Source organism: Pithys albifrons, chromosome 6, assembly GCF_047495875.1.
Source record: "Pithys albifrons albifrons isolate INPA30051 chromosome 6, PitAlb_v1, whole genome shotgun sequence".
Lineage (NCBI taxonomy): Eukaryota > Metazoa > Chordata > Aves > Passeriformes > Thamnophilidae > Pithys > Pithys albifrons.
Window position 1 is genome coordinate 10,808,385 of NC_092463.1, and position 70,836 is coordinate 10,879,220.

Genomic DNA, 70,836 nt, shown 5'->3' on the forward strand with positions numbered 1-70,836 from the left:
TCTGGTAAATCACATGTCTCCCAAAGGCTTGGGAAACTGTCCAGACTGCCAGACATGACACAAGCTCATATTTCAGCATGCTTTAAGGACTGAGTCAAAGCAAGGCTGTAGCTACTAACAAAGATAGAGTGTGGCCTCACTCTTTTGATTCAAAAATCCAGATCCAAGCTTCTCCCAGAAGAGCTCCTCCATCCATGGAGAAATGACAGAACACTGCCCTGAAGGAACAGCACTCTGGGTTCATTTAGACACCATCTGATTTCCATTTTCATAAAAGCAGAGATGTTTCTGTTAGCCTCAAATGTTTTGCACAATGCTGGTCTCCTATGGTTTCAGCACTGATGAAATTCCCATTTCACCTCAGATAGGATGCAGCTTGATACCTCTCTCCTGGCCGTAAATGAGGGCTGGGGACACATCCCTGGGTCTGCTGGTGTCTGCCAGCACGGGCAGGGTAGCACTGCCTCACCACTGAGGTGCTGACTCTTGGACACTGAGAGCAAAGGCTGTCCTCCAACCTGGGCTGACACCTCCAGCAACTCCCCCAGGGCTATGCTAGGAGCTGATGCCAGGGGTCTTGGAGACAGAGGCAGCAGCCTGCTCTCTGACAGCCACTAGGTTTGGAAAGACAACTGTTGGTCAGAAGGATCTCTGCTGAAATCTTCCTTGTTTGCAGTTAGGAGAGACTTGCCCCAGTAATGGATGTGTGGTCAGTAGAGAGTCCAGTGGATAGGTTTAGACCATGTGGCCAGTGAACAAAGGTTGCAGAAGCTGGGCTTGCTTAATCTGGCAAAGAGGAAGACAAAGGAGAAATTTGTTTAGCAACCTACATGAAGGGTGGTTATGATGGCAACAGAACCAAACTCTTCTCAGTATCAGTAAATTATATACCAAGGGAAAATAGAAACAGGATGTAGTTTGGAAAGTTCCGATTCTGAATCAAGGAAAACCTTCTTCCTTAGGAGATGGTGCAGCCCAGAGAGGCAGTGGACTCTCCTCTTGAAGGACTTTTAAGGCTTCTCTAGGCCAAACCATAGGACAACCTGACCTAGTATTGGCAATGGTCCTGCTTTGGTTGGGAAAGTGAACTGAAGGCCTTTAGAGCCCTTTTCCTGCAGTGGTGTCATCCTGTGAGCCCTGTGGCCAGGCCAAACTCACTTACGGCTTGTCTGAGTGCCTATTTGTAATGAAGCATCACCTACCTGAAAATAAATAGGAGGTGAAAGCTCTGTGGACTTTGTCTGCAAAGTTTATTCCCAAGCATGGTGCAACAGGGAGGTTGATGGAGTGAAGGGTTGGGGTGGAGAACACTCTTATCCATCTGTAATTTTGTAACATTGACCTATTGTACTAAGAGAAAGGATAAACAAAGAGAGGGAAAATATAATTAAGAGTTGATTAGAGGGGTTTGCATCTCCTTAAAGACAGGAGTAATTTTCTTTGCCACATATCATACCAGGATGGGACCAGATGGGAAAGAAAAAGTCCCTCTCAGGGACTAGATGAGAGCAGAGTAGAAGAATGGGGATTTCCCTGGATCACTGGATGGTCCTTCCCAGTCTGAAGCCTGTTGGCATCAAGGACCTACACTTCTGTATTGCTTCTTGGGAATCAAGGCCTCCCAAGAGCCTGTGGCAAGGATGGAATTTCCCATAAGGCCCTGTTTTCTCAAGTCATTGAACGAAGAAGTGATGCTTGCTTGGGATGTTTGTTCTTGTTGACATGACTGAAGCATAAACACATGTCCCAGCTGCACACAAGGATGTGAGGCAGAGCTCCAGGCTCCCATAAAATCAGAATTCCAGAGTTAAAAGATTAGGGAGGTTTTTATGAGGTAAAGTTGTCTGGAATTTATAAATGCTCTCTTATAAATACATTTTCTATATTTAACATAGTATCGGCTTTATTTTGTTTTTCTGCTGGGTGACAAGAAGAAAGAGAACAGAAGATAATTTTGGGGAAGAAATATGAGAAGATTGGTTTACCAATCTGACTTCCCACACTGTTTTTGGAATTACAAATGAGTGCAACTGAGGTTTGGCAGGGTCTGATGGTGACCTTTCATAGCAGCACTGACTACTTCTCCTGAACCTCTGGCACTACACCAAAATTCTTAAAATAAACACAAAATTCAGATAGTATGGAGCCAATTGACCCAATCCACAAACCTCAAACATCTGTGGCATCTGGGAGTGGGTGCAGGATAGCTGCATGGGTCAAGCCAAACACCTCTCCAGCCCAGCAGCCTCTCTGTGACAGTGGCAAGGGTAGACACCCAGGGAAAGCAGGAGTGGTTGGAGAGGCATGATCCACCCCCTTATGCTCTCTCAGTCCCCAACACTTTGCAGCATACACTGATTCAGAGCAGTGTCTGTATTTAGGAGTCCTCAATGCTTTTTGTTTCTCTTGCCCCCTCTCCATCCCTAACTGTCTCTTTTCTGTGTACAACTGAGCTTTTAGTAACTACAGAATCCCATAGCAGGAGCTGCTGCAACCTAATTACTCCTTGTGCTAAAAAAGGAGTTTTCTGTTTTTGGGTTGTGTACCTACTTCCCTCTTGTCTGGGAAGAGCTTCTTTTCCTCTTTCCACCCTCTTTAGTCTGCCACTATTCTGCAGACCCTTATCCTTAGCTGACCCATTTCCAGCCTGAGGAGTCCTGTCATGCTCCCCCAGAAGCTCTACCATGTCTCTGCTCTGGATTCTTCTCCTCCTCTTTAAGGTGAAGGGACCCAAGCTGTGCTCAGTTCTTGAACTGGACCTCCCATGAGTTTTTCTTATGAGTTTTTCTATTCCTGATTTGTTCACTTTTCCCCCATCTTATTAACTTCTTACATTTAATTTGAGATTTCTTATCACTTTCTTGCATTAGGTAACATTTCTACAGAGCTTTCTTCCCAGGATCTCACTTGGCTCACCTGTTTTATATGTAAACCAGGGATTTTGCATTCATTTGCATAAATCTCCTCTGCTCAGACACCTGCTCGCTCAGCCTCATAAGATCACCTTTTCTGCCAAGAGTCATTTGGTGTCACCTACAACAGCTGTCACCTGCCTGTCCACCTTACCCAGGTTTGTGCAGAGATCCCATCACAGCCCTGCATGGGAGGACAGCCCCACAATATGAGAGTTACCCCTTATTTCCCATCTTTTATTACTTCTCCCTGTGAGAGATTCTCACTCATCCTATTTCTTCCCAGTCTCTCTCTGAGCCTACAGCAGGAGCTTGCCAAACTCCATTTGGAAACCTCAATAGTCTACAGCCTCTCCCCTGTGCTCCCTTGCTCACCCTCTCCCCAAACACCTGCGGGGTGGTGAGGTGCAAAGCTGGGCTGGCTCTTCCCTGGTGCATCACCATGAGATAGGTGAGAAAGGAACCTGCCAGGTGCTGGTGACACCTGACAGGAGCGGCCCAGACTCTGTGGGTGTCTTCCAGGTTATTTGAAGACCTCCAAGGGCTGACCTTACTGTAGGGTCCATGCCTGTCCCCCTTCTGACCCTGAGCTGGAGGGAACCTGCCTGTCCCTGTGCTGCTGAAGGGTGTTTTCTGGGCATGAGGCCACCGTGCAAAGGGGATACTGCTGCTTTGTGCTTCTCCAAGGGTCACCCAACAGTTTTAGGTCCTTCCCACTTGAATCAGCTGGAAAAAGAGATAGATCTTCCATGTTTCCTAAGGCTTTGACATGTGTCTCTCCAAGCATATCACATACCTGCTCTTTCTCCAACCACGCTCACATTTGAGCTTTGCATCTCAGGGCACAGGGTTGCATTCTTGTTGTCCCCAGTGTTCTGAATTTTGTTTTGTGAGAACCACAGAAAGGCAGATAGGGGCTTGCTGGTGAGGCTGCTGCCTTACACCAGGGATATATCCCAGATGTGGTCTGGGAGAGTCCACAGCATCCATGACTATGGCATTTCTCTTTCTTTCTGTTAACTCTGGAGGTTGTTCACTCAGTTTTAAGCAAACAAGATTTGAAGCTGAATCTGGAAGCACAGAGAGGGACTCCAGCTGTAGATCTTTTATTTTAAAAATGGATAGTCAGTATGGGAGGGCTATATTGTGGCAGACAGTAAGAGTGTCCATGGAAGAGACACATGGATGGGGACTGAGGAAAACACTCAGATTGTTTTCTGGGGTTAAAACATTCATTTTCATTGTGATGGGGAAATGACCCTTTTGTGAGTGGGAAGGAGTGCATGTGTTTGGGGATGCCATTTATGCAACAGTCATCTTCTCCCAGTGTGTCCCGCGTGGGGCTGGCCTGTGACTGCTGTTGGCTTACAGCAGTGCAAAGCCCATGGGTTCCAGGGAGGCCTTCCAGAACAAGATCCAGACAACCGGAAAGGGATTTAAATTGTCAGATTCCCAGGAGCCCCCAGAAAAGGAATTGCCCCAAAGCTTTAGAGTTTCTTTATGTGGGGCACAGAGTCCTGGGCAGGTGTGGAGGTGGGCAGCTGCCCTGAGGCATGGGGTGGAATTGGGTTATTCCCCCTACATATTGCCCAGCCTGGCTTGGCTGGTATGTTCTCCTTGGCTAAGAACATGATGAACTTTATCTGTCTCTTCCTTTCTGAAGGTTAGAAACTTGCTTGTTTCAGTCTGGAAAATATATTTTACAAAAGAATTAAACCTTGTAGAGATGTGATACCCAGCCCTCAGCAAGACCAACCCCTTTCTGGAATACACTGAAGAACTCTGGGAATAAAATTTTCTCCCAAAATATTGACTTCCTGGAGCTAACCTTCTGAGGAAAAAGCCTTCCTGATCCTTTCCCGGCACAGAAGAACAGATAATGAGTATTTCCTGGCCCATGTGGCCAATTAACCTGTGTTGATTGAGATATAGATTGAGCTTGTGTCCAGAAACATGAGGGGGTACCTCAGCCATCCCAGCTCAGCATGAACAGACATGGCCAGGGGGAATGGAAAATTTCCTGTTAAATCCTGTGATAAGAGTTCACTGACTTTGTTGGAGGTGAGAAACTTTAAGATAAAGAAGTAAAAGAAGTGAAACTGGACAGTTCAACAAAGAGGAAAACTTGGAGTTGTCCACTGAGAAATCAGTGACACAGGGAAAGTACAGGGGAAATGAGTTGTTGGGGACTCTGTGTGGATGAGATATTGCAAGAACTTTTTCCATTTCTGATTCCTATGTCCATTGTTTATATTAGTCCCTGGATATGACCGTTTCTAAGAGTGAAGACTGGCCCCAGGTGTGCAGTGGGGCAGGAGTGTGGAGTAGCAAGTGCAGAAGGAAGATATTATACATATATGTCCTTCTGCAAGGGTGGTGAGGTGTGGTTGATCATGTCAGAGCAGGAACTGCTCCTTCAGGTTGAATCTTTGTTTTGCACACAGATTCCATCATGCATCTGGTCACAGATGATGATAGAGAGGTACAGGGTTTACAGGATATGAACAGGGGTGGTGGCAATATGTAGTAACACCATCATCTGAGAGGAGTCCTGGAATGTCTGTGTACCAGTACAACTGAAACCATCCAGGAGTGTGATTAAACTGGATTGTACTATTCATGAACTGTCCATTCCTCATGCACACTGCTATCCCTGCCACATTGGTTTTGCAAAGGTTAAAGTGAAAACCAAACAAACCCCAGCCATTCATGGTAGCCAGGGAAGGAATACTTTGAGAGACGCTCTCTGCCATGTCCAGCTCCCAGCAGCTTGCAATCCAGGGACTTCCTGAGCCACAGCTTGCATCTCCTTGGTGGCACCTTTTGCATCACAGTGCCATAAGTATTGCACAGTAGATGTCAGAAGGGAAGGTGGGGACAGACTTTTTCTGTTTCCAAACTTGCTGCCTTAGCCTGTTTGGAAATTTAAGCTGGTCTGGTGGCCAAAGAATGCACAGGGCTCAAATCTGTGTCCTGCTGCAAGACCAGGACATATGTCCCAGGGCTGGTCACTTCTGTTTCATCTCCTGGTCTATAAAATGCAGCACAGCTCTTTTCCCTGGTGCACAGAGAGAATAAATACTTGTCACTGAGCTGTCATCCTGGGCACAAGGGACTGTCTAGATGGATGCATGTTCCAAGCAGGAATGAAGGCAAATACCTGTTCTTCCAGTGAAACAGCAGTATGGTTTGAGTCAGTCAGAGCACAGTGTAATTTCTACACGGCTATCACTATGCATTTGGTCTGAAAAAAAAGTGTTCTTCACTTCTTAAAGAATTTTTTGTCTTGGCTTCATTCCCCTTACATTGGCAACTGAAGCGTGTTTCAGTGGTAGCAGGCAAGTGCTTTGCACTGAAGGTATGAAGCAGGCAGCAAGCTGAAGCAAAGGCTGAGGCCAGTCCTGTCCAGCTTATCTATATGCTTAAATCTATGCAGAAAAAAATGACACAAAATCACTTGTGTAGATAAGAGCAAATATAAGTACAGCAATATGGACTGTATTATATTACCTAAACTTGCAGGTTTTTGACTGAAGTGAACAGGCTGTTTGCATTTTATTTGTCCCAGCCATTACTAATGAGACCTGAGATTTCTCCATGTTCTCTTGCCAATGCTTTCCTGTAATGAGGGACAAATTAAAGCAAACAAACTCGAAGTGAAGCAAACACAATTCAACTGTGTGGAGGAAAGCCAATGAAAATAATGCCTGATATCCTCATTTTTTGCTTGATGTGGGCTGATCTAGTGGACACACATTATATCTGTGTGAGCTGGACTGGGATGTTGATATCTGTGTATACTGCTCTGACAGAGACACTTGATAGCTCGGCTTGGAAAGTGTTTGGAAAACAGGTTTGGCTAGGGACCAAGCCAGCCTCACACATGATAGCCTCTTCCCCAAACAGATACAGGCTAAAGAGAGTGTTGAACAGGAAAGGAAAGTGAGAGAGCAGAGGAAATATGAGACCAAGGACTGAGAGGGCATGTGCATTCCTGGGCTGATGAAACTGCCATCTGTGCAGGGTAAACACAGCACCCACGATGCCGTGGAGGCTGGAGGGAGGCTGAGGACAGCAATTGTCCAGCTGCTGGTGTGAGGAATGTTCAGCTGCCATGGGCTCTCTCTGCACCTCTGTGTTCTGTTTGTCACACCATTTCTTGCCATGCTTGGTACTATATAGGGAGAGGGGAATTAACCTGTTCCCCACATTTTTTTTTTCCAAGAGAAACGAAAATGCATTAAAGATCTGTTGAATACACAGAAGCACAGGAGAGTCAGATGGTTTGAACATTGACAATGTCTCATCTGTCACTGATGGTGCTCATGTTAGCTTTGCCAGCCGTTGCCCTGCCTACGGTTCAAGGGAAAATGAGTATTTGCTTCTAGCTCATTGCGTCACTGCTAAATATAGAGCCACATGTCCTAGGCTGGTCATCATCTGACCTTGAAGACTGTGTCTCTCTGGCTTTCACTCACAGTTCTGACATCCCTTCTGTGCCTCTGCCCATGTCCAGACACCCTCAGCTTGTGTTGTGTACTGGAGACTCACCCACCAGACCTCCAGGAGATGGCTTTGCTGACCTCACGTGTCATGCTCTTGGCTAGGAGTATTTGGGGGAGCTGGGCTACTGTGTTACAGTGCTTCAGCCTCTGATTCTTGTGTCTTTGGAGATGGACTGCCACGGTCTGCTGCGGATAGCCCATTGCTACCTGGTCACCTCATGCTGCAGTCACCTCATCCAGGTGAAAGTAGGAGCCCAAGCACAGCCAGGTGTTCACAATCTGTTCTTCCACCTGAGAACACCATGGCATGTACTCATGAGAAATGCAAATGAAGGCACAAAAGACAGGCAAATGTCATCACCCACATGCATGCTCCTCCAGCAAGGCTTCCTGCCTCTTCCTGCTCCTGCACTCCAGCTTGTGCCTGTCAGAAGCCTCTGACAGAGGCAATATTTAAAGAACTTTGCTCAGAGACCAGGTCTGGGTCCCTTTCCTGGTGCTGGTGCTAGGTCACACTTCCCTTCTACAGCACAGCCATCCTCCTCTGACATTGTCCTAGGACATTCCGACATGTATAACTTTCCTCTGGGAACTCTTTCTGTTCCCTCCTTATCAAGAAGATGGACAACCACTTGGTTGCAGCACTGGTTGTTTTCCATCTTTACATATGCAGGCAGAACTTCCCCCATGCAACAGCTGTCTGACAAACAGCTGTGCTGCCAGGAGAGGTGACATTGGCCCTGGCCTTGGTGTGACTCCTCAGCCTGTCCTAGAGAAGAACACCTCTTTCACTAGACCTCACAGGCTACCCTGTTCACCTGTTGTACTAACCCTGTTTCACATCCTCAGTGGTACAGCTAGGGCAGGAAGCTTCTTATGCAGGCCTAGTCTGAAATGAGCTCTTATAACTGTTTAAAATAAAATGAAATAAAACAAAATAAAACAAAACAAAACAAAGCAAAACAAAATGCAAGCATGTCTCCTGGAATGGTTACAGCCAGGACTGCTCCCACTTATCTTGGATGGGCTTATTCAAAATGTAAATTAACTTGCCATGGATGCTGGGATTTCAGAGCTGGCCTCCTACAGATGAGTTACGTTTTGGCTGTGCTGGTGCTTGGCTGGTGCTAAAAACTGCTGATGGGTACTGTTCACTGCATGCAGTCATTACCCCTGCACCCTGCATCTCCTGATGACATGCAGGTGAAACACATAAAACCCAACCATGTAGCTTGTCACTGGCTCATGAGACCAGTTACATCAGCTTCTGAGGGGCTGATGCCTACCTTGTACTTTCAGGCATACCCTGCATAAGTTTGTATACCAAAAGCTTCAGAATGCAGAGAATTCAGTATATACTGAAAGTAGAGATATTAGAGATTGTAAGATCATTGCTAGTGAATTATTTTATACATTAGGTGGGAATTGCACAGCTGAAACACTGAGGTTCTTGATGGCTCGCAGACCTGGAGAAGACAGAAAAGTCCTCTGCACATTGTTTGTATTTCTGTCATAATATGTTAAAGCTCCTACAACACTGCGAACTTGGGTGGTCTGAATTTTCTGATGTTTTCCTTGCGGAGAAAATTAACAGAAGGAATAATGACCAAAACCCCATGCTGGGACTCCTTTAAGCCCACACTGTTACGGAGAATGAGAAGACAAAGGGGGTTTCATACATCAGCACAACCATCTCTTGGGTCCCAGACTTCATGGTTTGAGTTGCCAAACTAAATATCCTGATTTGCCCACTTTCTGTGCAGAAAAAATGTTGAATTTCCAGAAAACTGTTCTTCAAAGGGCTGAAACTGGGCAAAAGACTGATGCAGGATATCTGGAAGAAAGAGTTGTTGTGGTAGTAGCATCTATGGGGGGGGCATTGTGCGCATGTGTGATATGGAAGCCTTTGATTAAGAAATGATCTACGTATTAATCACAACTCCAGTTATCCTCTGTCAAAAACCTATCAATTTTATTGCCTCCATTGCCATCTGGAAGGCACCTCTATGAAGAATTTTTGTGTGTATAGAGAGGTAAACAGGTTGCCAAAATCTGCTGTATTTTGATTCTCTTCATGATAATTTGCACATTAACATGGAAGCATTTCTCATGTACTTCTGAAAGCAAAAATTTGCTTTTCAAGTCAAGCTGTATTGAAAAGTATGAAAATGGGCAATTAGTATAATTTTGAATAATAAGCTGAAGTTTGCAGTGTAGAGTTGTTCATAGGAGACAGTAGAAAATTGAACTGGCAATAATAGCATCATATCTGGATAGGTATAGTGTTATTTTGTACAAAAATAAGTTTTTATACAGAGTAGTGTAACATAGAGAGGTGGGGGTTTGCCACTTATCCACAGGGAACATGGAGGGTGAGGTTTTGAGGTAGGTGGAAGGAAGGTAGAACTTTTCCTTTTCTTGAATGTGGTTTCCGCCCAAGGAAAGTTGGCTGAAGAAGTTGTTCTGAACGATGGATGAATCTCGTCTTTCTTCAAAAGCTGCTATTGATTTCATGCAGTACGTGCTGATCTGACAAAATGTTCCCCAAGTAAATGCAATCTGAGCTCTTTGAGAGACGCTTCGTAGAGAAATCAAATCAAACAAAAGTGGGAGCTTGGGTAGTTCACGCATTCCACAGTAATACTTTAGTCTTGGTGATATTTTTAATGGATCTGAATGGGATGCTGAGCTGGACAGTTAAACAAAGACCAACAGAAGGTTTTTGAGCATGGCCAGGGGCATGGCAGGTACAGGAAGGCTGTTCTCCCACCTCACTCTCTATTTCTGCAGCCTCCTATGTTTATCTTACTGATACAGAGCAAAGGTTATCTGGATTACTACTCCTGCTGTGTTTTGTCAACTCCAGGACTAACCTGGAGATCTTACCTGTGATATCTTTGCAAGCTCCAAGGTTCCTCCAGGAGCAGGTCTAGCTCACCCAACATAAGTAAGAGTTTTCACTACTTCTTCAGTAACTTTTATGGGTCTTTCTGCCCTGTGAGATCACAGGAGTGATCTGTGGGTCCTACTTGCCTCTCTTTAGTTACTCCACCCCTGTGATCCCTCAGAGGTGGAATAGAGTGCCCTTTCCTCATTTGCATCAGGGGATGTTCAGGTCATATGTCAGGAGAAGATTCATCACCCAGAAGGTGTCTGGGCACTGGAACAGGCTCCCCAGGGAAGTGGTAGCGGCACCAAGCCTGCTAAGAGTTCAAGAAGCACCTGGATGATACTCAGTCAAATGGTTGAGTTTCAGGTAGTCATCTGAGGAGCAGGGAATTTGACTCAATGATTCTGATGGCTCTCTTCCAGCTCAAGATATTCTGTGATTCTGTGACTTCTGAGTATCCTGAGGGAGGGACACAAGGCTATTCAGAGCTACTTTCTGCAAACCACCCATGCCTGGGTAGGACAGCAGTCCTTCTGAATGAAGTGTGATGTCTGCAGATGATATTTCCTTCACACCTACATGCTTCCAGGCTGGTGTGGTCCAGGAGTGTCTGCACAAGCTTGTCACAAGCAGGTGGCTGCCAGGAAGCTGCTGGGCTGAATGCCTCTTTTTGGGAATTGGAAATATCTCTGTCACTCCCCACATGCCAAACAGGGGGAGAGGATAGCTTAAACCAACCTTTTTGGATCTGCATAGCCCCACGCAGATTGTGGAGGGGCTGTGTCGTAATGAATGAAGCTGAAGTTTGGACTTTGCCAAAGACAAGGGATCTGCTGTGCAGGAGCATGATAAAAGTCCCTGCCCCAGAGCTCAGAGGATTGTCACTACTTCTTATAGCCTTGATGTAGAGGGGACTGCAATGAAACCAAAGGCCAGAAAGAGCCCTCTGTTAACCAGGACATAGCGCTGTTAACTTTATGCTGCTATTTAGTCTGAACTGTGTGCTTGGTTGAACTCTCAGGCTGCACTGCTCTTGCCAGTGGAACTTGGGGGTTGGCCTCCAGCCTTTGGGATAGGGCTCAAAATCTTTTGAAGACTCCAGGACCAATATTGTCTTACCTAGGAACTTGTTATAACCTCCTCCCTTTCAGAACTAATCTTTCCCCTTCACAGCTGTTCCAATATTAATGAGTATTTTTGAGAGCTCAGCTTTTCTGCTAAATGATAAGTTTTCCTCTTTTATTAGTCCATTAGGAGAGTTATTACAGCTAAAGTGCTCTGTCTTATTTGGATGAAAACTACTTGGATAAATAGCACTGATTTTCTTGACCTCAAATGGTGGTTTTTCTGGGCGCTGACACATAATGTGTCCTGGTTGTCCCATCTGCTGGATGAAGGGTGAGAGGGTTGGGAGAACATTGTCCAAGAGCACTACTGAGTAGTGTTGGAAGACATCAGGAGACTTGTGGAGAGGTGAAAGAAGGAACTGGAAACCTCCAGACAAGACCCAGAGAAGAGAAGTGGCTCTACAGGGAAGTATCCAAGCTGGTTGGTTCAAAAGGGTTTTTTTAAAACCTGATTTCTAGAAGAGAAAATCCTGGTAGCAAGGAGAAGTTGTGTCTAGCAGGCATAAGTATTCGCTTAATAGTAACATTAAAAACTTCTTGTTTCTTTAAAAAACCCACAATTTCCTTTAGTAACATGCACCTGAACAGCCTGATGTGTGTCTCTGCTCCATCACATTTCCTCTGGTCTCCCCATTAGGAGATGGGATTCACCTCTCTTCCCATCATTGTGGATTTGCATTTGTGCTAAGGGGGAAATCTGTGGTTCCTGCACTGATGAGTAATTCTTGAAATCCCCCAACATTAACTTCCATCTCTATTATTGTGGCTACAGAAGAGCTGTTTTGTGTTTCAAGAAAATCAGTGTGGGTGGTGTGGCCACTTCCTCTTTTAAGTCATGCAGGAAGGCAGCAATTACTCTCATGGTTTTCAATCTTCAGCATGGCAAAGCATGATTTTCAATCAGTAAACTCAAGTTCACTGGCTTCTAGCCCATTTCCCAAATACCCTTCCTTCCTGATGCTCAGGGATGCTGGCGTCTGCCCATTTGATCTCCAGGACTGGCTTTTAACCCAAGCTGTGCGATATTGGAGACAGGTGATGGGGCAGCAAGTGAGACCATTCTTGGAGATTCAGGGCCTGCAGCCTGTATGCCCTAATTTTCCTGGGGAAGGAGGCTCTGCAATCCCACTCAATGGGTGTGCACCTTTCCTTTGGGATACCCCATGCATTGTTGGGCTTCAGGTTTTCTCCTATCAATGTTCATAGTAGCTAAGCTAAATATGGGATTTGAAAATGGATGTTGTCAAATTGTTGCCACATCCTTTATAAAGATGTAATTGCACATGGTCTTCCTGCTTTACAGCAATTAGTAGGTGAGGCATTGTGTCGCACAGGCACATCACTGTGCATGTCACTGAAGCCAGAATTGTCCGCTGGGAGGTGTGGGCTGAATTTGGAAAGGCTCAACTATCCATGCACTTTGCTCTAGTTTGTCTCTCTCTTAAAATCTGCAAATCAGTAAATCCTGTGGCTTTTAGTCCAGTGCTGTCATCTCTCAGGGGGATTCTAGAGAGAAGATCCAGGCTCAAAAGGGAGGAATTGCAGGCATTCTGGTTTCTTTATGCTTCATTTCTAGGTTAGCAAATCCCAAAGTTTCTCAGCAGGCTCTAACAGAACATTCCTGCTCACACTTGGGAGGAGTCCGGGAGCTCTTTGGCTGTTTTGGCTTCCCTTGCAGCAGGTGCAGAGGTTCCCCAGGTGTCACTGGGGACATGGCATGCCACAGGTGGCTCCTGTGGGAGTAGAGGAGGTGAATAATACCTCTCTCTACCCCTGCTGTTATTTGTGTCCTTGTGTCTTTTGCACTGCAAATTACGATTCTGGTAGGAAATGATGGAAGTGCCTGGTTGGTCAGGAGCCAAGAGTGTGCATGAGTGTATGTGTGAGCTCAGCCCATGCCCATTTTGATGGTTGTTGTAGGCTGGTGTCCTGGGGGCATTGATGACAGAGCTGGCTGTGTCCAGGAATCAGCTTTCTTAACTGTTCTATAAAACAGATTTTATTTTTTCTAACCTCGGCTATCTGCTTCCAAGGAGGGGTAGACATCAGCATCAACAGAGGTTGCATGACAAAGAAAATCCAGCCACAATGACCCCAGAATATTTTATTTAGTTTACAGGAGGTCTATTTATCATATTAAACTAACACTGTTATCAGAAGGCATTAATGCAACCTCCTGAAACTACTAGGCTATGTGCAATATGCCAGATATAAACAAATGCCATTGTAAATGTCGAGTCATACAGGAAGATAATTAAATTAGTTTCCTGGACTCATTTAGGGCTTTATAGCAGGAGGAGGAGAATTGTACAATGCAGTTCCATATGGCTCATGAAAGGTGTATGAAAACCATTTTCTCCTAGCCATCCTATTTATGATATATAAATAGATATGCTATTTTCCTTTGAGCACTTACTTAGCTGGAATATTTTTTAAATCAGTGCAATACTTGTATTATGCGTTTCTGTAGGCCCTTAACAGATCTCTAAATCAAAATCCACTTTTATAGCAATAAAATGACCTTTCACTAATTGGGAAAGAAAATGTTACCCAATAGGTGACAGTTGTGTTGACAGTGCTCAGCACTGTCAGAAGTCATTTTGGCATTTGGCTTTAAACTGTAGCTAGGTGTTTAAATAATAATTTGTCAAACTATGTGTCTATATGAGTTTTGTGTGTGTGCTCATGGAGGGAGAGGGTGGTTTATGCTGCTCGTGGCCAGGCAGCAAACTAAAACCAAAGCACTTTTCCTCACTCAGGGTATGATTTTGCCACAAAACCTGTTGGCAGAGGACTCTTTCTCCCAATGTGTGCCACTGGCCACTGCTACTGAGCAGCCCACAGTGCTCAGTGTCTATCTCATAGGGGCAGCAGCAATGCCACAGGACTGATAGGGAGGAGGGTAAAAGTAGGCGAGCAGGGCCAGCTGAGAACAAATCCTGATGGGCTGCATCTTCTAAGGGCTCGTAAGAACAGAAGGAGACAAGAGGGGGAGGAAGGCAGCGCCAGAGCAGCAAGGATGAAATGTACATCAAATGAATAGTTTTTTATTGTTCAACATTAAGACTGTGGTAGTGCTTAAAGACTGATGCTTTGGATCTTGTTATACTGGATAGCATAAACATGGTGCACATGGCAGTCCCTGCTCCAGAGAGAAAGGAAAGCCGGGCTGTGAGACCCATAGACAGTACAAATCGAGGATGCTTCTGGTTTTCCAGCCTGTCTGTAGTCCAGCAAGACTCTCTCTACTTGGAACCAGTGGGTGATATTCACCAGAGCAGCCTGGGAGAAGTGGAAGGACTGGCCCTTTGAAGAAGGTCATAGAACTACATGTGGCAACACAGTAAACAACAGCCAGAGACGGAATAAATGAGTCATTTTTCTAGCATATTTGAATACTGTTTAAATATAAATATTGCAAATTAGTATCTCTAACTGAGAAAAAATAAAATTGGATGCAAAAATACACCAGTGGTATACTGCATATGCATATAAATACATTATATAGTTTGCACAGTCATCATGCATCTTCCTTCCAGACTGACTTTCTACAGACTGATACAAAAGTTAAAATAGAGAAAAACAGAAGGGAAAGGTCTCCAATGAAACACAGTGTTGTTTTGGTATGGGATTAGCTTTCCAAAAAACCCTGGGCTGTTATAAAGAAAACACAGTTTCACAAGAGACCCATTTGTGTTTTCACATCATATCTACCTCACAGTAAGAGGGGAAAGAGCGAGCAAGAGAATAGTGACGCAAACAGGGTGTTCAGTACATTTTTTTGGCATTTGAGACCAGTTCCACACCCCATTCAAACCTGTGTTCTTAATGGGGTCTGGAAAAGTTCTCTCCTTGTTGAGGAAGGGCTTCAGTAATACACAAAGTGCTTTACTAGATGCTAAGGCTTAGCCCACACCATCCATTGCAACAGGCAGCTTGCTCTCAATCTCTGTTATCAGAGTGTCACTCTGTGCAGATGCACTGGATGGGGTCACTGTAGAGGGGTTATCTGCCGGGTGTCAGGTGCTCCCACCTCACAGAGGTGAAGGAAACACATGCTCCCCAGGGCCAGTTCAGAAACCCTGATGCCCCTGGGCAGTGCTTCTGGATCAGAGCATCCAGAAGGGGCCACTCCAAGGCCTGAGTCTGAGGTCCCACATTGTGAGGGGATGGCAAGAGCCCTGCCATGGCTGAACTACAGCTCCTCCTCACCAGAAACCTGATGCCTCTCCCATCAGTCTAACACAACTGCCCTGACCGGCTCTGAGGAAGGCAGATGAGGTGCAAGGATGCTCACATGGGACTTTTCCATCTCTGAATGTTGGCTTCAGTTTTTGTTTCCCTCCCTTTCTTCAGAAGACAAAAACATCTACACAGGAAGTGTCTGCTTGGTCTGGGCTAGTTGGGGAGTCAGCGACACGACCTTCATGGCACCCTGAGAGGTAGATGGAGGTCAGAGCACCGGAGCAGTGTCTAGGCAGAGAACGTGGTGGCACCAAGGAGACCCTAGGGGCAATCCAGGACTGGTCTGAGGAGCAGCCCTGGTCCTTGAGGGCACTGCACCTCCTGTGGGTGCACCCTCTGCCCATCCCCACATGGAGGGTGATGATTCCCATAGGAGATGCTGAGCATCAGATTAAGACAAAACACTTTCCATAGGAAAAGTTGGCAGTGCGCACTGTGCATCGCTCCAGGGAACAGTCTCCATCCCTGGCTCACCTAACAGTCCAGCACAAGGGTTCCAAGGGGTGCCTTGGCCTAGGACACGTTTATGTTGGAGAAGAGTGGGCCTTTGGGTGGAGTGGATGCCGTACAGTCTGTCAAGTAGCCCAGGATGCTTTTTTGTTGGCTGCGTGACAAATTGGCTTTGATGTGCAGGAACGCTTCCAGGTGCCTTTTGCTGTGAAAGAGAAATGGCCAGGTGTTATCTACTTGCACTCATCTTCACATGCCAGGACCACTGCATCAGTATGTGGCCACCCAACCTGCAGCAGGCCCTGAGGTCCTTGGTGGGGGCTGGCTCAGCATCTGGCAGCCCTACACAGGACCCAGCCCTGCTCTAGGAGGTTTGGGGTCAGGAAGGGAATCTTCAAGGCACAGGAGAAAATCAGGCCAGAATTTGGAATATATAAATAGGCTTTTGTTCATATTTTCTTTATTGTCCACTTGGCACTGGGATTGCCCCTGCCTGGAAAGCAGTCCCCACCCATCTCTGTGGGCTCAGGCTATATAAATATCACCTATACCCATATTCGACTGTTTCTTGGCTCAGATAAAATTCCATATGAATATTAACAAATCTGTTTCATCATCTCTTACCGGATATCTGGGTATGTTATGGCGAGTGTTGCAACTTCCATTTTAATAGCACCTAAATCCTGCAGTCGGATTATTTCAGCCAGTTTGGGGAGCACTGAATTCAGCCATGTGGCTTGAGATCCCTGCCAGAAGAGAAAGTGGTTAGCAGGGCATCAGGGTAGAGGGATGTGAAAACCTCTGTCCAGCCTAAGAACTGGCTCCTGAGGCTATTTCCTGGCAAGGAGGAAGGATGTGTCAGTCATTTTATGTGTCTCAGTTGTTTTCAGTGATGTTTCTGCCTGGGCCATCCTTGAAAAAATTGGATTAGCATTTTGATGATTTTTAATCCTCTTATACGAGAGGTGTAGGTTTGCTAAAGGACTGAGATTTCCATATCCACCTTGCCAGATTCTCTCTGCTCTTCCCTCCCATCATATTTTCCTTTCTTTGGGTTTCCACACTGCCTAGTGTGTGTAAGAGCTCTGATGTGCCAGGTAACACGCCGCCACATGCTGCTCCCTTCCAGCTCAGCACACAACCCTGACTTTAGCATCTCGAGGCATTGCCAAAATCCACTTCCTGCCCACCTGGGTAAATGCTCCAAATGGACTTTTTCCTGGCTATTGGAATTCTTAAGATCCAGCTGTCTGACCTCTCACCCACACTGTATATAACTCAGGCTTGTTACTTTTCCAGTCATATGCTCAGGTGGTGGTGGCAGACAGGGTTTGGCTTAGCTTTTTTTCCAGGCAAATTTAGAGACGTGGAAGGAGGAATGTGATCTCAGAGGACAGAGGGCGTTGTTTCCACAATAGTTCTTTGGGAGGAATCCCTTGTGTACCAGAGCCCCCATGTTGCCTGCTTTAGCCTCTGCCTGACCTGAAAGTAACAGTGTGAGGGACATCAGGGGTGAGGGGAAGACTCTCTGAGTACTTAAAGAGCACAATTGCCTGTCTCAAAATATTGTCAAGGCCATTGAAGAAACTTGCCATAAGATAAGCCACCACAACAGGAACTTGAGATAAGCACAGAAGAGAGACATTACAACAGGAAGGTGCTAATTCAAGGCCTGGTGTGGCAAGGTCTGGTTGTCACATCCTGGTTAATGTATCCAGAAAAAAATTCCCTCCATGGCAAACTGTAGGAAAAGAAGCAACTGCTTATACACACATATCACCCCAAGTCATGGGAACAGCATCTGTGACCACCCTATGGATGCCCAGAACTTGGACTGTATAAATGTGGTACATCCAGAAGAATGACTGGAATCCTCACTATTGAGAAGCCATGGGGGAAAGACTAATGGGACACTGCTGCATCCATGGGTGGTGACTATCTTCTGCTTGATCTGTCTGTCTGTCTGTCTCCCTCTACTCTTTTCTATTCTTTTCTCTTTCTCTACTTGACATTTACTGTTAAATAAAATGTATATTCACTTTGGCATGTGGTCTCATTTGCACCTTCATTCAAGCAGAATCCTTTCTCACTATTTGGGTCATAACAGAGTCAAAACTCAGACTTCATGCAAGTTGCACTGAAGCTGGGAAAGATTAAGTCTTCTGGCCCTATTAATATAAATGTTCAAAAGTAAACTGCCAATGGGACAAGGGAGGATGAAATCATGTTTCTGCAAACAGGGAGGGGCAGACTGGTGGCAGAGGAGCCTTCCTGCTTGCAGGCACTTGGAAACCTCTTTCTGCCTAAGGTCCTGCCTTCCAGGAAATTGAGTTGGAATGGTTAATGAAAGGCCCCAGAAAATTTATTTTCTTGTTTTTTAGTGTGTCTGTGACCCGTGCTGTTGTGTTTTTGGCAAGCACTCACGTACATTGCTTGTGCAGAAGACTTCCAGGTCAGCAGCATTCTTGGAGATCTGTTGGGCCAGATTTTGCTGCTGTGCTTCAGTTTTCAGGCTGACTTTCCTCTTCAGCAGCCTCACAATGTACTCTTTAACCAAACGGGTGTGGATCTTCTCAACGATAGCCTGTTGGGAAGGAGAGGAGGGAATCATCCATCTCTCTTTCGCTTGGGGACAAGAAAAACCATGAGGGTGGATGGGGGAGAAAATTATCTTGGGTGCTGTAAGACATGCCCCAACAATGCCTACTGCTGATTACATGCCAGAAATGGCACTGCTTGCCAACCTCCCAAGACTGGTTACGCCACATCCTAGATGCCGAGAACTTCTTTGTACTCTAATGAACTGTGGGAATTTCCAAATGTTATTTACTTCTGGGAAGAGTTTAAAATATAGAAAAGATCTCCATGGGCTGGAGAAGTACAGTATTAGAGAGAAACAGGAATTCATGCTGCTCTTCCTGTTCTTCTCTCTAATACACAAAACATCATCAATTTGTTTCAGCTAGTAAAAAGACAAAGGCAGGAAATCAAATATTGTTTTATACAGTGATGTTTCATATATACTCCATCACCACTGAAGATGTGGTTGTGGTTTAGTTATTTGAGATTTGATCCAATTACATACATATCATCCAGTCCTTAGGGCAATCAAAGGAGCAATGAGACTGAACCAAGCAATTGCATCTGTGTTTCAAGACTGCGAAACCAAGTCCACAAATAAAACTATGTGCTGGATGGTCTCTAATGCACTTTCTTTACAACAAGGGTGGTTTCCTCTGAAAACACTGCAGCAGAGCTACAATTGTCTGCTTCTGTCAGAGAAGAGTAAGATTTATATTACTAATCTAGGTAAACTGCATGCTGCCATCAAGGTAAATTAAGTTGCAAAGTATCAGAGCTGAAAATGCAGCCTCAGCATCCCAGAATTGCTCCAGTATTTCTCTTGGACTTACGTGGTAAAAAGGGTCCTTTAATGTCCGGAAGTCTGAAATATGTTCACTGGTGGTTTTAATTATCTCATTCATAATTTCATTGCTGGAGTCCCACTTATTTTCTGTGAACTTCTTATACATTGGCTGAAAAACAGGAAAATCTGCTAAGTTGCCTCAAAACCAATTCTATGCATGTCTGTATTTAGCATTTCTGTATGTACAGTATCCTACATAGTGAGAGGGCAGCGTGCAGTCCTGTGCAGGAATGTGTGACAATGGCTTACAGGGATGGGGGAAGAGGGAACTATGTTCCCTTCTTAGTTTCTCATGATGGAGAGGACCAAGGGCTCAAAGGTTCACATTGAAGCTGTTCTTTTTTATTTCCACGTTTTTAATGTTTTGTCCACACCATCTTGCCTGATTAGAGAATTATGGAACCACCAAGGAAAAAAAAAAGAATCATAATGAGATGTTTTTAATTTTTCTCAGCCACAGTAAATAAAAATGAAAATTAAAAAAGTAAAGCATCCTTGCTATGTCACGTATTCCAAATGGCTCCACAGAGAAAGCAGGAGAGATTGTGGCTGAGCATTCCCGACTCGTATGCCTCCTTCCCCTACACCAAAACTTGAACTTAAAAACTTGTGTTATATATATTCTAAAAAAAAAGGTAGAAGTCAAAATTGCCCTTCAAATCACCTTTATGAAGAAACCAAAAGCTATGTAATTGCCATTTATGCCATTTGTGATGGTTTCATACAGTTTGGAGAGTAAACAGCTGCAGGTTAAGACTCTCCCTCCTGCAGGTGTTGTCTCAGATGCAATCGGCGCATTCACCTGCACAGTCATGCCTGTGTCACTGCACCCATTTTGCCTTCAGGCTTGAGGACCAACGGAGGGAGAGGTTAGTGGGAGTTTTCCAGCAGCAGTGTGGGTTAGCACTGATCCTGCACCCTGACCCAGAGCTCTTCTGGACTTTGCTGATTTGAATCAGAGATTTGAGGAACACATAGCACAGCAGGAGAATATGTCCTGCCCTGGCACCAGTTGAGCCATGGGGCAGGAGGGTGTGGGGCACAGAAACAGTACCTTCAGCTGGGCAAACAGCTGCTGAAGCAGCACATCAAAGGCACTGTTTTCAATATCACCAAGAGTGCTGAGGATATCGGCTTTATTGTCGTCCTTTTCTGCCATGTTTTCCTCTGTGTATTCTCTGCAAGGAAAGATCAGCAAGGTCAAAATAGCCGATCCTCAAATGAGAGAGAGAGAAATTCAGAGTTCTCCAAGCCTGCCTCTTCAGGCAGATGAAGCTACCTCTGCTCTAACTATTGAGTACCTCCCCTCTGTCACACTGTTATATGTTGTCTGCAGAGGAAGGAGCAAAACTTTTTATGTTGGACACTTACCTAAAATTCCAGCAGTTGTTAATATTTGCAATCAGTATAGCCTTGTAGTGTCTGTGCTTCTTACTTTTTTCCTTAAAGTCTTCAAAAGCATCCCTGTAGCTGGAGGGGAGATGGGAAGAGGAGAGGTGAGTGAGTGCATGGCCAGGTGGCTGTGCCAGCCCCACTGCCCAGCGCAGCCTTACCCACCTCCTCAGGAAGGCAGGCAGCTCCTTCAGCAGGCGCTGTGACAGCTCCTTGCCCACGGCCTGGCTGATGTCCTGGGCTCTCTTCTGGCCACTGTAGATACTCTAACAAACAAAAAAGATCAATATTAAATGCTGTCTGCTCTGAAAGAGCCTGGTTGGCTGGTCAAAGAAGCTGCAGATCCTTAACTGAGGCAACTGCACCTGACATTCCTGCATCCTCCCCTGCGACTGAGCCAGGGACCACACTTATTTGGTGGGTTCAAACCGATTTTGAACTTCGTTTTCATAAGAGGCAAAAAAGAAAGAAGCATGAAAGAAAGTCTATAGAACAGTTGAGAAAGTAAGGAATGTGACAATTGGTTTTGTTTCTTTTTTGTTTGTTTTTTTTTTAATGTCATATGATTGCATTAAAATACAATTTAATCACAACAACCTCAACATATGAGAGGTTTATTTTTTAAAAAATAAGCTTGACTAATCCTCTGCAGGCAGAGGAGGGGGAAAATTGAGCTTAGAAAACAGCAGCTCTGCCTGTGACAGTCTCCCTGAGAGCAAGCAACAGATTCCTTGCTTGGCAGGGAATCTCTTGCCTCTCTGCTGCTGGGGGCGCAGAAGAGACTGCACAGGGAGAATGAAGGCAGTTTTCCTTCTTTTTTTGTTTATAGAGGAGTTTGTTCCCAGCTTGTGGTATTCCAGGACCGTGCCAGACTATGGGGGTTTGCAGTCCCCTGTACCACTCACCTCTGCTACTGCCCTACACAAGTGACTTAGCCTTTTGCTTTCCCTTATAGTTGGTCTCAAATCCTAAGTAGGTAAAGGATGAAATTGTTTATTTTTAATATAGCTCTGTATTACCTGGATAACAAATATTCCTAGTAGTTCACTTTGAAAATGCCCATTTAGCTTCTCCGGTTCTTTGTCTTCTTTCCATCTTTGGATTTCCTTATCTAAACATTTGCTCAGTGAATTTTTGACAGTAACCTTTAGGGGAGGAAGAACAAGAACATTTACCACAATGGATGCAGCAGCTTCTGCCTTATGCAGGTTGTACTTGCTCCCTAACCTTTTGCCTGGCTCAGCAGACTTTTTCCTCAGCCCTGGATGGGAAGTAAAGGCTCCTTGTTAGGAGAAGCTTGATGCACCACTTCACAACAGCAACAACGACAACCCACTTTCAATATCCACTGATGCAACAGTGAGCTGAGTATTTCAAGGTAGGAATGAAGATCAAGACCTATGTCCCTGTCCATCACCTCACCACATCAGTGGGGTCAGGAGGGCAGGGAGGGGAGTGGTGAGCAGGAAGGTTGCAGGCAGCTATGTGTGCCAGAGCCCACATTCCTCTAACCACAAATTGCCTGAGTGTTACACTCAGTGCTACCTGGTTTTGCAATCCTTTTTCATGAGACCTTCTGATGCCTTACAAGTACTGGAGTGTGAAACAAAATGATCTCAGGTTTTCTCTGCTCTGACCCCTCTGAGTACACACGGGAGTGAGGCTTTGGAAATCATCTATGCAGTGTCTGGCACATACTGCTGATCTCCCAGTGCCCTGTTCATGCGCTTTGCAGACCTCACACCTCCTCTCCCATATGCAAACCATCATGGCATATGTCTAAACCTGGAACTCGTCTTCTTGTTTTCCAGGAATTCCAGCCCCAAATCCCAAAAGCACTAAGTTATTGGGAGTACTGTAAAAGTTGCTTCTTGTTTCCAATAAGAGAAGAGTGATATAAAAACCAGAGCAACTTTTATTTTCTGCAGATCAAGAGATTCTCCATCAGAAGAACAGATTTTTCAGGACCAAATCTCCATGCTTTGTGCTCAAAGACGCTCTGGCACCTCTGCAGAGGTCAGGAGTAATTTGGGATCCTTTCAAGATTACTGTGAGAGGGTCCATAAATCCCTCTGGAGATTTTACACACAACTGGAGAGTTGCCCATAAAAATTAGTTGTTGGATTCCCCCCCTGCCCCCTTTCTATCACGTGATTTACAAGAACAGAGCAATTATTTTCTAATGGCTCCCAGGGCTAAGCAGAAGTTTGCTCTGCAAGTCCCATCTAGTAGAAAGCTGATCTGTCCTCCCAAAACAAAAAAAAGCTTTTACTTCTCTCTGGAGGGGTGTGCAGGGTGTATGGCTCACAGGTGAGAAGTGTGTGTTCAGGACAAGTCACAGCTTCTCCAAGAAGTCATTCAGGAGCAGTAAAGGGAAGAGGAGTGACTGAACAGATTCTCACCTCTTCACTGTCAAGGTATTTCTTTTCCAGCTCTTTGCTCAGACTTGATGGCAAAAGGCTTCCAAGCTTAACTGTATCCAACTCTTTGGCTAAAGCATGATCTTTTCTCATATCCCTGGAATGAAAAAAGCCAAACAATCACATTTTCCAAGGGCAGTGTAATTCAAGACATCTGTTGATGCAAATCACTAACACTTTTTGAGGATGTCAGTGAGAAAACAGATGAAAATGTACATTGTCCTTAGTCCAGGCAGGACCTGAAGGAGCTGAAGGCGTGGGACCTGTGGGGATGGGACTACAAGCAACCCTGGGAAGGGAGTCATGGTCTGCCAAGATCTTGAGCACCAGCCACTGTGCTCTGGCGGGGATGGGGGCCTTAAGGAAGCAGGAGGGTCCAGGCCCTGGCCATGACTTCTCTCCATCAATACAGAGAGGTGAGCAGATGAAAAGCTGGTGTTTCATGGCTGGTTGGGAACAGAGTGGGTGGTTTCATACCCTGCTGTCACATTCCCACCACATGCTGGCTGAGTCAGGTGCTCCTGGGCAGCTGTGAGGAAACAGACCTGCCAGCTCAGGCCAGCACTTGTGGGGGGCTGATGTGGAAGCAACCGCTCCTTCTGGAGCTGAAGAGAATAACCCTGATCATCTCCCGAGTCCCCTCTTTGCACATCACCCAGCCCTACAGGGTACACTGACACTGGAAGCTGGGGCCAGGCTGTTGTGCAGCCCTCCTCCTTCTCCTCATCTCTCCCTTTGCTGCCAACCATGGAGAGAGGTGGTCCCTCAGCAGACACCTGGATATGGCCTCTGGAAACACCCTGCAAAGTGGCTGCTACCCTGGCCAACACCATCCCCAGTACCAGGCTGCACTGCTCTGGTTGAGTCCTGCTCCCCACAACTACTGATTTCCAAACACATGCTGGTTCAGGCCTGAATATCCTGATCTAGATCATAACACTGACTCTGGAAAACTTACAGGATAAACACTGACTCGTTATACTCTCTCAGTGAAACACAAGCAATAAAGAGTGGAGATGAAGGTTGAATGACTTTAGTATAGAAGAAATGACACTAGTTTTCACCTAATAAATGAGAGTCCTCAATTCTCCATACAGTACTATAAGCCACAGTAAGGAATACTTTCAGTTCTATAACATACAGGGTTTGTGAGGATGAAGGGTGACCCTTGGCTGATGAATGTCCTCTCACAGAGATGCACCCCTGGGTCTTGTAACCAGGAGTAGACAACAGACTGGGGGTAACACCTAAAAAAACATCCTCTGTGCCTAGGACAATTGCATTGCAGGTTGTTTTATTTATTGTCTTCCCTGTGGTCCAGAGAGCTGAAATTTCCAAATTTTCTAAGAACGAGTTCAGATGTGCAACTGGAATAGATATCAAGTCCATCAACCTGACCACTTTACCCTAAAAGTGAAGCCCTAAACAATTGTGTCTGTTTCCCAGAAGCCTCAATGGTGGGATCAGCCCTTCATTTACAGACTAGCAGCCTTGAGTGTGTCCCTTCTAGCTGTCCTGGCCATCTAGTGTAAATCAGCACATCACCAGTGACACCAGAACCTAGCCAGGTGTTGGACTGCACCACAAAGATGCTATTCCATACATCAATCCAATACATGGTTTTGCAGCCAGTGAACCTGTGCTGGGATAAACACAGGTAGAAATCTCACTTACTGTGGATAAATATTGTGCACCCATGAGAGAAGAAGGTAAATATCCTTGTCTTCCAGATGAGACTCAGCATTTTTCTTTGCCTGGGAGGCAAAATAACTGTGATAGAGTTCTGCATATATGCTGAAGACATTAAACTCAGGTGGATAAAGCTGTTTAATGTACTTTACGATCACTGTCAAATCTTCTTTCATTGTCTTTCCCATGTGCAGGAGATTCTGGCCAACTGCAGAGAGGTTCTCATTTATAGGAGTACGGCTTGTGTCTTTCATTCGAGCCTCTACGGACTCTTTTACTGTAGCCATCCAAAGTTCTTTCCATTTTCTAGGTCTAAATTGCATATTTTGGTCAAGTGGATTCTCTGACATGTAGTTCTGATCTTCTTTCTCCTGCTCTTTCAGAGCCTCCACTGCTTGCTGCAGCAGTTCTGGGTTTGTTTTTGCTAGCAGTATGGAGTCACTCAAAATGCTAAAGACTTTGTGCTTGAGAACTTCATAGACAGACTCAATGTCTTTCTGGCTGGTGTTCAGTCTCTCCTCACTTTTGCTAGACAGGCTCTTCTCCAGGACAATCAGATGCTGAGTGGCATCACAAAGCCTTTGCTCTCCAAGGAGATCCATGATTTGTTTGACTGGTGAAAAAAATAATAGCCTTTCTTTATTAAGAGTGAAGATTCAAATTTCTGTTTTATAAAAAATGATGGCTCTGGAATATTTTTTTAAATGCTTATATTTCTAAAATGCTAGATCTTGGGCTTCTTCACCATACAGAATTTTTTTTAATTTAAAGGTCAGACTATTACTAGCTTGCCTTTAACTGGGGCAATGGAAATTTGAATACCCATCACCAGTAGGTTGCATATGGCCAACTATTTATGAGCTACTTATAATTTTTTCCAAAATTTAGCTTTTTGAAGATACTTTTTTATTATTTTATATTGATTGATTGATAATCCCCCTTCCCATTAATATGATATCAAGTCAGAAGCATGGCTTTAGGAAAAGTGTAGATGGAAAGATGCAGCTAAATAAGATGTGCTAGAGGAAATACCTTATGGGTTTTCCAGAAATAGATTGGCACAACCTGACCCGTGACATTGTTGTGAAGGACACATTTAGCAGGCAAGATAAATACAATTAAACTGTCTTATCTGAACGTCAGTTGCTTGAGACAGTGCTATCTGGGAAATTATTAGTTAAATTGGAGAAGTGATATCCCAAAATAAGTTTTGTTAGGTGTGTAATGTTTGCACAGAGGACCCTGGGTGGAGAAAGCTTGCAAAATCCATGAAACTCGTATTACTTCATATTCTCCTTAGAGACTGTGGCACGAAAGCTGGGAGTGCCCTATTGGCATCTCCTGATTACACAAAGTTCAGAGACATTATTGAAACTGAGGGTTTGGTGCATTACACAGGAACAATGGGATAACTTGAATAGTAAATGGGCTGAAATTTAATAGCACGAAATACAAGATACAAATTGAATAGAACAAAAGTTACTTAGCAACAAATAGGATTTTCTGCTGCAAGCTGGATGTGAATCAGCTTGAGATGGAGGAGGAAGAGAGATGCCTGAAGAATTTGTAAATCATTACTGGTGGTGATGGTGAAAATGTCAGTTATGACCTCAGGATGCATCCATTGAGGAATGCCCAGCTGAGATAGGAAAATGGTAACATATTTTACCAGGCATTGGTTATATCTTATCTGGAATAATTCCTGCAACTCTGGTTGCAGACATTGGGAATGGGGCAATGCAGTGGTAAGAACAAAAGCACAAAAGGCCTGTTTTCAGTAGCATATTCAAGGCCAAGAACTAAAAATACCAGTTAGGGAAAATATTTGACACATGGAGAAGGAGATGCCAATTAGACAGGTAAAGGCTTATCTGGAAATCAGATAATTTGTACTAAACTAGTAAGATTTTGTTAAGAGGCCCACAGTAAAGGAGGCAGGGCTACAAAATGAACTTATTTTAAGGCACATCTTACAAAGTTTATGAATGTGATAACAACGGGCACTTGTCTCCAGTTCTGGGCTTCCCCAAGCAGGTATTTCTCTGCCTCTCCAAGCACCCTGCAGGACCAGTGCCTGTGACTGGAGGAGCCGTATGTTTATATATCAATCCCAGGACAGACCTATGTGTGTTACTTACTCCTGTCCCTGGAAGAAGAGGAGTTTGGGGGAGCAGAGAGGTTGGAGCTACATGATCTTTAAGTCCCTTCCAATCCAAACCCTTCCATGATTCTATGATTTCACAGGGTGGTGGTTTCATGGAGAAACAGAGCCGGGAGATTTCTGACCCACCCGCAGAACTCTTGTGCCTACATGAGATGTGGAATTAAGTTTTGGACAGAAAACCTGCAAACTGACAGTTCCCAAAGCACTGTGACCTTGGTACCAAAGATCTAGGACTTGAGGTAAAGTCCCCTTCAGCCCATGTTTCCCCAGGTTTCTTGGAAAAGTCACTTCAACCTGTTGGTGCCCTTGTTTCTCCAGGGGCCAATTCTCCACCTTGTGCAGCCCCTCTAGAAGTAACTCTGGCCCATGAAGTGGTGTAAAGAGGATGGAGGATCACTTACCACTGGGTGGCTTGGTCTTTTTAATTTTCTTAAATGCGCTTCTAAGGATTCCCGTTATTCCTCTCCCCTTTTCAGGGCTGTCCCCGGCAGAGATGAAGCTCTCATTGCTCGTGATTGAAGAGGCACGTGAAGCTCTGCAAGCTGCCTCTGGCCTCTCACTCATCTTCTCCTGGTGCCTGGACCAGATCTCATCTACAGAAGGTTCAGAACAGGCAGGGGCTTGCTCAGCTACTGATGCTGAAGGGTTTTCAAACTGCCTGTTTGCACCAATGCAACCCTCTGATCCATTGCGTATTCCAATAGGACCACTTTGGAAAAAAGGTAACATTTTCATCATTTTCCTTCTAGCCTGTAAATGTCAGGAAAAGAATGGATCAGATTATAACAGAATGCAAAATACCATGGAACAATGTGGCAAAGCATGAGTGGGTGATGTGGAGAATGATACACATCTGGTATGAGTACAGCTCTGCAGGGAAGCTCCTGAGCAAAGTTACCTCAGGTAACAGAGAATGGGAGCAGCATTCTGGTCTAATAAAGAAGCTACAGAAAATCAGAGATCATTTTAATGGTGATTCAGATGGCCCAATTTGAGACCTTGAAGTTATCCAGATACAGGAAAGCAGAGCTTTCCACAGCTATGGATGTGAGCATGGATGCTGGACATGAACAATGTGGGTGGGTGGGACAAGTGTCGTGTGCCTTTTCAGAGCAACCACAAAACTCTCATACTGTTATATGGTATCGGGATCAATTTCCACCTTCCTCAGGGCCTTTTTTTGCTGATCTCTGCTAAGGGGAAGTGGGAACAAGGCATGAGAAGCAGGGTGGTTTAGCCTTGTTTAAACAGACATTATCCTGCCAGAGTCATACACTACCACCAACATTCCTGCACTACAATAATTAACAATGGGAATTTGTTACTGTTACAACATATTTTCAGAATTCATAGTTAGTTATATATGTTCCTACATAATTAAATATATTGATAAATATTTATTTGCACAACTAGAACCATTTGTATGATGATTATAATGACATAATTAATGCAAATAAATAAAGTGATTCATAGTTTCCAATCCTTATTCTAACAACACTTTAAATAAAGTGCCTTTCTCGGAGGTCAGAACACTTCTGTATGAAATCTCTCAGGCAAGAGAGTTTTGCCTGATTTGTACTGAGTCAGGGCAGAGGAGTTATGTTTTAAATAAAGGAAGAATTTGACTTCAGTTATAAGGCCTCAATGTGGTGATCTTCAAATACCCTTGTTAAGTTTATACTGTTGATATGTATCAAGCTGATACAAGCCACGATACTTATTTCTGGACAAACGGGTTGGAAAACTGTGGCTTTTCATTTTAATTGTGTTTCCTCCTGCTGGCTCGCAGCAGCCTGGAGAGCTTTGAAGCAGTAAGTCAGTGGTAGCAGCCTTCTGGTACAGAGAGCAGTTAGAGCCTGGCATCGCTGAGAGCTTTCCTTCTCCCTGCTTTGGATGCCAGGTCGTGTTCAGGATTAGTAATGCTATTGCTTTTAAAACACAACGAAGGCGAAAACTCATTCTGGAAGAGAGAAAGGGGGAGGAGTGTGCACAATTTGTGTGGCTCAGATAAACTGGTGGTCTGTGACCAGTGATAGAGTGAAAAACTAAACCCAAAGTGCTGCTATAGACAGGTGGGATGGCAGCGGCTGCCACATGCATCAGGTTTCAGTGACACGTGGCTGCTCAGCAGAGCCCTCGTGCCCCAGGTCTGCAGGGTCAGTTGCATGAGCAAGGAAAGGAGAACTGAGCACCAGAGCTCAGCAGGCAGGAGTTACAGAATATTTTGAATTGGAAAGGAACCATAAAGATCAATTCCAGCTCTTGTGTGACTGACCCATACAGGGATTGAACCCACAACCAAGGCATGATTAGCACCAAACTCTAACCAACTGAACTAACAGTAGCATTACCCAGCAGAACCGTGACGTGGTTGAAGCTGTGCACCTACACCTTTCCTCAGCACATGTACTGAGGAGGGGAGGAGGGAGGAAACCCCTTGCAGTTCACTCCAGGATGGCCCTCTCTAATCCTAAAAACAGTGGAAAAGAGCTCCTTTTTGTTACATTTCTGCTCAAAAACCTACAAAAAACAAAACCAAAAAACCCACCAAACAAATATCCCAAAACCCAAAACCACTCTGTAAGTGATTTGGGCTTTCTTAGGTTTTGTAGGGCTCTTTTCCCAGACTGCATTTCCCAATACAACACTGTGTTTAGATTAATTCTGCCAAATCCCTTCCTTCTCTCTCTCCTATTATTTCAAACAAAGCATTTATTGACCTTTTCTGTTTGTTTGTTTTTAAACAAAGAAAATACATCTCCCTTCCAAAAGTCTAAGGTCTTTAATTTTGATGAATGTTGTTTAGAAAGTTGGGTTTCAAAACAGCTTTGGCTCTTCTTCAATGCCAAGGTGAATGCACCATTTAAAGCGACACTGCGTGTAAGAGACTCCATAAGGGAAAAATTAAGCTGGTTAAAATTTTTAACATCTGTCACAACTTTGTCCTGGTAATGATCTGAAAGGAATGACCTTAAGCATCTAAGTAAGACTGTCAATTCAGTAGCTACCCTGCTCACTCACATGTGGCCAGCTTGAATACCTGCCCAGTGATTATCAGTGTGCCATTGCTGTTTGGCCCATGTTTGTAACTGCAGCAGGAAATACCAGCAGGAAACCCCAGCTCCCACTTCTGCCTTCAAATGCAGCCTCAGCCTTAATGTTCAAGTGGTACCAAAACCTGCCAGCTCTTCTCTTTACTGTTAGATAGTGTAAGGCCCTTTTTAATAGAAAACCTCACACACTTTCTACAAGAAATACTCAGCTAAAAGGAGATGGTATTTGTTACATCTGGATGGCCTTGGGCTGCTCCTGCATCCCTGCATTCTGCTCGCAGATCAAAAATTGTTAAAACTTCAGCAGACTCCTAATTCTTTTAGCAGTTAACACTAGGAAAATGCTGAATCACTTCCCAGGCACAAAGCTCAAATTCAGGTCTTGGAAAATGTAATGATTTAAGGTCAAGAGCTGACATTATTCCTAACTCACTATTATTATTAATTTACTGTTATCATCATCATCCCCATTACTGTTATGTGGCACTAGTTTCTGCCAGGGAAGTCTTTAGCTTCAGTTATTTTTGACATAGCATATTCAGCTTACAGTTTCTAACCAGAAGAGCAGCACAGCTCACACAGCATCCTCTGCCACCCTGTACAGAGGCCCTGCAGCACTGGGGCAGTGGTGCTGCGACTGCTGGTATAGCTGCAGTGCGATGGAGAGAGCTCTCTTCATGATGCTGATAACAGCATGTACCTGAGATGAAGCTTTTCTTGGGTGGGCAGCCAGGGCAATGGAAAGACTTGGAGCATAGCCATGACACAGCAGGATCCGGACCAGACACTTGGCAGAGTCCTTTCCCATTTTCTCCTTTTCCTCCTCAAAGGAAACAGCTTTCATGCAGCACACTCAGGAACACGCTCATTTGTGAGAGACGGCTCATGACATGCCAGAGAACACTCAGGGGAAGAGATTGACTAATTACCCCTACTCTAAATTTTTTTGCTGACTTTTTTTTGACTTCTTTTTCCTAAGCTGCTGCCAGTATTAACAAACATTTGTTTGGATTTTTGGTCCTCTCCAGTGGGCTGACATCCTAGGTCACAAGGATTTATCTCTCATTTTAGTGGAAATTCCCCATTCTCCCATAGTCTCTCAGAAATCCAGAGTTATTTAACAAAGTTTATTCTCTGCTTTTGCATCAGCCATTTCTCCCCCACTTATTCCCTGTGTAGGTGGGGTCACCCCTGCCCGCACAAGAAAATTGCACTGGGTCAAACCATCTTTTGAAGCAGCAGAGCGGTGCAGACAGTCAGAGTTTAGTGAATTTCAGACTATGTGGTGACTCCTAAATAAGTTGATAACTAATCAAAGCAAAAAATCTATGTGGATGCCAGTCCCAACCTCAGCAAGCTGGGAAGCCCTCCAAGGAGGTGGGGTTTTTTCTGTAATTTTTGTTAGCTGGACAGAGACACCCCTCACTTCCACTTGGCTCTCCCTGGGAAATCTCAGTCCAGACACCCACCACCAAGTGTAGTCGAGCACCATCCTGATGGTGGCCAAACTCTGCTCCTAACGAAGTCAAAAGCTGGAACAAACCTTATGTCTCCTGTACAGAAGGCAAGGCAGGAGCAGAGCCTCTCCAGGGTACTTGGTCCATGTGCCTCAGCAGTGCTGGGCACCTCCATAGGGCTGGGGGTGGCAGGGGACCCAAAGGACTCAGGGGAATGGCAGTGGCAGAGCAGGCAGCAAATCCCAAGGCCTGAGATGCTTTAAATCAGCATCAAGCCATATTATCACTTGTCTGGGGAATAGTATAGATATAGCTACGCAGTACCTCAGTCATTTTTAAATGAGAATTTGGTTTCCCTTAATAACTGAAGCACAACTGAAACCAGTCCTGTAAACCAGCACCTCCTGTTCTTAGTGAGAATTTTGCAAAGAGAGAAAATTATACATATACATTGTTATATGTAATGCACTGTAATACATTCCTTTTCCTTCTTGCTTCACATCTGGGCAGCATCATTTTAAACTGTTGCTTCTGAAAGAGAAGACATCTGGTGCTGTCCAGAATTTTATTTTCATATTAGTGTTGCCAAAGCCAAATCCTAGAGTTTGCAAAGTTCACTGCTATAGCTAACAGCAACTGAGAAGATACACAAACTCCCCGGAAGTGTCTCTTGGCACTTTCAAATTTTTAGGCTTTTCAGGTGGCTTTTTAAAGAGAGGATGACTGAAGCAAACCCAAAACTCGAGTTTTCCAAAGCTCTCTGCTCCTGTTTCATTGGTTCTGTTGGAACTGGCGAGCCTCAAAGTCCTTTGGTAGGGACAGGCAGCTGAATGCTTTGGAGAATGAGTGTTTCTTCAGGTTTTCTGCTCTGAACTTGGTGTGATGGTGAGGGACGACACCTTCTAGATCAGCCATATGCTCCAACCATAGAAAGTCTCTTCCTTACTTTGCAGCAGCCTCAAAAAAAAATTCCTACTTTAAACACACCAAGGGTCCTAACCCTGGAGTTGAACCTTTCAGTTTGTGCCTGAGGAGCTGACAGAGTGGATATGGGGCTCCTACCCAAGGATAGAAAGGAATTCTGACAGGCTTTTCAGTGCTCAGGGAAAAGGCAGGTCCTAGGGGCAGTGACACTTCCCTGACTAGGAAAAAACATAGTCCACAAAATGGCAAGCGTGCCAATACAGAAATGTGCCAGCTTGGCACAGTAACCCTGGCAAGTCACAGGGGCTGCTCTGGACCATCCAGGATCCAGGCACTGAAAAGGGGGTTTTTCCAGTGCAGCCAGGCCAAGGGAATCATAATCCAATTACTTCTCTGTGATTTGAGGGAAAACCACTTCCTCTGACCATAAAGAGGACAGGGTGGGAAATGCTGCCCTGGATCTGGATCCCAGTGCCTGATGTGGGTTTAGGATGCTTTGGTGCCCAAGACCTAAATCTGAATTTTGGTTAAAGGGTTGGAGGGTGGGGAGTTGCAATAGTCACTGCTCGCAGTCTGTGCCCCAAAATTTTAGGGTAAAGAACAGAGATCAGACCCAGCTGTCAAATGGAATTGCCAGACAAGTTCTCGCAGTGCTTAACCCTGGGATGTGCCTGGAGATGCTGTCCTCGCAGCAGTCACACTTGTTCTCCATTCTGGTAATTACCAGATAAGACTGAAACCTGTCGCTATGCCTGGGAACCCATCTTTAGCACCTGCCACTGGTCCCCTCCTCTCAGAAACAGCAGAGAGACCCCGAGCTCCCCAGAACAGCAGCAGGCGAGACAGGAGACGGGCAGCGGCTCTGGAGAGGCGGGAGAGACGGGGAAGGGGAAAGACGAGAGCTCCGGGCAATTGGCACGAAGGACTTACTCTGCGACAGCTCCCGGGCGGCGGCGGGTCGAGCGGCAATGCGGGTGGTGGGGCTGGATGCGGGAATGAGTGCGGGGCTACGGTACAGTCAGCGGGATTGTAGCGGAGCTGGCGGCGGAGCCGGGGCAGCCCGACTATAAGGGCTCGGGGCGGGACCGAGCGACCGGGAAACCCCGGCTACGCCTCCCCCGGTCCGTGGTGCGAGCCAAAGAGAACCGAGAAATCCCCTCCGACGGGAAAGGTGTCACGGACGGAGGGTGGCTGACCCGGGGACGGTCACTGCAGAGAAACAGCCCGGACGCTTTGTCCTGACAGACCGGTGAACGGGGCACGGGTACCTTGGGCTCCCTGCCCCCAGGGCTTGTCTGAGTGATGTGCCGCATTGTAGACTTGGAAACTCTCTGTTGGGGACACAGCAAGTGCAGCCGAAAATGCCATATTCTGTATCTGGCATGGTCAACCCCAGATGTACAGGCTGGGGAACAGGGAAAGGGACCTGGGTGTCCTGGTCGACGGCAAGTTGAATATGAATCAGCAGTGCCCTGGCAGCCAGGAGGGCCGACTGTGTCCTGGGGGGCATCAGGCAATCACCAGCTCATCGAGGGTGGGAATTGTCCTGCTCTGCTCTGAACTAGGGTGGCCTCACCTTGAATATTGTGTGCAGTTCTGGGTGACACAATATAAGAAAAACAAAGATATTAGAGAACATCCAAAGAAGGGCTACAAAGATGCTGAAGGGTCTAGAAGGGAAGGCATATGAGGGGCGGCTGAGGTCACTTGGCTTGTTCAGCCTGGAGAAGAGGAGACTGAGGTGAGACCTCATCATGGTCTGCAGCCTCCTCATGAGAAGTGGAGGGGCAGGCAGGCAGGCACAGATCTCTTCTTTCTGGTGATCAATGACACAGCCTGAGGGAATGACATGAAGCTGTGTCAGGGGAAGTTTAGGCTGGGTGTTAGAAAAAGGTTCTTTACCCAGGTTGGGCACTGGAACATGCTCCCTAGGGAAGTGGTCATGGCATCAAGCCTCCCAAAGTTCATGAAGTGTTTGGACAATGCTCTCAGATGCAAGGTGTGACTTTTGAGGTTGTCCAGTGCAGAACCAGATGTCGGACTTGTATCCAAGTGCTGCATCATGCCCGAGGTGAAGCACCTTCCCTAGAGCAGGGCTCACAGCACTCCCACGAGGCATTAATATCATCCAGCACCTTCAGTGCAGTGTGTTGACTTCCTGCCTAGGTACTGGGAGACACAGGCTTCTTTCCTCATCCCAAAGACTCTAAAACTCTGTCTTCCACTTCTGGGTGGGTGAGTGATCTTATTGAGCCTTTCAGCACTTGAAGGGGACAAACTTTTTAGCAGGGCCTGTTGTGATAGGATAAGGGGTATTGGTTTTTGAACTGAAGAAGGGTCACTTTGGATTATAGATAAGGAAGTCACTTTAGATTATAGATAAGGAAGACATGTTTTATTGTGAGAGTGGTAAAACACTGGTTGCCCAGAGGTGACGGTTGTTCCATCCTTAGATACATTCAAGGCCAGGTTGAACAGGACTGAGCAAAATGATCTAATTGAAGATCTCCCTGTTCATTGCAGGGAATTCGGACTAGATGACCTTTAAAGGTCATCTATTCTATGATTCTATGGCTTGTTTTCCCGAGTTCTGTTCTTGATGTGTGGGGACCTCCTTTCCTGGCCATGGAGCTGTGGTGAGCCTGTTACACTGTGGAAGTGTGTGTGCTGCCACAGCAGGGGATGGGTGGAGGGCAGATGGGACATCTGGGTGACAGCAGTGGCTGTGGGGGTCCATTGCAGAGGGTCTGTGGAGGCTGCAGGGGCTGTGTTGTCTCTTGCTTAGCGTCAATATGAAGAATCTCCCTCACACATCTGGATGAGATCTGGGCTGAAGCAGTTGCCCTGTGGGCACAATATCAAAATACTGTGGTCCTGTGGAGCCCACCTCCTCCCCCCTTTACTGGGAAGATGCTGTAGGGCAGGGAGTGGGACAGGCAGCAGGTCCTAGAGCCTGGTTACTCTGCCTGGGATGATTTCTGTTTTGAGTCTGATAGCTGTTATCTAATGCAAAATGTAAAGAAATGGTCCAGAGATTTAAAGCTGAGTGTGAACCCTGAGCTTTTCTGGTGCTGCTGATGCCCATACTCACTGCCTGTGTATCTGCACAACTTTTGCAGGGACTATGCATCTATGTAGGTCCAGTGTGGGGACATCCCCCAGCAGCACACATGGTCTGAGGCCAATGTTTGTACTGGGAGGAGGTGCCCAGTTGAGCTGGCACAGTGCTGGAGAGCAGATGCTTCCTGCTCACAGTGCTGCTGCTTTCCTCTCAGGGACTCTTTCCTCCTTCCAAAAAGAAACTCGCCCCCAACAATGTCTGCCAAAACAGGAAGCAGAAGCAGAGGGGCCGCCCTGATGGGCAAACCCATGGTCTCCGGACTCTGGAAAACACTGATTCATCTCAGGCCAGCCTTTGACTGAGCTGGGCAGAGAGTTTCCCTCTGGGATTGCCAAGGGCTGGGTCCATCCCCTTACTACTTGACAACCAGTGACCTGAAACAACCATTGCCATGGGACAGAAATGCTGGGCTGTCACATCAGTCTTAAAATCATTAGAAACATGAAACAGTGCAAGATTTGGCCCTGGAGTGCAGTAATTTTGGGCTTCATTACCTCCTCCAATGTCAGAGTGAAAGAGAGAGGAGGCAAGGTTTGATATCTGCAGTTAGAGCCAGTTTGGGGGCAGCACAGGGCAACTGGAGGTGAGCTTGATGTTGCATCCAATGACCCTTTCATGCAAGAGGCTAAGGCATGTGATTCCTGGGAAGCACCAGGGAGGCTGGTGTGGTCCAAGGGTGAGACACACACCTAATTCTGGGCATGGCTGGGAAGGCAATGTTTGTGACTGTCTGAAAGCAGAGGATGCTATTGTGGATGCTGGGAGGACCTGGGCTGGTTCTCTGCTCACATCCTCACTTATGTGATCCCTGCAGGATACAGGGGTGTCTGTCCCAGATGTGCTGTGAATCTGCATTGGGAAGTGGCTTAGTAACATGTGTCTCAGACCCACTAAACCCTCTCTTTATATGTTCAGGTGGTCTTTACATTTGACTCAGACTAATGTCTCATCCCCAGTTTAGGAGCAGCAAGCAATGTGAAAAAGACCAATGGAGTCTGATGCTCAGCTGGTGTTAGCAAATGTAGCTGCAAATCTGTGGGCATCCTGGGTTACTTTCTTAGATAAAAGTTTGTATAGAATGATTTATTTAAGATCTAAATTAGATTCATGTAGTGGGATCTGTTGCTGGGCCTCATCTGTATCTGCTGTAAATTAACTTCTGTAGGGTCAGGGCAATTTGCCCAGCAGACAGGAGAACAACAAGCATCTTGTAACTGGGTCTTAAAAACCTAGAGCTTAGGTGTCATCCTCTGGATGCCCTTATTTACCCAAATCAAACCTATCACTGCACTTTGACTTCTTACAAGAAGAGCATGACACTGCTTGTCAATGTAGACTGATTTCTGAGACAGGCTCTTGTATTTACTTAAATAATATTGGGTAGTGGGTAACCAAGTTATAGTGGGCTGCACATCTTCTAGGGCTGCACAGCAATTTTTCTGTGTTCTGTAACTACTCAGTGTATTGCACAGGGCTACACTGATACTCTGTGTTTATAGTTTATGTCACCTAAGAAGATATCTTAAGTCTGTGAATTTGAGGAATCAAGGGGTTTACTTTTGACTTCCCTAATGTACATGATATATTTCTCAGCTGCAACTTACACTTAAAAGCAAGATGTACTTCAGAGATTTGTAAGTTTTGCAGATGCTTCCTTAAATTTGAACATCAAATTTGCATTGATCCTCTCCTTCTTCTATACTCAGCATTGAAGTCAATCACATTAGCAGTCAACATCTACATTTAGCTGAGAAGGAGCCTGCAAATGGGATATGTCTCTACTAAAAACCAGTTTTGAATCCTTTGCACTAGACAAGATTTACTTACCTGTAAAAATGAAGATATGATGAACAAACAGTTTTGATAAGGAGATTATTTATGAAGTGCAGTTCTCATTTCCTCTTTCATGATGCCGAAAAGCTGTTATCCTCACTGCCAGTTCAAGGTGTGTCAAGAAGCAGATTGTTACAAGGGTAAGGGTTTTCTTCCTGGAGTCTGTTAATTCAATATGCTTATTCATTGAGTGGTATTTGAGATTTTTGTTCGAACTTGTTTTCATTACCTTTACTATCAGAAAGGGAAACTTCCAGTTTTTCTGTGGGATTTTCCCTGACTTCTTCTCATTTGTATTAGGTAATTCCAGGTGTGCATGTTTCAGAGTAGAAAAGCAGCAATTTTGGGTACAGGTGGCTGGCAGCAGCCCTTTGGGTAAGCAGACTATATCCTGTTGCCTTCTGCACAAGCCCAAGTGGAGGTTGCTTGAGTTAGTGCTTGAGAGTCAGAAAATACTCTCATTGTGGGGCTGGATTGGAAAACCAGGGTCAGGTAATATCCAGCAGGCATAGTTCTGGCTCTGTTTTTCTTCCTCTCCAAGTAGTGAACACACATGTTTTTGCCACATCTGTTTGGGGGAGCTTGGTGTCAAAGGTCTGACCTGCTGCAAAGCTGTGATTTGGCAGCTTCAAAAGTGTGAACTCCTTCTGAGAACTTTGCTACTAGTAGTACTAACCTCACATGATGATACTTTTGTCCTCTCTAGTCATATCTGAACCAAACTAACCATAGAGAGCTTTCCTGATTTGGGTTTCTTCTGTAATATGTCTGAGTAATAATCTGGGAGTTCAAATCTGACAGGAATGTCCTAAAACTTCATCAAAGGAAGGGTTTGTATGCAAGCACGGTCTGCATCCCCATCCTGGTATTTCTGCTTGAGGAGTGGTCCATAGCTGAGGCTGATGACACCTTTGCTGTGATATCCTGGTGGAGGTTGTGTCCATGCCTGAGGCTGCCCTGGCACTCCGCCCTGGTATTTGAGCAAGGGAGGTGTACATTTCTGCGGTTGTCAGGCCACCCTCCATCTGATATGAAGGAGGAGGGAACCATATCAGAGATTTCTGGCTGGGCTCAGCTGTCCCTGACATGGTCACAGTGGGCAGGAGACACCATGTGATGGAAGAGTCCACTTGACCTGACATTCCTGGCAGCCAGCCATTCTGGGTTTGCTGTCTCCGGACCTTCAGCCCGGTGTCTTTGTAGTGTGGGACAAGTCACCTCACCCATAGAATGAAGCGAGGGATATTGTCCCTATATTTTGAGCTACTTGCAGTCTGATGGGCAACCTCAACATCTGCCAAGGGGTGACTTGGGGAGGAACAACGGGGGCTAAGGGAAGGGTGTAGTTTTTCCTTTTCATGTGAAAGGAACTCATGCTTCTTGCTATCCTGTTCCTGTTGGGAAATGGAGGGCATGTTGTAGGATGACAGCACAAGGCTCAGGTCTGGGATGGGGCCAAACAAGGCATTCAGATCAGATCTGGAAAAGCACTGGACTGGGAAAATTGTGGGGTATTCACATCTGCCTGTAGCTTAGATGTCCTGGAAAACACTGCTGCTTTGGAGAAGCATTGGTGATCCTCTGACAGAAAAGCACCAGTTTTTTTAGCATCCTGTTTTTAAGGCACTCTGGCACTTGCAACCCAGTAGTTCTCTCTTTTTCCCAGCTTACTGTTGCTTCTTTATATAACACTTCTTCTCTGTTTACAGCTTCCTAATGCCTTTGGGGTCAGTCTGAACACACAAGAACAAGGTCTCTGTGAAGTTGGACAAGTGTATGTGTGTGTTCTTCCAAGATACATGTTGTTTTTCTTTCAGTGTTCCTGCATTAAATAGATGCCACAAAGATGGGGCCACTTTTGACTTGAGTGCCCTCAGGGGTCAGCATAGCCAGGAGCTGATGGAAGGCAAATGGGAACTGCCTCACCAGTTAAGCTACAAGAAATGGTTCAAGGAGCCACATCCTGGACAGCATCAGACATCCGTGCTCTCCACAATGTGGCTCAGTGCTCCCAGATGTGACAGCACAGCTGTGCTGGCAGCACAGGGCTGGGTGTCCTGACAGACCTGCTCTGAACCCTGGAACCTGACCTGCTCATCTGGACCCTGGACATGCCAAAACCACCCTGTGGCAGCCAGAGCTGGGTAAGCCGTGTCAGCAGAGCTGCTCACACAGTTGCTGCCCGTGGTGTGGGAGGAATGTGCCCATCCATATTTAAAAGCTGGGGCTGGGACATGCCTCTCTTCACTAGTTCTCTCCAGACACCAACAGTTATGCCCTGCTGGTACACAACTTGTGTGCAGGGGATGAGAGGCTTAATTTTAGATCAGGGAATGAAACACTGGAAAGGTCACTGGATGGGACCAAATCCAAACCGGCCCTCATGATGGTAACAGCATCATGTTTAGACCTGGTGGATCAAATCAGAATGCCTTTTCACTGCAGTTGTTTTACTCCAGCCCAGACACCTTCCTTGCCCCAGGACTCCCTGCCTTGTAGCATCTCTTTTTGCCAGTAGAAAAATCTGCTCATGAATTCCCCATCACCAAATGGTGGAAAGTACTGGGGGAAAACACCTGGGAAACTGCAAGAACTGTACTTCTGTTTGAGGTCTTGAAAGCAAGATACCAAGAAGTTCTTCTGTTTTGAACTTCCCTGTGGGTCGTCAAGATTTGCTCCCTGCTGTTCCTGGCCTGTGTCCCGCTGCATTATCCTTGTGTGTCCAAGCAAATTTGGGCTTAGTGTGTGGCACACAGGGAATTTTCCAGGGAAAATCCAAGTAGCCATGAGGACTCAATAGCCTGTGTTTCAAACCCTCTGACTCAGTAAGGAGCTCACTGCGCTGTTGAAATCAACAGAGTTGTTCCTACCAAATTTACTGGCAGTAGAGAAGGGCCCTTAATTTCTTCATAAACACTGGCACGTTTCTGAATGAGATTTACAGATCTCCCGAGGACTGACACTCCCACTGACGTGATAAAATATTCCCCTTTCCTCAGCAAATATCAGAGCAATCCTGCTGGCACCTCAGGACAATAACATTTTTCTTTGGCCCTGGCAAAGCCTGTACTGTGGGGCTGGGTAAGGTGCTTTGTACATTTGTGCTCTCCTGGGAGTTGTTCCAATAACACAGCAGCCAAACCTGGATCCTTCCTAAACCACTTCCTAAATGGACGGAGTTGCCATAATTATTTCTAACACCCTCCTTATGGAATAGAGGAAAAGCTCTAAATGAATGGTGGATACAAAATCCAATATTGCAATGCCAGTGTAAAGGCAGTAATTTAAGTGCAGTATGTAATGGTAAACTTCATGCTTGCACTTTTAACTCCTTCAGGCTTCTATCCACCTGCATTAGGAAGAGGCTGCTTCACTCAAAAGAGTTCAAAAGGGCAGTTACATATAGTATTAAAGTTTGGAGGTTTTTTAACTGTGGAAAAAAAATTCCTTTGAGGATTCTGTTTGGTACACCCCATGAAAGCATTTTCCCAGAAATGCAGCTGTAACAGCAACAATGCAATCCATTTTTCTTGTGACTAAAACAATGGCATCTAAATCCACACACCAAGGCCAAAGGTTAAATGATTGTGGAGACATAGCAGTTGTTGTTTGCAATGGATTGTGAATAACTCTGGGAAGCAGAACAATATTGCTAAGAGTTTTGCTGCTTGTCTGCAGGCAGTTTTGTCAACTCAAAATTTTCTCTTGTTTTGAATATTTAATAGAACAAAACTAGGCATCCATTCAAGTATTCCTGCCTTGCTGCAAACCAAACAAATCCTTTTTTTTTTTTAATTAATTCACTTAGAAGACATAACCTTGAACTGTTTCAGTATTTAATCACTAGCAAAAGGTATTTGGATGAAAGTGAGAAATTCCAGACCCCACTGTGAAGGCCAAAAACAGAGGAACTGGTGTGTTCAGGTTCAGCTCCTTCCTCTCAGGTAGCACTGAAATGTCACATGTGGGACTCCCCCATGGGGAGTCCTGGCAGGGTCTCTCTTGCCATGTTGTGCCACAGCCTTCACTGCAACACCAAGTGTCGCTGTGCCAAGGGCATGCCCAGCCTGGGAGGGCATCACAGCCCCTCTGAGATTCTGGCTGGTGCTGCAAGTTTAGGATCCTCTCAAGCGTGGCTTTCTTCCTTGCCCAGAATAATCAGATTGAAATTTAGACCACAGCTTTATACAATCCCATGGATCTATTTTTTTTTATTATGCTGGGGCTGAATTTGACTTTGTGCTGTTTGGTAGTGAAGAAATAAGACGAAGTCATATGGTTAACAAAAATGGAGGGAAAAGAGCTGTTTTTTCAGATAAAATAGAGTTGAAGAGAGACATTTCACATGGGATGTCACAAGGCTGCACACCAGTTCCTGAGATATTTGGGATGTAGGACCAGGGCTGTGTACGTGTCCCTTTTCCTGGAGCGGTAATCCTCTGGTGGCAGAGGCACGTGGAGGGCTGGTCTGCAGGCTAAGACGGGGGCAGGAGATGCACTGCTTCTCAGTGCTTCCCCTCCCTGAACCCCGCTGTTTTCCCTTTATCCCTCTCTCTTTGCCACCAGGACCCAGTTCAGTACATTCAGAAGTTCTCCTGAGCCAGCACGGTGCATCGTCCATCCTTTGGTAGCCACAAGCAGTGGTGCTTCCCAATAACAGCTCCTCCATGAGCTGGCTGGGAGAGCTTCTTTACATGTGTAAATCCAGCCTGGCCCTTTGGGCTGTTATTTCTCTCCACATGTCTTCTTGAAGACAGTGCATGTGTTATCCTGGGGAATGGTCTTTGTTTTGAAGGGTGACTAACAGCTGCTTAGTAAGAAGAGGCACAGGGTGGATTCAGCCTTGAGATCACTGAGGAAAAGAGGCACCATGTGCTTTTGCTGGTGCCTTGGAGGCTCAAGACCCATTTGTTTAAAGGGCTCTCAAGACAAAAGCATGAGTAATGCATTCTTGAGCTGTAGTTAGGGCTGTGAGGGGACAATGACAGTCCACGAGTGCATGACTGTGCTTTTGTAGACAAAAGCCACCAGATTTTCGGCCTTGGTCCTCCTAATGAATCCCTGATGACTAATCCATGATTGCCTCTTACCTACTCAATGAGCTTCTGTTCATAACACAGTTCTTTCGGGAAATATTTTTTCCCTGAATTTTGGAATAAGTATTGTAAAGTTTTGAGCTCCTTCACTCAGGAAATGATCCCTGGCATTTGGTGACTTGCTCAGGATAATGGACTTTTATGATTACTTTTCTTTTTTTTTATTTCAGTTGTGGGATTATCCATGATGAGCTTCGCCAGGAAGAATTGTTCAATATGAGTAACCTGGTCTGGTGGAAGGTGTCCCTGTTCATGGCAGGCATGCTGGAACTAGTTGATCTTTGACGTCTCTTCTGATCCAAAACATTCTGTGATTCTGTAAAAGCCACCCATGGTACCCCTTAGCCTCAGTGGTGGTTTTGTTGCATCTAATTTGCCTCTACTTGCTGCAGTAGAAGCTTGTTTCTCTATGCCTGACCACCACAGAAAATGGAGAGGAACGTATTCCTTCCCTTTTGTAGCAATTTTTAACTGACGGAAAGGAAATTATCGTATCTGTGCTCTGTGCCTCCCTGGAAGTACTTCCTTAGTCCATAGGCAGCAAAAGATTGAAGGCCACTGCTCTGCACTGACCAACATTAACCAACACTCCCTTTCTCTGTGGAGGTAGTTTGTGAAAAAATAAAAATAATGTTTTCTGGGCTTTCTTTTGATTCTCAGCATCTTTCTCCCAGCTGTCATTCACCATTCCCTTCTCAGGGACTGAGAGCAGCCAGGGCATGACTTGGCAAGCCTTCTGGCTTGGTGTGCTTTTTCTGCACTTGTGTAACACTGTTTACACAAAAGCAGTTCTGTTTTGCCTGATGCCAGTCTCCCCATACTCCTGGGAACCAAGGCATAGTCCTGCATCCCCTAATGAAGCCATGACATCTCCCCAGTCCCACGGTCATTATGGAGCTCAGGCTACAGATCTACTTGGGCTGCCAGGTACAATTTCATGCCTGGCCAAACATAAGCTATGTCCAGTCAGACATCTTGGGACTTAGGTGCTCAGCTTTAATCTGCCATTCACTTTTTCTGCCTCATTTAGCAAGAGGTACAATCTCTGTGCAGCTGGCAGAGAAACCCTTACACTGACATTTTGAGACTCTCATTTAGCTGGTATCAAGATGGCAAAAATACTACAACAGCCTTTTTTTTCCAGAGGTTTCTCTGCCTTACACCTTTTCTTGGATAATGTATTTGAATGACTTGATATGAATTTACAAATATAAATGCAGAGTGCTACATTGGAAGAGTATTAGAGGTTACTTGCCGTGCTATGTGACAGGGATGAAGGCACAGAGGCAAAGTTTACATGCTCATTATCTCAGGCAATAGATAGTTATGTGGCTGTGGGACTAGAGAAAGTTCTTGTAGTTCTTTAAAGGTTAATTCACTTTTGCCATGCATTAATGTACATCAGTCTTTAGCTTTCCCCAATACTACTTTTCAGTGATACTAAATACTTTAAATCAATGCTCTGGCAACTTGACTAATCTCTTGCACAGGTTTTATGGGGGAGGTGGTCCAATCCCAGTGCTAGTGTCACGTCATCATTAGCACTATTACATAAAATTGTCCTTATGAGATGGAAATGCATGGTGATGCTAAACAGAGCATTTCTGTATCTGCCCAGTACCCAGAGAACCAAAAGGACTGGCTTTGGGGCAGTAAATCCAACCAAAACGTGATTTCCTGGAGAAAGATGCAAAATACAGAAGATGAAGGTTTGCTTAACAGCAGTACTTTGGAGAAGTGTGACAAATAATTATCAAAGTAGATAAAACCTAAACTAATATAAGTTTGCTTTTCAGCCATCCCTGAGATAGTAACACCCTGCCGTCTCTTTTTGTGCTAGCTTTGTGTGTGGATGGTGTCAGACACATTGCCCAACTCATAAAGTGGATGTAATTCTGCAATCTAGTTCTCACTGATCTTACTGAATATTTTAACACAATTGAGAGCTCTTCTATGAAAGGTATCATGACAGGGAGCTAAACATTATAGTGGTGCTGCACTAAAATACTTATTTCAGGAATATTTTGACTGATTGACTAGGAGCCTCAGCTCAGGGACAGCCTACTGTGCATTCACTTCAATGCCCTGGTACTCTTCTGCTTCCAGTGAGCCTGTTTTCCATATCTTCCTTCCAGTAAAGGGCAACTTCACAAAGCAAAATTGCTGAAATGGTGGCACCTGAAGGCTGGTGTTGGACAGCAAACGCTAGCTCATGTGCCCTGGATGCAGACACTTCCCTTACTTTTCACTCCAAACCAGAAACAAATGTATTGTGAAACAGCAGAGACCTCTGAAACAAAAAAACCCATATCTTTCACAACCCACACAATACTGTCAGCTGTGCCAGATCTGCGCCCCCTGCCCCTCTGGCCCCAAATGCAGTGTTCACTCCTGAGAAGCTAAATCTGGAGAGAGTTTGGTTCTTCCATTTAGTTGGATACATTTGAGACAGCTTTATTCACCAGAGAATGCATCTGCACGTGGTAACTTGGGCCCTTGGGGATAAAATGAGCTGTGTATCCTGGAGCAGAATGTAACTGTGTGCTGGGGTAGGAATAGAGATGAAGCTAAAGGAGCAAACAGGGTAATAATTGAGCTCCTTGGCACTTCCCTACAAGAGCAACATATTCCACATTTAAAAGCCCTGGGAGGCCTTTCTTCTCTTTTTGGTTTTTTTTTTTTTTTTTTTTTTTGTTGTTTTTTTGGAATGTGGGCAATAGCCATAATGAACACTGGATGTTTCACAGAAGACAGCTGGACAATAGCAACAGCTCATTTTGGAAAGCATGCACCCCTTCCTCTCTCCTTGCTCATCTGGCTCCAGGGTCTGCTCTGCACCCCAGATCAAGCATCCCACTGCCCAGGGAGACCCCTGATCCTCACCCATCCTGGATCTTCCTCTCCACTTGCACAGTTGTGGGGGCAAGACAGGGACTGAACCATAGTCTTGCCATAATGGGGTTAAACAAATTGGTTTGCTCAAGAGCAAGCAGCTGGAGACCAGCAGCACAGAGGAAGGCAGCTCTGTGCCTGTCACTGGCTTACAGGGTAACGTACTGCAGGATCTGAGTGTGCCTGGAGAGGCTGTGACAAAAGGCAGATCATTGTGCCCAGCTTTCCTCCATGACTCCAGGGTAGCAACTTGCTTTTAATAGGAAACGGAAGCCAAACTCCCTATCTAATCCCAGGGCCAGGTGGCTAAAGCCTGAGGAAAGGCAGCTGCTTTGTGAAGGGTTTGCCAGTTAAATAGTAAGACTGAAATCCCAGTACACATTTAAATAATGCACTTGGGAAAATGTCTGTGCCACAGGTGCCTTGCATGAGGTGCTTGGATGGGGGATGCATAGCGGGCAGCGGGAAATTTCTCATGCACAAAAATTCCCACTGAGACTTTAGTGCCTCATATCCTGTACTCCACTGAAGCTGTAGTCTTAGAAGTCTCAGACTGCATATACAAAAATAGAAATCTTCTTCTTATCTCTCCCACTCAGTCAATGCTTATAACAATAAATGTTAATCTCAGCACTGATGCCCTTCCCCTCTCCTGGGGTGGGGCATGTAGCTCACAGACCCATGACAGGTGTAATCCAGTGTCCCTAGATTTTGCACCATGTCCCCAGGACAGGAGAGAAGAGCTCCAAAGTGCTTCTGGGCTCTGCACATCTAATAGGAGATGCAGATGATGTTTTACGTCTCCTTCTTCATAGCAAATACAAGGAGTCACCACAATGAGGATTTGTAGGAATTGTCATGAGCTGTATTGAAGAAAGATGCAAGGCACAAAATTAATTCTGGTATTTCCTGCCTCAAACTGTCAATTTGTACCTTATATTTCAGACCCATCTTTAGAAAAACACCTCATCTTGACTGTGAAGGTAGCAGGTCTACCTGAGAAAAATTCTCAGAATGGCTGTAAGTAAAAGGTGCACTCAATGTTTCTCATCCATCAGAACAGCTCCCTTGGCCTGTCACCAGTGTCTGTTGCCCACTCAGGCTTAAATTCATACTGGTGCAATGTGAAGCAAAGGAAAAGAAAGGCTCACTGCTGATCCTGTAAACTTTGCTGCAGACAAATTAGTGTTCGAGACTATGCCATGTCCACATTTCTCTTATTAATTGATAGATCATGAACACGTCTCTGTAAATTCTCAAATTAATTCCTGCAGAGGGCAACCTAAGGATAAATTAAATTAAATAAAAACAGATTTATATGGCTCTAGGCTGCTGGATGTCTCTTTCAGTCTCCCCTGAACAGATGCTGGATGTAATGCTTTGGATCCCTCGTGGCATTAAACTGATGGTGTTCCAACTTCCAAGCCCATTAATGGGGTGATTCTGGCTTACACCAGATGAGGATCTATCTGTAGCACTGTGTCTGTCCACCTTACATTTAGTTTCATACTGCAGTTAGATTGCACCAGATTTGTTAAAATATGTTTAAACATGTAAGAAAATGGACTAGAGGCACAGTCACCATTTTCCTCAGATCAAGGAGAACTTGAAGGCTCCTTCCTTATGGCACATCTGATCCAGACATGAGTCCACACAGAGAAGGTATGATGGCATGAACAGATCTTTGGTCCAGCAGAAATTTTTCAAGACAGCCCATGAGTGAGGAAAATCTGATGAAATGCCAGAAGGGCCACTGGGGCTACAGAGTGGTCCATGTACTACATATCCCAGCCCTGCGGTTTGTTACCCAAGGTTTTATTTCTCAGGCGTGCAGTGGTTTGTGGTATTAGGTTACAACGTCACCATCTTGTTTCATGCCAGCTTGGCCAGCTGGTTTGTGGAGGAAATAAGACTTGGGTGCTACCACATCCCTGCTCAAGTTCTGCCCCTTAGTTGCTCATGGGCACTAATTATGAAGGAGGTTCTTACTCTGCTGCTGTATAATTATGCAAAGCACAGTCCAAGCCTTAATATAGCTCAGAGTGAACTGCTTTGCTTTTCTCCTGTTCTCTGAAAAGAGATTTAATCTTGGACCAAGCAACAGAGCAGCCTTCCAGCAATAGAATCTGTATGGACCCAGCGCCTGGGCTGAAATTGCTACCCAGGCCCTCTCGCAGGATGTTGGTGTCTTGGTGCCTTTGGGTTCTGAACTCAGCACAGCAAGTTCAGAAAACTACTCCTTTCTTCACAGCAGTCAAAAATTTGGGTTTGTAAGGAGCAAGGTGGTCTAGCAACTTTTGGTGCACGTGTGGAGACAGCATAGAAGGAGGGAGGATGCTGACTGCTGTTCTGGTTCTGTTTCAGAAGCAGCTTATGACCACCGGAACATCAATTTCAGCGAAGAGCGTGTTGCCCTCTCCTCTGTCAGAGCTTTCCAGCACATGGCAGACCTGCCGAAAAATTGCTGCTCTTCTGGTGCGCCCCAGCCCCCGGCGTGCAAGGATGGCCAGGATGTGGTCCTTCCTGCAGAAACCAAACAAGACCATGCTCAGACCTGGCAAGAAAAACCAGCCCAGAGGTAGCAACCAACAACCACGCAGGAGTCAGAGTGAGGCCATAGCAAAGTGCCAGGGACTGTCCCCTCACCACTCTGGAGGAGCCACCAGGATGGGGGTCTGCAGCCTTTGAGATACCAAGCCAGTAAGCATCAGCTCCTGCCACACCGCACTGGCAGAACACCCTCCTGCTGCTGGTGCTTCAGGGAATTTCCTCCTCCATCTCCACACACACGTGATGCCTATTGCAAGTTTTCCTGAGAGGCTGCAGACCTTTTGTTTAATGATTAATTTGAATTGAGTAATGGAAGTGCTAATATTTAGGAAGCTGACAAGCAGTAATTAGATTAGAGCTAGGAAGCCGATTTGGAAACATACACTGTTCCAGTAATCTCAGTATATACAATTCATAGATGTCTCTGAGAGCTCAGGGGAAGAATTAAGAGATCTGAACAGGAAGCAATGCAGGTTCAGCAGGTTCTGCCCAGTTTTCCAAACATCATTGTTAAAAATGATATTACTCAATAATGGAAAGTCAAAAATTAGATAAAAGAAGAGGACAAACCTTAAAACCTGGCTTGGGTCTGAGCCTAATGATGAAAAAGTACCACAAATCACAGCCTTGTAAATGGTTTTTCTGACTGGAAAATTGTTTTCAAATAGCCATCATTGATGATTAGATATAATTTACCTCCCCCATTCTTCCCAGAACAGGCACTGCCTCCTTTGTCAGCTTTGTCTGGCCACTGGGATTAAACTTTTTTTTTTTTAAGATAGGTGTGTTCACCTAGGAAATTACTCAGTGTTTATAATTCTTTTTCATGTCCATGTCTTGAATTTTCCCACACAGAGAAGCCTGGAGCAAATCTGACCCACTCAAGTTAAATCTAGATTGTAAAAAATTTGAGCATCAGTTTTGGGGAGAGGAAAATAGATTTAATGTAGTATTTTTTTCTCAATATTTGAGAGTCCACTTCAGTGTTTTGAGCAATTAGTTAAATTTATGGTTTATTTTGGTTGTCTAAATGTGATCCATCAGAAACTCTGTAACCCAGTGCAAAAATATTTGGGGTTTTTTTCTGAAGTTACTCTGATGAAATGGAATTTTTTGCAATCTGTACCACTGATATTCATGCTCAATCGTTGCTAGAAGAGCTGTAGAAGAGGAGGCAACTTCTGATTTGCAGCTGTTTAGTCATGCTAGTCACTTAGTTTATTTTCCAGTAATTTTAAATTTTCCAGATGCAGCTTTGGAACAGCAAACGGAAAGTACAAAAGAAAGAATATGTCATTTATTCCAAAATTTAATGGTTGCATTGAGAACATTTCAGAAACCTCAGTGAACTGTGTCAATGGCTGCATCACTTTGATGTCTGGGCTTGGGAACAGGAGAGAAACTATTTGGTCTAAATCTGGAGCCTGAAAATTGGTAAACTGGGCTGATACTGGTGATGCACTAAAAGCAAACGGGAGCTTTACTGTGAGACAGGTTCATTTGGAGCAATAAAATGGAATTCAGTGATTGAATGCATGGGGATGGTTCAAAAATAGGCCAGGGGAGCTCTGGCCCTGACTGTAAGAAGTATTTCTTTACTGAGAGGAGGGTCCAACACTGGAACAAGCTTCCTAGAGAGATGTTTGATGTCCCAAGTCTGTCAATGTTTAAGAGGCATTTGGCAATGCCCTTATTAGCTTGCATTAACTTTTGGTCAGCCCTGAAGTGGTCAGGCAGTTGGTCTGGATGATCTTTGTGGATCCCTTCCTAACAGACTGAAATTAGTCTAGTCTAGCCTAGTCCATTCCACTCTAAAATGAAAAGACTTTGAAGTTAATTTGTGTGCATTGTAAGATCCCGCAGATGGGGGGAAAAAAGAGAAAGGATGCAAACAGAAAGAGAGAAAATTAAGGTGGGATTCCTACTATTGCTGGCACCGTGACCTCTAAGGTGTGGCTGCCAACAAAGAGAAGCTAAAGATCTTGCCAAGGTACAGGGCAAGCCGGTACTGTTTGGGATGGAGCCCAACAGTTCTGGCATCTGCCGTTTCACGTACCGGATATCTGGATAATTCTGACACAGCTTCTTGACATACACCTTGATCTTGTCCTTTTTCTTCTCTCCAATGATCCTGGAAATGTGGCGTATGGCAGGCTTGAGCCAGTGGGAGTCAGAACCCTGTGGATGAAGAGGCGTATGGGGATGTCAGGGAGGAGAGCAGCACCTGCTGAATGCCTTTTTCCCTGCAGTGCAGAGCGCAGCAGTGGGTGCGAGACAGGACTGCTGCAGGCAGGACAGGCTGCCTTGGACAGGCAGCAAGGTGGTGACAGAGGCAGCGCTGGGTGACAATGGCAAGGCACCCCTGGGGTCTCCCCAGGGCTGGTGCTCACGAGCACCCCAAGGGGTCAGACCACGAGCAGGGCTTTGTAGCTGTGGTCCAGCACATCAGCAGATGAGAGACTTCTCCTCCTGCTGCCTAATAGTTTCACGTGCCTCATGTCTGAGAGGGGATATAGTACCCTGGGTGTCTGACTTTCAGCAAAATGCAGTGAACTCAACTTTGTCTTCCTTGAAAATCCCAGACTGCTGTTGGTGTGAGAGACTGAGCTGCTAAAATTAATGACTCAGACAATTAGCCATTTGCAAAAGCAGCACGGTGCTGCTTTGCTGAGGCCAGGTTTGCACCCTCAGCTGAAGGAGGAGAATTTTTGGACGTATGGTGGCAAAACCTCTGATCTGCATAAGAACAGTGCAGGTGCAGGGGGCATGAGCATCCACCACTATAGAGTAACCATGACAAACTGACCTTTGTTTAGCAACAAGCTGTTTTTTCAGCCAGAAGAGAGAAAACCCGTACAAGAAGCAGATCCTGTGAGGTGGAATAATGCTTTTTATCATGCCGATTTCCTCCTTTACACAACTGGAACAGGTGTAAAACACCCCATTGGAGGAGATATCAGGACATTCACACTATCCCTTCTGATAAGACATAACTGCCACAACTACACAGGCTTGAGAAACAGTGGTCGTGTTTTAGAAGGGGTCACAAAGCATCAAAGACCCCGAAGTGCACCCAGACTCATTTCTGGGGCTTTCCAACAGACTGCATATTATCCACAGCATTCTACGAGACAGTGTAAACTTCCCCCCTCGCCCTCCCTGCTACAGGAGGTACCTGGGCATTCCCACCTGAACCCACTGAACCCATTGCAGGCTTCCTCCACCCAGGATGGAACCAGACTACGACCATCACTTTGACCAACAGGCATCTAAACTGTGACAATCCAGTCTCTCAGCTGGATCTATAGGTGGTGATATCTTTCCTCTCCACTATCTACTCTTATACTTTCTTTCTTTTTCTTATTTATTTTCTTAAGGGACATTTTTATACCTTTATATTGTTATATTACTACAGATGATAACCAAAATGGCTACGTCTCTCTTTTTCATTGCAACCAAATTGTTCAAAAATAGACCTTCCATATATATATATATATATATACATGTATGTATATGTATATATACACACTTATATCTATATATACATTTAGAAACACTGGTGATTCAGTGTTGTTTCACTCTAATCCACCCCAATGGATTTATTAACCAGAACCTCAGTTACCCCACCCTCAGGGGTGTGTCATAACAGTGGCCTAGTCCCAAAACACCCAAAGAGCCATCATTTTCTCCCAACACCCTCCTCTATGCAGCCTGTGTACCTGGATGGACATTCTCATTCTCATTGGACTCATCTCCATGAGTATCCAGGGCAAGGAACCCTTTGGTGACAAAATGCATCCCGTGGCCCAAAGGAACAGTCCCAGGAAGAAGCTGCCACAGGATGACTGTGATCCCACAGTGCACAAACCACTCCATGCACCTGGGAGCATGTTAAAACACATGATGCTGTCATTGGAGAGCTGTCAGCTGGGCATGCACAAGCTGCCACTGCAGAGAGGCTGCCAGGCTGGAATCTCACACCATGAACCTGCAGTAACGACCTCTCTTGCTCTCTTTTAAGAACCTCTGTGTTTCTTGCAGCTTGGCATCCCCAAGACCCTACGGCCTTGGTCTCTGGGAAGCCAAGTGGGAATATTATACCTCTGGGAATGGGGCAGCCAGGGGTGCCAGGAGAGAGCTCACATACCTGATCAATGAGCATATTATGAAGGATTGTGAATTCCAGGTCCATCTTTTTGCTCACTTCTTGTCGTGTTTCCCTGTTCATTCTCCATCTGTGTTTGATCACCTGTGTGATGTATTCCTTCACCACATATCTATGTATTTCCCGTAGAAGCTCCTGGATTAAAAAAAAAGCAAACCTCATGGTTTCCCTGTGGTTCCCATAAAAGGCCAAGGCAGTACAAGAGGGCAGGGGAAGCTCTTAGGTCTTTAGCAGCACCTGAGGGCATAGAGGAGGTACATGAAGGCAGCACAGCTGTCAAGGCCAGCCCTGCTGAAAGAAGTCAGTCGCTCACAACCCCTTGCCCTGGCACAGAGCGATGGCTGCATCCAAGGGAATGCCATGGAAATACTCCTCACCCTGAAATATCCCATGATTTTTTGTTGGTGGTTTGGCTTCTCAGTAGCAAAGAGGGATATTTAGGGTTGTTTTAAAAGCCAGTTTTGATGGTGCTTGCAGATTTTAAATATAGAACTGTTGCCACCTACTCATTTATTTCACACCTGCATAGATGTGAAAGGAGCATATAAGCCTGCAACTCATGGAATTATAATGTTCAGTGGCAATTGTCACCAAAGATTTTGTTCCTCTTTAAACAAAAACTGTTCTGAACTACAGGAAGGAAAGTTGTTCTTTATTCACATGTGGAAGTGTGGTCATAGCTGAAGTCCTTTGCATCTACAGTCCCCACAGTTATAAACAGCAACCACAGCTGGAGGGTCTCTGTAGGTGTGACCACAGCCATGCCCAGACATGGGATTGGCAGCCTACCTGCCCCATGGGCTCCCTCATGTACCGCAGGTGCTCGGAGAACTGTGAGACTGCTGACGCCAGCGAGTCCGGCCTTTCCGTGTCCAAAATCCAGTCCTTGGTCAAGATTTTCTTAAGGAGTGGCTGAAAAAAGACCAACTCACTGATGGCACTGGTAATACTCAGACTAGCTGTTGCCCTAGCCAAAGGCACTCAGCTGTACAACTTATGGCTTGAAACAAAAATCACAGAGCACTGATGTCGCACCCACTCTGCATGAAGACACACTTGGAGCACTGACCAGGCTGGATTTGTCTCCCCACCCCAGGGAATTCACATCCACGTCTCCCCTTCCTGAGTAGGCACCCCAGCGCAGAGAGGAGAAGCATCACTCCCCAATGTTTGACATTAAAGGCTTACTAGGGATACCTCATCTTCTTGCTCTGTGCCACCTTCTGATCCACCAGTACACTGAGGCCCCAACTGGCCTCAGTGGTTATTGTGGGTTATTGTCCTTGCTGAGTCCCTAGAACTAATGTGCCTTCACATAGAAATACAGCAATATCTGCTAAAGACTTCTGGAAAAAACTTCCCTAAGGGGCAAATGCAAAATATCCCTTCTCTGGCACATCCCCTTTTGTACTTTTCTCCTCTTAGCTTTCAGGATCTCTGGCTTTAGACTCCTGGCAATCTCCTTCCCAATTATTTCCCTCCCTTGTGCCCTCCTTCTATGCTCCCAGCATGCTGGAGAGCTGTTTAGAAATGCTTTCCCTTGCCTCTCTCAGTTCTCACATTTTGGCTCTCTTGCTCAATGCCTTGGCTTGACTCCTTCCCTTGCGTGCCGCTTAGGCTCCATGACAAGATCCACAGTCACTGGAAAGTCCCCTTGGCCAGGCAGGCTTGGGTTAGGTTGAAGCAGTTCCATAACTGCCTTCATTTCTGAAAGTTGTTTGGGGTTTTAGAAAGTGAATTAGAATGAATGAAAAGGGAGGGACCAAGGGCTTAATTTCCCCCATCTCCTGTATTATACCAGCTGGAGTTAGTGGACCCCAGCTGGTTGAGATCAAAAGCCCCATCTACAGCACCTGGGAAACACAAACTTCATTGCAGCACATTGCATTTTAGCTGATATCAGAGCTTTATTAGCTGATACCAGAGCTCTAACATCCTTATGCTGGGAAAACTAGTCTTTCCTCTCCGTGGAACAGCCTGGAAAAATCACATCTACCAGAATTAATTCTGTCCTATCTGAAGAGGTGGCTCACAGACCATGAGGGCATATCTACAAATCGGTACAAGTAAATCAAAGTCCTGAAAAATACAAATGTTTTGATAGAAGGAAAAATTCCCATTGCTGGTGTTCAGCTGACTTCCTCAGTGCTTCACTAGGAGTAAGGTTTTCTCCCACTACTTTGCCTAACACAGTGGAAGCCACTAAATACCCTTTTCTTTTGATTCTTCTAAACAACTTGAGAAATGTATCTTTGCTCATAGCAAAAAACTCCCAGGATGCTAGAAGTGTTGTTTTGGGTTAAGGAGGATTTTTAAGAGTGTTAGGCATGATGCATTTTGGAGGGACTATAGTGTAATGTGCTGCAAAATGAGGTCTAGTTGATGAGAATAAGGAAGGGCAATACCTCTCAGTTGCTGCAGTGTTCATGCACATACCCTTAAATGGAGGAAATAATGTGGACAAGATCCTCTTACCTGTGCTTTTTTTCTTAATTTGGTTAGAAAAATATTTGTGAAGTTCCTTGTCAGAGCCACCAAAATCTTCTGCAGTTCCTCAGTGTTGACTTTAAACTCTGTTTCTAACCCTGACCTAGAGAGAGAGAGAGCACCAGTGAGTTAATGTTAAAATGTAAACTATTACAGTGCCTTAAGCATTTTATCTGGATTGGCATGTTGGATATTACTTTTAAATAAACTCATGTTTCTAGTACTTCCTCTTGGACACTTTATGGGTCAAAGTAATGGGTCCTTTTGCAAAATCCTGTGCACTGAAAATGAGTCAGAGCTGAGTAACTGCTTAAAAACTGCACAGATTTCCTCATCAGGTGGGATGGTGCAGCCATGCGGAGCAGTTGCGTAGGCTGGTTGCTCTTTCACTTGAGCAACAGCTCTGATAAGTGGTCTCCAACTACCTGGGAGAGCACTGAGGGGCTATGGGAAAAAGAAAGAAGTAAATAATAAAGTCAGAGAAGGGAAAGCTGCTGACCCTGTGTCCTCCAGAGCCCGTTTGAGTCACTCCATGCAATGGCTATCAGCAGCTGGTGACTATGGGCAAGGAAACTTGTGGAAATTCCTAAAGGCAGCTTGTAGTTCTGTAAGGGTTCACTCAACGAGGAAGAAAATGAAACTTCTGGAAATTCCTAAAGGCAGCTTGTAGTTCTGTAAGGGTTCACCCAATGAGGAAGAAAATACAACTTCTGGAGGTTAATGAAATCCCCGGGGAGGGGGGGGGGGGGGAGGGGATTTGAGGGCATTGTGAACTTCTGGCTTTCTTCTCACTTTCCATCCCTGTCCCACTGTAACGTGCTCCAGGGATGGGAGGGGTGGGGGAAGAGAGGAAGCAGCACCACAAAAAATGGGCAGCACCAGTGGTGCCCGCGCTTCCCTGATGTGCCTCATCCCCTACTGTGACCACAGAGAGCAGCAGGTTCTAGCCACTGCACAGTAGCTACTTTATATGTCTGAGTTTGCCCAGGTAGAAATATAAAGCACCCAAGAGCATCCCCATCATGACAAGCTGGAGCTCAGGGCTGTAACTCCAACACCTGAAGTTTGGGTCCAGCATCCAAAAAAATCCTACTGTTAGGTCCCGTACCTCTGCCCAGCAACTCATCACCCCAGGCTGATGAATATTTTGCTTGACTCAGGAATAAACCCAGCAGAGGCAATCCACCACCCAAACACTGCCAGAACCCTGACTGCGACTGGAGTCTCCCTTCACCCCCCTCTTATCTGCAGGAGGGAAAGGGAGAGCAATTTTCCGCAGGGTCAGGAGGAGGCAGGAAAAGCCAGCTCCTCGGCAAGGTTAGCATTGCTGGAGAGACCGTGCCACCTAGAGACTTCCCGACGGTAGTGCTCACTGTGGCTGGAGCCGTCGGCTCCTGTGAGACACCGAACTGTGAAATCCTCTCCATCCCCTAATAATATTAGGCATACAGTATCCCTGCCGGAGGCAGTGCCAGGCAGCAGTGAGGCAACATGGGCTGGAGATCACAACCCAAGGTTTTTGGTGGCCAGAGCCTACACGCTATTCCTGTGTTGTTTTGCTGAGTTGGCCTCTGAAGCACCACATCTTCATGGCAGAGATGACCACAGATGCTAAAGAGCCCCTGGGCTTTGGTGGGCCATGCTCCTGTGTGGCTGCAGACTGTTCCCCTGGGGCGGGTGTCTGAACAGCCCCAGTTCACTGTGGCACTGGCACTGGGGGGGCTGCAGCACCTGTGCAGGTGGCTGCACGGAGGGGTGTGCAAGGTCATGCGCCACAGCACTGGGCTGATGGACCAGACCCTGGGACATGCAATCCCTGGCACCAGCCTACTTACAGGGACAGTAATAGTCAGATCTCTCATAGTCAGCACTGATGATACCTGTTCATCACAGGCACTTTTCAACACATGGCTTGAAATAATTAATTCATGCAAGGCCCTGGAAGTTCCACCTGCCAGCAGCAATGGCAGGTGCTTATTTTCAGGTTGAGTACTTTCATAGAGTTTCCTCTAGCCCAGTGCCAAAGACAGCCTTGAGACCATGTTTCTGGGTTTATACTACTAATCTCCAGAACAAAACATGGAAAAACCCCTCTGCTGAGGCTGAAAATGAGTTTAAAACTTTCATGTAAGCACTGCATCTATTCATGTTCTGTCTCTTCACACTCGTGACTTTTATCTGCATCTCTTGGAAAAATTCTTCCTCGAGGTTAAAAGTGCTTGAGGCTGAGCACCCATCAGGGGAACCTTGGTCTTTCCTTTCCAGATGCTGCTACCCTCCCAGACTCCAGAAATGTGGCAGCTTTGCTCAGGGGGAATGGACTTACATCAGGTCATGGAAGCTGTTGATGTAGGCAACAAAATAAGGTGCAAAGATGGGGCTGTCCTGGGCAGTGCTCCATGCTGTGAACTCCTTCTCAAACCTGGAGAAAAAGACATTGATGTAATACTAACGATGGAGGAACTGAGGATGGCTCATCCTCTGTGTATATGGTGATGTCAGGAGACACCCGTGGCTGGCCCAACCTATCTCCTCTGTATGTAGACATGTTTTTTTCCAGCTGTCATAACATGTGTGTGCACTGGAGGGGAATAGATGGCAGATAATTATGGGTTTAGGATGCTCGCCTGAGCAGGTACGCAGCACTTTTGGAGAGATGCCAGGGATGCTGGCAGGCAAAATCTGACTTTTTCTCACCCTGAGGGTTTAATTACAGCTGGGGTACTTAGGTTTGTAAGTCTGGACCTTCATTTCTCTGACTTTTGGGGCAATATATTATGTGCCCTCTTAAGCACACTGGCAAAGGATTTACCTGAGGGCTGATTTTACAACAGAGGGTGAACAGGAACAGTGCAGCACATCTGTCTTTCCCTGTGATAACCTCAGTATAGTGTGTTAGGTAGCTGGTTTTTGTATAGCACAGATTTTGGGGGTTTAACAGCTGTTTTACAGCAGGTCCATGCTGATGGCAGGAGGTTCTGTGTACAGGAAGACTTTGTCTGATGGTCCCACTCTTTGCCAGGGTAAAGGGCTCTGTTCAGGCTGACCTCAACCACTTGCATCCTCAGGTTTGTTTCAGTAAAAACTTAAGTTTCAGTGGTCCTTTCATCTGAGAGCCCTTGCTGCCCTGGTTTTCATTGTACACCATTTTTTTTAAACAATAAAAAAGGGAAAAATAAAAGGAAAATTATTTTAAAAAAGAACAAGAAAAGGGAAAATAATAAAAAAAATTAAAAATATAAATAAGGGAATGAAAAGAATGGAACATCACTGCTGTGTTTCTCCTCAAAAACCCAGGCAGACTTCAAAGCCAAATAGCTGTTTTGAACTACCCTATTTGCTCAGGGTATGGAAGACAAGTGTAGATCACTGGGGTACTAGAGATGAGGGTTTAGAAGGGAGAGGATTTCCTTTAGCACAGTGTGAACACCTGCCATGCCCCAAGTTCATGATGTGAGAAAGCAGCGCTCAGGTTCCCCACCCATGCTCCTGCAAAAAGTCTATTAGCAAACTTCCCACTTGGTGCCTGCTGGAGGTGGGAAACTTCAAAGGTTAATGCAAAATTATTTTTAGTCTTGCTCATAGTTGATTCATGCCAAACAGCCTTTCTCCTCCACAGATCACTGTTCTGGCAAACATCCATGAATGCCCCAAATACAGCCCTAACAGAAGGGTCAGACAACATGTTGCTGTGCAGGTACCCTCTGCAAGCCTAAAACCTTCCTTGCAGCATTCCCAAAGCCTGTTGCAGGGGGTAAGGACTGAGGCCATAACTTGGAGATGAAGTGAAAAACAGCTTCTCTTCAACAATCTCCTCAGGACACTGGGTACCTTTAAAGAGACTCAGAAGGCAGCCCAGCTGTGTGTTTTGCCCAGGTGTAGCAGAGAGAGTCTCATCAGCCATTTTTATGCCCAGAGACATGAGAGGTCAGAGAAAACCCTCTCAGCAGGACTCACCCCAGGACACCTAGGTGATTGTTCAGGCAAGCAGGCTTTGGGTCTGAGAGGTCCATAACTGCTGCTTGCTCATGGCTGAAGCTGCAAGTGACCAGCATCCAATGCACAAAGGTCCAGGATGGATGTGATCACAGTGGTACCATGCCGCTCCAGACAGCAGCTCCTTCATGGAGCTCTGACGTTAGATTCTGGGACTTTCAAGAGTCCCATCTGCATGTTTATGATTCCCTTCAAGTTTGTTTGCAGCTTACTCATTGTTGAGCTCCTTGCAAACTCTAATTCTCCCAGGAGCAGGCTTGTGCCTGCTCAGTGCCATTGTCTGGTCCAGTGCACATACCTTTTCCCTGGTTTGGTTTTGGTTTTTTTGTTTTGTTTTGGTTTGGTTTTTTGGTTTAGTTTTTTTTTTACCAGTGTGGGATTCATTTGGAAAGAAAGTGCTGCCTGGAGTGGTGATGACCTTGGTATGAATTCAAGAAGCTCTGTCACACACAGCTCAAGCATTTTTGTTTCCAGGCTTCTGCTGATAGCTCCAGATAACTTCGTGTGCTCCCCAATGATCTAGAAAAGGGCATAAAAAACTCTAGTGAATGCGACAAGCATGGGTAAAACATCCTTCCCATGAATCTCATGCAGCTTTGGTTAGTAAGGGTGGCTTGCCTAGCAAAGGGGCAAACAGCCAGCTTGTTGCCAGGAGATTTTCATTGTTCTCTAGCAGTTTTTAAAATTATAATGCAGAATGGGCCAAGAAGCACCAACAGATTTGTGATACAATCAATCGTCCCTAATGGCGTCATGTCCTTTCGCTGTCTGAGTGTGAGTTAGAGGAGGTATTGGCTGGAGGCCCAACCTGCCCCAGTGTCATCCTTCTCTTTTGGAGGGATTTGTAGGAGGGATTAATCTGCAGCCCAAGGCCCAGAGGAAGCTGAGCTGTTCCCATGTATGACCCCATGTTGAGGGTGGCTAAAAGCCCCATTCCTAGGGGCCAACACAATGCCCCTTCTCAGGAGTGATACCAGGGCAGCACCGAGGGTCAGGAATCACCCTGAAACCTTGTTTGCACTGGGACTCCTCCCGGATTCTCATTCCCACTACTCTGGCTGCACCTCCAGAGTGAGGCATGTTGCAATCACTTTCTGGTGCTTCCCGAGGCCTCCTATTCATCTGCTAATCCAATTCAGACCTGTCTTCCCCATCATCATATAATATGTAATATTCCTCTATGGAAAAGGAGTCACGGCACCAGGCAAAATGCTTTGATTTTCTTTCTTTCTCCCTCTCTTTTTTGTTAGTATTATTTAATTGAAGTGAGTCAACCCATTCAGTGAGGAGAATGAATCCAAACCCCTCCTGGATTTAGTACCCTGTAGTCCATAAAGCTAGAATGAGCTTTTGTTTTTTGTACTGTTTAAATTGGAGTGACTGTTACTGCCTACGGCCTTTCCACATCTTCCACAGCCCTGGGACAAAGTTGCTCTTTAAGCTAAGGTTTTTTTTCTAACAAACCTTTTCTTTCCACCTTTTTTTCCCCCTTTCTTCTTTCTAATCAAAGAGGTTTAAGGACTTTAAAATCAGTTGCCTATTATGATGCTGACACAATTGACAGCAGGTTTAATTTGCAGCTAGAAGGCAAGTGGGAGAGCCAGAAGTTGTAATAAATGGCATTTTCTGCTCTAATGTGTTCTGCCAGTGCGTGACTTACATAAATTATTGCAGGAGGAGGTACCTCCACCTCAGAATGTAACGATCCAGTTTCTCCAGAGCCACAGAGCCCCCCCACCATTACCCCAGCTAATTAAATACCGTTTGAATATCAAAGGAGAGCGAAGCATGGTAGAGGTTTTCCTTCACTTCTGAATGAACTTCCTTCTCCCACTTCTCTGTGACCTCTAGTCTCAGGATGTTTCCAAAATAACTTTTGATTTTCTCCTAAATGTTAAACGTAGGAAGGAAACATGCAGCTCAGGATAAGGAAGCAAACATGAATACAGATTCTCACTGCATTTTGCTCCATCGTCACATGTGTAAGGCTCATGTGTGCAACATGGAAAGGAAAGCAGAGCCACAGGTGTTGCTCTAGACCTGTCAGTCTAAACAGGATCTCAGGAGAAATCAGGAGCTGTGCTGTGTGGGCAAGGTACTCCCATATCAAGGGAGAGTCATTCTCCTGGCATGAAATAGCGTGTCAGCTGTTTGCTTGATTACAAAGTCCTCCAGCGCATGGAATGCACCAGGTCAGGATTAAAGATCAAACCGCTCCTTTCTGGCAATATGGCCACTCAAGTAAGCAGTAGTACTGTTCAGTCCTGGCTGATAAATCAATCTTGTTGCCAGTGAAACAGTGATCTTTCACCAGCATGGTGGAGCAATACTGATTTCATTCAGCTGGGCACCTTGAGCTCACCTTGGTCAGTGTGCTGTTTCAGAAATGGTTGGCATGCAAAAGTCTGAGCCCAGCAAAGAGTCACAAAAGCCCGTAGTCTTATACAGGGTGCCAGCCAGGGACTGCAGAAAACCAACTGCAGAAGGGGCTTCCTCAGAAGGCATGAACCATGAGGGTTTCTGGTGGGGATGCCCAAAGTTGTCTGCCTATAGAAAACCTCAGATGTGCTGGAGGAGATCCCATGCAGCAACAGTAGTAGCTAAAATGTCTTTACACCTGGCTTTGCAACGTGTTCAGTCTGATGAAGCCCAGACATGACTTTTCATTAAGTCTCTGCCACACTGTGTGGGTCTGATATAGCCCCTTTGATTCTGCTTGGGTTCCTGAACTGGCGTTCAGGACCTTTTGGTTTTGATTAAAGGCCATTCTGTGTGGTGCTGGCAGGACTCAGCACCCAGTGGGGCTAGAATCCACAATACAGGCATCCAATACCTCTGCCTGGAAGGCTGAGGCTTCTACACCTTCCCAGGGGGGCATGTGGGAACTAGGTCAAAACTCACCTTTGCCGAAGCAATGTAGTCATTTTTCAGTTTATCCCAATCAGCTGGTGTTAACAGCAGGGACAGGTTTTCTGTCTTAACCTCTGGTTTGAGATCGGGGTGACCCAAAAAGAGTTCACTGAAAAGATTCAAATGAACAAATGATATTGCCTCAGAGTGAGAATAAACTGATAGAATATTCATGCGGCATGAGCTACGTAATTATTAAGCCATGAGAAATATACTTAAAGCTTAAATTGTGATGCTTGTTTTCAAGATTTAACAAGAAAACCTTTCCTTGCTATTCAAAATCCTAATTATTCAAACCCCAAATGTTCTAAGGTTCCAGCCCACCTCAGAAATCATGAGACTTCTGAGTTGTTTGGACATGAAAAGTACTATGAAAATTTACTTTTAAAATAAACAACCCAAAGCTGATTCATTCTATTACAAGCTTGCAAAATGCCTTTCAGTGTAATTCCTGCAGTAGTGCTTTGCTTTTGAACTAGCTGATCTCTCTGACTGCTCTCAGGTGTCACGTCACGGCTCATTATCAGCCTGCTGTTTTATTTCCGTGCGGTATCCCGAGCAAGGGAAGGTGGCAGAGCAGGACCTGCTCTGCGCAGGGCAGCCCCGGGAAGGCACTCCCGTGCCTGGGATATGGGCCATGTTCCCCGCAGGTGGAAGTGGTGGGTGGATGTGCAGCTACAGAGTCTGACTGCAAACTCTGCTCAGCTGACACACGACTTTACCACTCACTTTCCTCTGGACTGACATGTAATCAGACCAGCTGATTAGCCCAGAAGCAGGGAAAGGAAGAGAGTGCCTGTGTTTCTCTCTTCAGGGCAAGAAGCATGTAATTAGCCTGTACAATTGAATGTGCTGCTCTTGCAGTTTGCCACAGACCATGGAGGCATTGTATCTTGCAGGGTGATGAAGGTGGAAAAGAGAAAGAAGAAAATATTTATGTGCTTGATGACGGTAGGACATAAGTTTCAAGCAGTCACTCAGTTATCAGGGAACACAGTTGCAATGTCCTACACACAGCCTGCACATTTGCTCAGCCAAAAAAGGGGTTCCCATTGCCAAACCAGTACTGCACCCACAGTTAGGTTCGGATCCAAGTGAGGATTGTACTGTACAAGGTCAGGCTGGTGCAGAGTGACTACTCAGCAGAAAATAAGCTCAGCCTGCTGATAGTGTCCAGGAGTCAATGGTTCCACAGTCATGGTTCAGTTTTTCCAGACAGGTACATCTGCCCATGTGGAGCATTGCACAGCCCACTGCTGCCAGTCTGCTTCTCATTCAAAAGGATGTCATGGATTTACAGACTTGCCACCATGACTGAAAGGACTGTCTCAAATGTATACTTGAGGGGTTTAGTCCCTTCTCTTTTTTTTCTTTCTTTTTTTTTTCATTTATTTGAGTTGTAGCATCAATAATGAGCTTCAGTCAGACAAGTTCTTCTTTTTTTTCTTTTTTTTCTTTTTTGTGATGGGTACCAAGGAGCAATGACATTAAATGAAATAAAAACAGCCCAAACCAGCAAGGTGATTGCAAGCAGTGCCCCAAACAGCTGCAAACTCTCAATAAGCTTTTTCATGGTGGGGGTACTTTTCTTTCATGCAGGACCTGGCTGCTGTAGTTCGTTTCTTTTCCCCTCTCTCCTGCAATGCTGGGGTGCAGTACAGTTCCCAGGGGCTGGGCACATGCACCAATTTCTCTCCAGATGAGATCAGCAGGGCTTGATGATGATGAGGGGGTTACACACGTCATCATGGTCACCACACTGTAAATGGGCATTTAGGAGTAACTGGGCAAGTTCACAGAAGATACCTGTTGCAGGCTATTCAAAACAAAGACCAGCTGCAGTGCAAATGTTTCTTACATAAAAGCTACAGCAGGTTAGGGGTGCTCTGGGAAACTGTATGTTTCTGCTTGTCCTGCTCCACCACTGCCCCCTCCCTGATCATTTTTGCCCACTGTTTGACTGATACTCCTGCCTTCACTCCCACTTTGTTGGGTTTTGGGGATTTTTTTGAGGGCTGCAAGTTCATTTGCATTTGTCCCTTCCTTGGGAACCTGGTTCAGGACATTCTTGGAGATCAGCTACCAGGACAGACACAATTTTGCTTTGAAATGACTATTTTCACATGCTTATTTCCAGACCCACCTCCCGTGAATGTTGCCTGTCATTTCCTTTGCACCTCACTGTGTATCTGCTGGATTTTAGTCTGGGAGCTCATTGGGGCTGGGGTGATGGGCCATGGTCTAGGGTAGGGGACAACTGAGGACACTGACAGTCAGTGTATGGACCTTCCGCAAGTGCCTATCTAAGATACCTCCTTTGGCTGCATAAGCAACATAGTTTTTACTGCTGTTACAAAAAATTCCTGCCTTTACCCCCATACACCCAGGGTGCCCTGAGGATGGCGTTTGCTATGTCCCTACAACTCCTAGACTATTTTAGGCACCTCTGGATTTCAAGGAACTTCAAGAGGTTCTACAAACCTCTCATTCAACTAGCAGACACTTCTGAGAGAGCCTTTGTTTTCATGTGGCTAATTCCACTTGATAATGTCTTGGCGCCTCCTCAAGAGCACTCTGACCCCATGCATGGGGGTTAACGTGGCCCATTGCCAAGTGCATCACAATTTTAATTAAACAGGAAATAGTCCTCCCCCATAGGTCCCTCCCTGTGCCTGGAAAAGTCACTGACCAGCTGTTGGATCTTGCAAAATATCTACAGAAAGGAGTAGGTTTATCAGAGCTGCAAGGAGGAGCTTCCTGCCATGTGGGAACAGCAAGTGGGAGAGGGGAAAAAGGGGGTGAGGCAGATCTTTAAAAAGCAGAAAGTGCTTTATTAACAGACCTTTGTCCCCACCTATTAATATATTTGCTCTCTGGCTCTGCTGTAGAAGTCACTATGTCTCTCTTGCTCGCTTGGAAAACTGAGACTAGCTTGGTGCTTTTGCAGTACCCCACAGCTCTGCTACTCTCTGAAGAAGGCAGAGGAAGTGTGGCAAGCACAGCAGCTTACCTGTGATAGGTGTTGGCCACCCAGGTGAGCAAGGTGTAGAGCTCATTGAAATCCAGTGTTTCCTGGCAGAGGTGTTGCAAATGTGAGGCAATGGCTTTATGAAAAGCCTCCACATATGTGTCACACACCTGGTACTCCTCGGGGTAGCACTTTTTTACTGATAACTTGATTTTCAGTAAATCTTCCCTCAGGTTTTTCTGGAGGAAATTTAAGTGGAGATCAAGCCAAGAACTTTCTTCTTCCTTTGATGCCATGGGTGCCTTCAGGACTCTTTTCTTAGCACTCTCATTGATAGCTTCCTTCCACGTCTCCCTCCACTTTCTGGGTCTGCCAAGCAAGTCTGACCCAGGATGAGTAGCATTGTCTGTGTCAGGATGAGCTGCTTCTTCACGGGCTATTAAAGTCACCATGGAGGTCAGCATGGTACCCTCTACAGTGGGATGCTCCAGTGTTCCCTCCACTATGGACTGGATAGCATTTGAGATGGAGTTATAGAGCAAGTCCACATCCTTGGATTTCCGTACAAACTCCTGGGGGTTATCTTTGTATTTCTCAGCATCCCATTCAGAGATAGTCTCATCTTCCAATAACTTGGTACTTGCAAATGCTTCCAAAAGCTGTCTTTTCTGAATAAGTTCATTGATTTCCATTACTGTAGAAAAAGTGGGGAAAGGATTGGAACAAAGCAGATGTTAAGCTATTGCCAGGTTGGTAACAGGACAAGATGCCCTACAGGGAGGCTTGCAGGAGGCTGCTCTGAGTAGTCAGGGCCCAGCAGCGCCCCTGAGATGGAACACCTTGATCTCTGCAGCTCCTGTTTGACACAGGAGAACAAAATAGTGGGAACACAACCACTGCAAATTGAGCCACGTCTCTCCACTGCTGGTTACAGAGATAGGAAATATCCAAAAATCTGGTGTAGCCTTGGAGGAAAACCTCAAGCAATGATTAACAAGGCTGCACAGAGGGACACTGGTGGCTCAGGCTGCATAAAACCACCTCCAGCTCTGCCCCTCTGCTTCTGTGGAGATGAAGTGGGACTGGCAGCAGGAACAGTTCAGAATATGCCCTACCAGCAGGATTTCCTTTAGCATACATTCCTTGTTTCCTGCATCCCGGTGTGCTCAGCACTGCTTCTGATACATTTTCTTAAACATTCCTTATTTAGATGTAACCTTCGGCAAACCCCAGGCTCCTCTCCTGTTTTGATTTTCTGCATTGTCAAGATTTCCCAAGATACATCCTCAACTAATGTCACAGCTAAACTAGCTCCTGCCATTTTGAGAGCTGAACAAAATGCTGGTGCAACCTACTGAGATTGTTCCCAGTGATTTCTATAATGAGATCTCCCTCCTTGAGATGTAGGCACCAAGATAGCAAGCCAAAGACTGGCCTGTCTGGGACTGGCCACCCTCCACCCTTTGCAGCCTGTGCCTATCACAGCAACTGGCTTCTTGACACAGGTAAGATATCTCTTATTTGTCTTAGACACTTAGATTTTCCATGAATGCTTGTGGTCCTCAGCCTCCTCACAATCAAAAAGAGGAACTTCTGGAGGATCAGGAGACACTGCTGCTCAGCTCTGCAGTTATTGCAACCTGCAATAACCTTTGGGCCAGGGAGTGAGGACATTCTCCAGGATGGCAGTTCTGGGGCCCCATAAGAAAGGCCAAAACAAACAAGTATGCCAGCTATGTGAAATTCACCCTCCTGGGGTGGTTCAGGGTTGGATGACCAGGCTGTTCACCTCCTCTATGTAAACCTACAGTCAGTTGCCAAGCATTGCCTTGCACCAGTGATGTTTGTTTCCTAAGAGGTGAGCACTGCTGTCCCTGAGTGGTTTGGGGAGGTGTGCATTTTGGAGGGGCAACCAAACCTGTGAGTTTGTGGTACTCCTGGTGCTTAGGTCTCACATGGGGTTTCCCCATCTCCTTTGCTTTTGGCACCCACTACCAGTACTGGATGGTGTTGGCTGGGGCTGGGGGACTGTCACCAAATATTGCTACCCCCAAAGTGCCTGAGGTCTACTGAGTTTCCCATTTATTTTTCAAAGCCTTGCTTGTGCAAGAACCACTATCTAGTTGCCAGGAAGACAAGAAGTATTTGCCATGTGTTGAGGAGATTCAGGAACGCTGTTAGCTTTTGAGAGATCTCGGGAAGCTCTCACCATCTCCAGAACCATGAGAGATGCTCTGAACAGGAGATCCCACTGGGACACTGGACAAATATTAAAGAAATGGGAAAGGGCATTATATAGGCATGTGTGACCAATATTTCTGGGACATACACGTATAAAATGATACGGAAAATTGGAGAGCACTCAAAGAAGATATGAAGGACTGGTTCATGGCCCATAATTTATGCCCTTGGGCTTGTTTGCACACAGGTTTTACACCCTATGTACCAAATTATCTGTGGAGCATAAAGGTATCTGTAAGAATATAGAAATATGCCAAATAATGGAACTATTGATGAATCATAGAACACATAGATATTTGAGTGCCTATACAGTGCTACAGTTGCTTCTGCACTCAGAAGGGAGGAAGATTGTACCAATTAACTTAGTCTCTTCTAGATAAATTAATATAAAATCTGTGTTTACAGAAATTCTTGCAGTGAGAGACTAGAGGAATACATTCTGTTCTGTTTATCAAAGTAAGACAACACCATTTAATCACCATCTAGGATAATTATTCAGGGAGGTGATGTTGGGTGCTAAATGGATCTTTAATTTAGCAATACAAGATCAGCCAGCTGGTGGTTGAAGGAAGACAACTGAAAGACAATTAACTATTATGCAGCTTAATGGTGCACATGGTGGAGTCTCCATCACTTGCCATACTTATCTCAGGACGGGTTGTGTTTCTGACAGAGCTGCTCTAGTCCAGCCAAACAGGAATTATCAAGCATAGAATGGGCATTATACGTGCAATTCCTCAGCTTGCTTGTTGCAGGAGATGAAAAAACTCATGATAACATTTCCTGTTGCTCCTCATCTATGACCCTTTGATATCAGACTAGCAAAGTTTATGAGATGGGCTCAGATCCAGCTTACCAACCTCGCAACATATCAGTGCAAAGTAGTAAATAACTTCATGACAAGGTAGAGCACATTACAGCACTGAGGTAATGTCAGCCTATCTATATGATCCCTGTGGCACCCTATGCAGCAAACCAAGAATTTCTCTCTAGAAATTTGGGCTGAGGAAACGTCAAGACATGTTGGCCTGCCTCAGTCTCCAGGTGGATCTGTTGCAGTGCCTCTGCCTTGAGAAGGTGGCAGAGAGTGGTGCTCAAACCAGATCAAAGTCATTGCATGCTGCCCACTCTTGGGAACTGTGGGAGCTATGGTAAAAGTTATAATTAGACTAAGACCTATCTATGTCATGCTGACAAAGCACATGAGAGTAACCAGCCAGAGGAACACAAAGAACAAATACTTGCAGCACTGCTGTTTTGAGAAGTACAGGTGGAAAGCCAGTGTGAGATAGCCAAGTGTCTGTGCAAGTCTCTTTGCAGGGCAGTCTCTAAGACTAGGAATCAAATTGGAGGTGCCAAACCAGATCACAGCCAAACCATCCTTCTTCCCCATCAAGACCTTCAGTTGGCACCAACCTACAGAGCACAGTCAAGGGACCATCAGTCTGAGAGCTGAAGGGCAGAAATTGTCTAGAAGGGCAACGCGAACAATAGTATAGGCATCATCCACACTGCACTTCTAGGTGTTGTCAGACCAGCAGTTTCCAAACTGTGCTCAGCAGATTGGTGACTGATATGTATGATGAGCGATATGTCCACTGACAGGTTGATAGGTAGGCTGCTGGTTAAACTAATGCAGTGGAGGCTAAGAGCAGCACATTCAGCAACAGCAAGCAACCTGCCCAAGCTGGGCCACGTAACACCCAATGAGTCCATGTGAGGGGTGCAGCGTCTCTCCCTTGTGATGTGATACCTTGTTCTTTAGCACCTCTGTTGGACCCAACACTTGCACACTGTAAATTAACGTAACCGTGAAGGTTACATTTAATCTGCCAAGCACATGACATGGGTAGTTTTGCTTCTTACCTGAAAGAGGTTTTCCTTGAATAGGCTCTGGTTCTTTATTTTCACCTGTCTTCTCCACACCATTACAGATCGTGGTTTTGTTTTCCTCATAGCTCTTGAATGATCGTAAAAATCTTTTTCTTTTCCAAGTGCCAGTATCTTCCTTTCCACTCTCTTTGTTTGGACTTTGTTTTGATCTCCGGATGCTTAACATTCTTATACTTTTTTCAAAGAACCCACTGTCCCTGCTGTGTGAAGCTGGGCTGGTCAGTTCAGAAGTAACATCCATCTTTTCCTCCCCAGCACTGCTCATCAGAGAGGCTGATTCTGAGGTCATACTCCTTCGGTCTAACTCCATATTTCTATTTATCTTGTCTTTCAACAAGAGGTTTACCAAACAGGTTGATGGTAATCACTGAAATTCATAAAACAACGGAATTACAGATGTTCTCAACAGATATTACTGTGTCTCCAAAGTCAGCCCTGGACTAAAAATCTGCCTCATTCCTTTCCTGTGCCTAATACAAGAACAGGGCAAGTAGTTGTAGCCTGCAGCTGCTGAAGTAATCTCTCTACCCACAGACACCAGATGCTGGCCTGCACCTGATGCTCTGGAAGGCGCCAATTAATTCCATAAATCAGGAAAGAGGCAGCTATTTCTCCAGCACCAAGTAATCATTAACCACAAGAGAAGCTGAAATCTGTACAAAAATACCATTTCAGTTGGGAACAAGGTATGGTTTTACTTTCCATTCTTCTGTGTAGATTTCCAGCCATGCAGGAATGATGATCTTTCCTGAATCTCACTAGGATGTTGCCACTTTCTGATGTGAATGTGGCAACTTTGGGTTATGTTGCTACTTCTACCCTGCTGCTGCTGGAGATGGCCCAAGGGTAAGTGGACCCCAGTGGGTGTCCGAGCTCTGCCCTAGTCCCTTCCATTAAAACCACAGCTATCTCTGCACTCTGAATCATCATGGTTACAGTGCGGGAGGCTGCACAATGCAGGAAGGGTTCAGATCACTCATCCCACCTCAGAGCACTGCATTCCCTCATGCCAAGAATGGGTATCTCCAAGGTCAAACAAACCTCTGCATGAGCTGCAGGGGATGCTGCAGGAGATTTCAGATTTCAGCAGAAATGCTCCTGTCAGTGCTACTGGGCTGCAATCACATCCTATGCACTTCCTCAACTCTTGCCCTGCTGCAAGCAGACTAGCTTTCCTTTGCCCATGCTGAGGGCTGGCCCAGATGCTTGGGAAGGGGGAAGAGAGGGAGGTTTTGCCTTCCTTCCCTTGCAAAGGGCTCTCATCAGTTCACCAGCTAACATGGCCCACTCGTGGAGGTGTTGTACATTGGAAAATGCCACGTTTCCTCAGCACAGGCTCAAGGTAGCTCGGTGAACTGTTCAAATCAGTAGAAATAGCTATTGCTGAGGTGACCCAGAAACTGCCTGTCTCAGGTCTGTCCAGCTCACAGAAACCAGAGATTAAGATATGATTGCAGTGAATGTACAAGTTTGGACTCTGGAAATACCTCTCACCCTTCCTGGATCAGAGTTTCATTCCCTTGTGCATGATGATTTCACGAGCTATGAACTGCAGGGACAGCAGCTTCCCGAGGGTTTGCTCATTTGCTCTCATAGTCAGATCCTGCATCACACACTCTTACTGGATTATCTAATCATTCATTGCCTTGCTCAGGATCTCACCCCATCCCAGCCCTTACAGAGGGTGGGAGGGAGAGGAGGGCACCCCATTCTCCAGGTATTTTAGCAGAAAGTAGGCTGAGACTTTAGCTCAAACTCTGCGTGGGGGCTCTGTGAACAGAGTGGAGCAGCAGAAACTATCAGAAGGATGAGCTGTGCAGTGAAGGGAGCCAGGGAAGAAGCAACATAAGATGTGAACCCACGGGCATGGAAAGGGACAGAATACATACCCCAGTACTGACCGAACTGATCCCCTCCACGGTGACCTGGGATGGTACAGGTGTGATCCCAGGAGCTGTGAGCAGCTCCTTGCCACAGGAGATCCAGGGGAAATGCAGTTGCAGGTGGGCAGCTATGCAGGGCAGAGGTC

At 45.6% G+C, this 70,836-nt stretch overlaps 2 protein-coding genes across 4 annotated transcripts in view; both read right to left on the reverse strand.

Annotated features, from left to right (window-relative positions):
- Positions 1-14,465: 14,465 nt before the first annotated feature.
- Positions 14,466-33,706, reverse strand: LOC139672831 (tumor necrosis factor alpha-induced protein 2-like). 2 transcript variants are annotated; one of them, XM_071557458.1, is made up of 12 exons: positions 33,586-33,706; positions 27,623-27,814; positions 25,043-25,670; positions 23,351-23,465; positions 21,968-22,093; positions 21,114-21,214; positions 20,928-21,026; positions 20,611-20,734; positions 19,543-19,665; positions 18,558-18,713; positions 16,754-16,875; positions 14,466-16,334 (listed from the first exon to the last, which is right to left on the reverse strand). In XM_071557458.1, the coding sequence occupies exons 2-12, from the start codon at positions 27,783-27,785 to the stop codon at positions 16,193-16,195; spliced, it is 1,899 nt and encodes a 632-aa protein (XP_071413559.1). In that variant the 5' UTR covers positions 27,786-27,814; positions 33,586-33,706; the 3' UTR covers positions 14,466-16,192. The 2 variants fall into 2 exon arrangements, with proteins under 2 accessions (XP_071413559.1, XP_071413557.1); XM_071557456.1 differs by having other exon boundaries at positions 27,623-27,971.
- An 11,286-nt stretch (positions 33,707-44,992) lies between these two features.
- The window catches only part of EXOC3L4 (exocyst complex component 3 like 4), a 26,067-nt gene continuing 223 nt past the window's right edge, over positions 44,993-70,836 (reverse strand). Inside the window, exons 1-12 of one of the 2 annotated variants that reach the window (XM_071557460.1) lie at positions 70,709-70,836; positions 68,781-69,174; positions 64,716-65,367; positions 61,697-61,814; positions 60,557-60,682; positions 59,214-59,314; positions 57,126-57,221; positions 54,788-54,902; positions 53,102-53,224; positions 52,295-52,447; positions 50,204-50,325; positions 44,993-48,120 (exon numbers count right to left, since the gene is read on the reverse strand). The exon at positions 70,709-70,836 is cut by the window's right edge and continues 223 nt beyond it. In XM_071557460.1, the coding sequence (XP_071413561.1) occupies positions 47,958-48,120; positions 50,204-50,325; positions 52,295-52,447; positions 53,102-53,224; positions 54,788-54,902; positions 57,126-57,221; positions 59,214-59,314; positions 60,557-60,682; positions 61,697-61,814; positions 64,716-65,367; positions 68,781-69,117 (2,106 nt within the window). In that variant the 5' untranslated portion in view covers positions 69,118-69,174; positions 70,709-70,836 and the 3' untranslated portion in view covers positions 44,993-47,957. Of the gene's footprint in view, positions 48,121-50,203; positions 50,326-52,294; positions 52,448-53,101; positions 53,225-54,787; positions 54,903-57,125; positions 57,222-59,213; positions 59,315-60,556; positions 60,683-61,696; positions 61,815-64,715; positions 65,368-68,780; positions 69,175-70,696 lie in introns of both variants that reach the window. The other variant, XM_071557459.1, reaches the window with a different exon arrangement.

Excerpts from the sequence above, each read along its gene's own strand:
- LOC139672831 (XM_071557456.1), bottom strand. The coding sequence starts at position 27,959 with ATGATGAAAATGTTACCTTTTTTCCAAAGTGGTCCTATTGGAATACGC. Across the intron at positions 21,215-21,967 it reads TAGGAATATTTGTTATCCAG|AGTATCTACAGTGGCCAGAA; the intron begins GTAATACAGAGC and ends TTTGTTTGTTAG. Across the intron at positions 16,335-16,753 it reads ATAACATACCCAGATATCCG|CAAAAGGCACCTGGAAGCGT; the intron begins GTAAGAGATGAT and ends TCTCTTTCACAG.